This window comes from Ostrinia nubilalis, chromosome 10, assembly GCF_963855985.1.
Source record: "Ostrinia nubilalis chromosome 10, ilOstNubi1.1, whole genome shotgun sequence".
NCBI lineage: Eukaryota > Metazoa > Arthropoda > Insecta > Lepidoptera > Crambidae > Ostrinia > Ostrinia nubilalis.
Window position 1 is genome coordinate 1496095 of NC_087097.1, and position 72089 is coordinate 1568183.

Genomic DNA, 72089 nt, shown 5'->3' on the forward strand with positions numbered 1-72089 from the left:
TAGTAACTTCTTCATTTTTCTCATTTATTCTTTCTTCCTCTATTAATAACCGAGCAACCAGATTGTCTACTGTTTGTTTTTCTTCAGGGGCTGACTCCCACGCCGAAACGAAGTGTTTGTACTCGTCAGGCAGCGACATCAGGATTTTTGTAATGGTGAACTTATCAGATACTGGCTCTCCCATCTGTTTCAATGTGTTTTGCATCTCCTGTATTTTAGAAAGGAAAACTGCCATTTCTGTACCTCTTTCAAATTTGAATTGAAAGAATCTCTGTTGCAATATATGTATACTTGTCTCCGATTTCTGCTCGTATACACTCATCAGCTTGGTCCACATTGCTGCGGATGTACTGCATGTTAAGATGTGCAGCATCGCCTTCTCGGTCATCCTGGACACTATTATCGACTGTGCTTTGGCGTCTTTGGCATCTGACTTAGCCCTGCCTTCCTCCGCGTCCGACCGTCCCTCAACGATGTCCATCAATCCTTGGCTTCTCAATAGCACCTGTGTCTGGAACTTCCACACGTTCCAATTGTTGGATCCTTCCAATCTAATAGAATTGTGATTCCCTTCCATTTCGTTATTGTTATCGTCCTGTCTTGTCCGATCTTAACAAGATGTTTCACGACTTCACGTGCAAGCCGGCAACCCGTTACCGAAGCGAGAAATACTAATACTATTGCGATCACTTTAACTTTCTCACTACACAGATATGTGCCTGGGCCCATAACCTGTTGTGATGGAATTAAAAATAACGGATTTACTAACGAAATGTATTTTAATATGTCCTCGACACACTTTTTATAATATCCAACCCGAGTACAGAAAAACGTCACAGAGACCGGAAGTCTTAAATCTACCATAGACTATTAAACCAGGATACACCTCTTTTTTTTTTTTTAAACAGTAGTGATTGCATTGGCTTGGCATTCAACAATATCAATAGAGGCATCACCCAACCGTTGAAAGCTCTTACTTTGTTGCCGCCAGACAAAAGACTATTAAGAACTTTTGTCAGTCGGCTACAAAAGCGTTCTTTCACCGATTTTTTGATGTCTTCTACCGATATACCTAACGATTCTGACATACCAAGATACTTATAGGTCTCAGTTTCGGAGAGAGATTTGAGTATCATTGTCTCAGAAAGCTGTAAATTCGGGGAATTCACAACTTTTCCCCGCTCTACATGTAAGACCGCACACTTGTCTACACCAAACTCCATCCTGATGGCGTTGCTAAATACCTGTGTGGTTTTTAGCAACTTCACCAGGTCTTGTCGTTTTGGTGCAAACAACTTGAGATCATCCATGTAGAGCAGGTGACTAATGACCTCACCCCCTCTTCGAAGCCGATAACCAAGCCCTGAATCCTTTAACAGAGTGCTAAGAGGATTCAGTGCTAGGCAGAACCATAAGGGACTCAAACTGTCACCCTGGAAAATGCCTCGCTCAATCCTTATGAAGTTCAATGGATCAGGAGACCTCTCACTACCACCTGGTTGCCGAAGGACTGTAGTCCACTGCCCCATGCATGAGCTTAAAAAGGATCTCAGAGTTGCATCTACCTTATACAACTCTAAAATCCTCTCTAGCCATGAATGAGGCACCGAATCATAGGCCTTCTTATAGTCAATCCAGGCAGCAGAGAGAGCTTTCCTGCTCCGTCGAACTTGTTGGCTAATGGTCATGTCTATGAGGAGGAGCTCTTTAGTACCACGAGACCCAACCTTACATCCATTCTGAGCAGGGGCCAAGATATTGTTCGCGACAATATGCGTATTAATTTTTGTGGTCAGAATAGATGTAAGGAGCTTGTAGATGGTAGGCAAGCATGTAATCGGTCTGTAGTTCTTTGGGTCCATGGTACTACCAGATTTGTAGAGCAAGGTGGTGACACCGGTAGTCATGAAGGCTGGAAGGGAACCGAGCTCGAGGGCTTCTTGGAATTGTGTCGCTAAACGGTCATGTGAGCATCGAATCCACTTAATCCAAAAGTTGTGCAATCCGTCCGGCCCAGGGCTTTTCCAGTTCTGGGCCGTGCTGATTGCACTACTAACGTCTTCGGGATCTATAACAATAGACCCCATGGATTCGATGGACTCACATTCACGCTCAATTACACGCATCCAATCACCCTCAGTGTGCTCAACGGGCATCGACCAAATGCCACGCCAGAAATCAATCATGGTATTGACATCTGGCAGCTGCCCGTCGCTCACACGTTGATCAGCTCCCTCCCATCTCCGGTACACCTTCCTCTGGTCACTTTGGAAGACACGATTTTGCCAGTATCTGTTCACGCGCTCTTTGTAGCGACGAATACGGTTTGCCCATGCATAGACTTTTTGCTTTAGGTAGTCAATGCGTTCTGTGACACAAGCCATGTAGTCCTGAGGTAGAACGCCAGTCCCAGCAAAGGCTTGCGTCACAAACCGCATGACTCGGGGACGATTATTTCCCCGTCTAAAACAAATTAGCTTTGCAATGAGAGTCCTGAATGCATTAATACGCCGCTCGATCCGTATTTGCCACGCGGGTGTCATCCCGGCAGGACGCGTTGCTCTGTCCGAGTCTGGGAACTGGACACCAGCAACACGGCAAACCGCAATGGCACCACAATACAGGATCGAGTGGGTATCAAATAAATTTGTGCTAGTCCGCATATACGGAATTAGCAATGCATTTAGAGCTCCCATTAACGCCAAATTACGTCTATGAGTGGGCAAACGCGGTAGTCGAGGCCTTGAATCTGACGTGAACCGATACTGACCAATAGTGTCCTCCAAAGCCCTCCTCAATCGCTCACTCACTTATTATTATTATTATTATATTTTGAGACATCTAAAATTCTAAATTCTAGTAAATGGTCGAGAAACAAAGATTTGGAAAACACGATAATTTATTTAGATAAGCTTTCCGCCCGCGGCTTCGCCCGCGTGGAATTTTGTCTGTCACAGAAAAACTTTATCGCGCGCGTCCCTGTTTCAAAAACCGGGATAAAAACTATCCTATGTTCTTTCCCGGGACTCAAACTATCTCTATGCCAAATTTCATCAAAATCGGTTGCGAGGTTTAAGCGGGAAAGCGTAACAGACAGACAGACAGACAGAGTTACTTTCGCATTTATAATATTAGTTGGGACTACCTACTCTAGATCGGGAAAGCAAAAAATGTGGACTGAAATCAACACAACGAAAACTTTGCTGTGACTAATACAGAGAAAATACCAATACACAGCATAGACTACGTAGATATCTAAATTCTAAATACTTATATTTCGCCTACCGAGATTTTAACGGCAAATTCAATTTTTTACCTTAATCAACTCCTGTTTATATGTCATAGCAATTACTTTCATATTAACAAGTTTACTGCTGCGCAATTGCTATGACATTTATATAGTTATTGAAAGAGGTTGGAAAACGCAGCGTTGGACGTCAAGGTGGACCGACACGACCTCATAAAGGTAGCAGGAAGGCGCTGGCTGGATACAGGCGACTGCCAACCGAACAATGTGGAAATCATTGGGGAGGCATATGTTCAGTAGTGGACGTCCGGTGGCTGAAATGATGTAGATGAATGATGAAAGACGTTTTCAATGGACTGTTAAACTGGTTTCAAAGATGCATTATTGCGTATTATATATGCATATGCGTTATTTTCTGGGGGAATTCTACTGACAAAGAAATTATTTTTAAAATGCAGAAACGTTGTATACGAGCAATGTTTGGAATGAAAGCGGCTGATAGTTGTAAGCCAGTTTTCAAAAAACATAAAATTTTAACATTTCCGTCAATATATATTTTAGAAATAGTACTGTTTGTTAAGGCCAATCCGTCACTTTTTATTCGTTTAGAGGATGTTGTCAGTCGCAACCGACGCGACTACTCAAGACTACGGATGCCCCCCTCAAATTCAGCTCTTATGAGTAAAAGTATATTATGTATGGCACCTAGAATTTACAATAACATCCCCTTAACAATAAAAAAATTAGAATTGTATGAATTTAAAATGAAGGTTAAAAATTTATTAATTGAAAAATGTTATTATAATCTGACGGACTTCCTAAGTGACAAATTTTGATTTACTTCTTAATTATTTTTTTTCCATTTAATCTGATTATGCAACATTGACTTTAACTTTAATTTGATTTGATTATGCAGTATTATTGTAATTGATATTTTATTTTTAATTTAATTTGTACACCGCAAAGGTACGACATGTTGATACCATTTTAAATGCTGACTTAACACCTTATGTACACATGTTTGAACAAATAAATGTATCTTTATCTTTATCTTTATCTTTATTAAAAAACGAGAAATAGAATAATAGAAAAAACTTTATTGACACAATACCACATACGAGTACAACAATGGATACATCGACATACTCAAATGTAGATGTCAAGGTGGTTTTTATAGGTAGACACCTATTTTTTGATTAGATAACTACTTACATATTGATTAACCATTGAAAAATAAATTCAAATTCAAATTGTGTTTATTGTGAACTCACAGGTACATAAGTCAGGTCATAAAATTTGTATGATTCGTACGAGTAGATCAACTGTTCCGCCGCATGGTAAGATACATGATTGGTCAAATTACATTTTAAGAAATTTATAGGTAGTAAAATCTATAACGCAATAAATGATACAATTCAAATACAAGTCAATGATTAATAATAATAATAATAAGTTAAATACGAACAAAGTTTAGGGCAAAGTACCTCTTCGTGCTTTACAAAAATCCGTCCATTGGCCTTTATTGTCTTATCAGCTACATGACATAATTATTTGGAAAAAAGTGGTTATTTTACAGAAAAACTAATTACGATTATACCTACAAATCAACTGTTTGATAAACTTTTTAAATATATGTTACGGTTAATGTGATAAATTGAAAATTATTAATAATAACCGGTTATTATGAATAATTACCGACAGTCGCGGTAAAAGTGATAAATTAATCACATTTAAAAGTGATTATTTAATAATTCAACCTTAATACTAACAAATTTCATAAAAGAGAACAACATCTTGTGTAGGTACGTGCTCGTGTACAGCCAAACTTTTGAACGTTTTGATATCATATTAATAAAATTTGGCATAATGAGTTTGGAATGTTTCTTGCATAATATTACTTTTCCATGATGCCTATAACATAATGTTTTGATTTAAAGTGAAAAATAGGTTAAGGTGCTAAGCCGCCTATTTAGTTTTATACACACATGAATGACCTCATATTAATCACATTTACCAAATCATGCGGTAATTATTCATAATAACCGGAGATTATTCATAATTTTCACATTTATCACTTTGACCGTAACATAAACACTAGACACTATATTAAAATGGATTTACCTAAAACAGTTTAGTTTTTAATTAATTTGCGTCAGTAAATTGATGACTCATTATACATTTGGCTTTATGAATCACGTGATAGCTGATTCCGCCACTTTTCAGCACCGATATGTTGTCCTGAAATGGTGTTATTTTAGCCTATGTACATCTATATCTATACTTCTATACATACTAATATTATAAAGAGGAAAGATTTGTATGTCTGTATTGAATAGGAACCGAAACCACTAAATCGATTTAATACCGATGTACACAGAAATAGTCTAGCAGTCTAGCTAGAGCCTCAGAAGTAACATAGGCTATTTTCCAATTCGAAAAAAGGGTTGTAAGGGGTTAAAAGGGGGGATGAAAGGTTGTACGGAAGTATTGTCATTTTTAAAACTAGAAACTTGAATCTTATTTTTTTAAGCTTTTGATTAAATATTAATAAGTAGGTACTTTATGACTTTCAAAGTTTGTGAAAGTTAGTGTGGAAATTTGTAATTTTTGAAGCTAGAACGATGAAATTTTTTTCTTTGGTTTTGGATTAGGTATAAATAAAAATGACATTTAATGTTTGTAAAAAAAAATACTCAAGGGTCTTAAATAACAATAGGGAATAGGGGATGAAAGTGTGTATGGAAATAATAATATGTAAGGTTTATGTGGGTCCCGTAGCGCGGCGCGGTTTTCTGGGGAAATACCCTAGTGTGCTTATCTGAACGGGCAGACACGTGAGGCTACATTGCGAATTAATTACAAATGCGATATGCTTACACGTTTTTTTCCTTAATTTAATTAATTTTCTCCGTGAAATTAGACAGCTTTTAGAGTATTTATTAACATAAATGTGAAGTCTTGTTTGAAATCAAAATAGTATGTTATTATTACGCGGGTAAAAGTGACTTAGGTCGCGGGTAATAATCTATACTAATATTATAAAGAGGGAAGATTTGCATTTTGTATGTTATATACGAGTATGTTTGTATTGATTAGGCTCCGATATTACTGGACCGATTTCAAAAACTCTTTCTCCGTTAGAATCCTCTAATCTTTTTCTGATTGATGAATTTAAATAAAAATAGTTTAAATTTAGCTAAACAAGATGGCGACATAGAGCGATTTGTCTATTAACTAGAGACGTTACTACATACTAGTGTAGATCTGCTGACCGATGAACATGATGAGGCATATATTATTCATATATTTTTTTTTTGTTAAATACAAATAATTGTCAAATACTTCTGCGAAGCCGGGGTGGGCCGCTAGGCCCGCTAGTAATTTGTAGTATTTTGTAAGTATATTTAATTACTCAAGTTAGTTGTATTTGTCTATCACTTCTAGTAGGTACGGATAGAAGTTTTCAGTCATATACCGACCCCAAAAAAAATCGACGTGGTTAAATTTTTTGTATGGGAGCACTTGGTAGTGCACCACGTTGGGCAGCGACGCCCTCAGTAGCTCCGCATCCTCCACCGTGCCCAGGAAGTCCTGCTCGCCCACGAACAAGGCTGTTTTCATCCTCACCTTCTTTAAATCAAACTCGGGTGGATTCAGTCTTTTATAAACTTTCAAATTCTCTAAAGAACCGTAATCATATCTTGCAAATTTCTTACTCCGAGCCACCTGCATCAAATGCTCTAAAACCTTAAGTGATGTGCCTCCCGGGAAATGGCCAAATATTGTATTCTGGAATTCCGGCTCTAATCCATCGGTATCTTCGCCAGTAAGCGAAAATAGTCCTATTTTAATGCACAAAGTGTAACCACCAGGGACTAGACATATTGCTTGAAAAAGTGGCGCTGTCTGATTGTAATTTTCAACTTCGTAAATATTCAGTAACTTTAAGCCATCTACCAGCAGCGGCCCCAAAGCCACTCCCACAGCTGCAGCGCCGCGTAAATTTTGTACAAAACTTATAGGAGCCAACGATATGCCAATTTTGATTTTATCGTTATACTCCGGCAACTCGGCTCCCAGGACGTACAGCATCGTGGTGCCGACCGAGATCCCGATGGCCATGAGTTTCGCCTGTCCGGTCTTCTCCAGAATGAAGTCTATGGTGGGTGGAAGGTCGTATATGGCTTGTTCATAGAAGCTGAAATCGAAGAACTGACTTGGTTGCGTGTCAGGATCTAGAGTGACGTGCTTCCGCGAGTACCTGGAGCCCCGCAAGTTGATCGCCCACACGTCGAACCCTCGCCTGGCGAGAGTGATGGCCAGAGATGTATTTCCTCGATCAATCCAGCTGTCCGCGGTGAGCGTGTTGCCATGTATGAGCAGGACAGGGCTAGAGACATTCCCAGGGATGTGGAACAGCGACAATATATAACCATCCTCGGTGATGATGTTTTCTTGCTCAGCAGGAAATCCGTATTTGGTTGCAATTTCAGGAAACGTGAGTCTCCCATCTTCTGATAGTTTGTCAAGCTGAGGTTCCAGTAGCAGTGAATTGACTGTTCCACTGATGTGTAGTATTATGGTACAAATTATGCCTAACGCCAAACTATTTCGAACACCCATTGTATTATTGTATGTTTTCCGAACAAAATAAAATATATTTTTTTCTGAAAGGCAGTCAACTGTATAATGAATACAGTACAAGTAAAAAAAAATATTCAGCTATATTGTCGTTTATATTGCAAAAGAATTAGAATGGAGATAATAATCCGTATATTTGGAACTGAACAAATCCGGACATTCCGGTTTTGTAGTCATTTTGGTATCCATCATAAAGATCTTCAGTAGTAGTAGGGCTATTAAGTTTGGATTCTTTTCTAATGTTCTCGAAAATTGTAATCAGACCTCAGAATTTGATTCTAACGAATGGATGAGGAATTAACATTTCTCGACATACCTTTCAGGTTCAGAAACACTGTGAGATTAAATTTCTATCTCTTCGATGAAACAACAAAAAACAACGAGAAATTCAAACAATCCAGTCGATTTATATCAACTTCAGTTTCGTTCGCTATAACCTTTGCAATTATCTTTTCAGTAGGTAGGTAACCTACTAAAAATAAAATATTCAAATACTTTAAACTTTTTTTAAAGAAAACGAAACGGAAAAACAGAAATTCCGGATTTCCGTAATTTTGTGCCTTTTGCCATCCCTAAACCTGAAAAAGTATAATAGGTATCGGAATGTGTTGTAGAGTCAGGTGCGTTCATCATCAATATTCATCATGACCTGAAACACAATAGTAATTATCTTCGTCTAATTCTTACAAAAATAACAGCACATCAGAAAATCGCTTCTATTTCTTAGCACATAAGATACCACCGTATAAAGCTTCATGTGCCGTGGTCATCATTTCATAAATATGTTTTATTATGGTAGCTAATTGTTTCGAATGAGGTTAAGGACCTTATTTATTTACCTTAACCAAGGTACCGTCGCACAGTCGCGACAGCAATTTAATTACGCGCGAGCGATAAGGATGCAGTAGCTTGGGGTCATTGTACGAAATTCTATCTGCTCTGCGACCGGACTTTAGAAGTAAGAAGTAACCTCATCTAAAGCTGTACTATTTACTTACCTATTTATTCTCAGCCCACAGCTTTACAGCAGTCATCTACTACAAAATACCCGTTGTTCCCATCCCAATAGGCGTGCCCCCACAGATGGGAATTTAATTATATATTTTTATATTTTTTTATACTCCCATTGTCCCCACCGGCCAGAGGAATAGCGACGGTGAAAAAAAATTATTTTAATCCCGTTAACCCCTCTTTACTTTCCCCAAGACTCAAGTCTGTATTCGTTCCGGAATTCGTTTCGTTCCGTTTAGGTACCGAACAAAATGAACAATTACTAAATCCTTTGTTATTCGGTGCTTAAGATCTATTAAATTGATTTTTGTTTTCTCTACTGTATAAGTACCCTAACCTTGCAAATAGAAAGGCTGTGTATATCTGTAATTGAATTCATTTACGCATCACGTGTTAACCATGTTAAAATGTATGAACTGTATGTGACTTTGTTGGTGTACCTAATAAATAAATAAATAAAATTAAACGCGATTAGACAATATTTAGACAGAAAACAAGCAAAACCTCGGACGGACAGACAGACATGATGAAACTATAAGGGTTCCTTGTCAGGACTACGGAACCCTAAAAAAGGAAATATTAGGGTCTTATTTAATTTAATTATTTTGAGTTTGCCTGTGACTGACGCTGCAACGGCTGAAATTTCAGACATAAGACGTTCAAATATTTCATTGTTATCTAATCGGATATTGCTTTTAATTTCCTTTTATTGTGTTAATTAAATAATGCAATGTAACTATTAAAAGTAATTATTGCTCTTTTAGGGTTCTGTACCCAAAATGATGCCCACGAGACCCTATTAATATGACTCCTTCAGCTGTCTTTCTGTCAAAACAGCTGAATAACTTGTGAATATTGTTTGTAGATTTAGGTACAAATTGAATAGTTCATTCAACCTTGCGTAAAAATTTTCAATGTTTTTTTGTGTAACTCATAATTAAATTGGGTTTGCTCGTTGAAATGTTGGTTAGGTACTTCTTAATAAATCAGAAAACCCTTCATGATTCAGACTTTCAAGCGATAGAAACAATAAAGCTTTTATGTCATAAGTTTTTTTTATAATAAACTATACGTTTAATTTTACATTAAAATAAAAAGGTTATTTTTAAAAATTATTTTTGTTCGAACTAAGCATGATCAATTTTATTACGAAGCGAATAGTTATAAACAAAATATTTATGGATTTTTCAGGCTATTTTTTATGTTTTAATTGAAATAATGTAACCCTTTGATTGAATGGAAATTCAGTCTCTTTAGACTGATTTTTTTGAAGTTTACATCCATGTTTTGTGGTTTATTGCTCAATACGAATCAAATTAAATTAGAAATATCATTGTTCAAATTATATTAATCCAAAACAACCATCATTAACAGCAAGCAACTATTAGTACTAACAATAGCTACTGGCTACCCAATACCCATATTTCTCAGACCTAGGTTGAGAGTCCATAATTTTTTTATTGCAAGTACCTACGAATAGGTACTTGCTTCCAAAAATTAAGTCTAAGACCTTAGACTCCAGATACTGGCTTTGGCAACCTCACCTCACCATATTTTCCAGAGACCTCGCTAAACTACACCGTAATACTGCGGCGTAGTCTTTAATGGAAAAAAAAAACTTTGATATCGCGTTTTAAAATCGTAATACCAGAACGCCAAACGCCATCTGCCAGTAATGATTCGTAACGTAAATGGGCGTGCTTTTTGCATAATTCTACGGTCGACTGGAGAGTCGAATAAGAAATATTACTCGAAACTTGCTGCAGAGAGCGCTACTAGCTCAAACAATGTAAAGCCACAACGAATTCGTTATGTCGTATCGTATTTACTCGCAGTCGCAATAAATTCTCTGCGAAAACGCATAAAATTATAACCAGCTATCCATTATTAATGATAGATCGCCCGGTGCTTTGTCCTGCTGGAAGCTCTTCTGGAAGGACTGGTCTTTTGTTCTAAACGTCCTGCCAGAAGATTATCGCAAGTCCTGCCCGCAGTACGCAATTTGTACGTGTTTGCTTGCTGGTCCTTCCAGCAGTACGGTGACCTTCAAATTTGAACTCATCCTCACCAGAAGTAGTAAACACTTGGTTAGTGTTTATTAAATAAAAAGTCATGTCGTAGAATCATTTTGTTTAACCAGTATTTTACTTTTCTTAATATATTATAAACTTGTTTATCTTCTTTCAACTTAACTAATAGGAACTATAATAAGGAACTTTAAATTAATTACTTTGGTACGTCACTTTGTATTAGAAATTACACCTATCACTTACAAATACACTACAAATTAAAAACAAAAACAAGAAATAAATTATAAATGTTTGATTAGGCTGGAATACTTCACATTCATTATAATATTATCGCCAAAATGTTGCCGACTCCACGCCCGGCGCGTCAAAATGTGTCGCGCGAGCGCGAACGCGCTGCCCCCGTGTATACTCGTGCGCCATCGGGCTCCGACTAACGGTTAGTCGCGTTTTTCGATCTTGGGCACTATTGGGTGAAAGAGAGAGAAACACTCTATTTTTTCGTGTAAATTTGAAATTTGTACAATGTATACTTACGAAACTGTGATCTTTTAATTTTGCGTCCTACCGGAAGTACTTTAAGTCCTGCTGGCAGGACTCCGGGCGATCTATCATTAAAATACTATCTTTACTACTAGATACTTGCAATATTATTCACTCCATTTATCAAAAAACTTTTTGCGCTCGTGCTGCTCTCTGGCGGCAGAGCATTGAAGTAATACACGCCCTGTCTGAGAACATGTAGAGCAGCTGGTATATTAATGAATTTTATGAAAATTATTCGAAACAGTTAAAAATATTGAATGTTTTATTCCCGTGAAATGTTATTTGGGTGTTTTAGCTTCAGTTCAAGGCGTTATTTCTGGTATTATGGTTTCAGTTTTTATGAATAAGAGAAACAAATCTATAGTAGCTACTGTATATCATCTATATTTTCAGAAAAATCTGAAATATCGTCGTCAATCAGGTATTGTAACTATTTTTGACAACTTTTAAAAAATAAGAGGAGTAGGCTCATTAGAAACTATATTTAATAAATTAAAGTATCAGGCGTTACATCGCTCTATTAATAAATTACAGATTTGATTATTTAAGATTTTATTTCCAATCCATCATCAGGAGAACTTGCTCAGTAAATCATCCAAAATGGGCATCAAGTATTCTGGTATATGTTTTCCCCACACGAAGTCTATGTGGCTGAACGTCTTTCGCTCCATCACATGGTAGTCCGCTACGTTGGGAAGCACGTCCCTCAGTCGCTCTGCATCCTCCTCCACGGCGAAGTTATCGTTCTGCCCCACCAGGAGAGCAACGGGCATTGTCACATTCGCCAAATCATATTCAGGGGGTGAAATTGATTTATACAGTATTCTGTTTTTAATTAAGCCATAATCATACTGCGCAAAGCCGCTACTTCTGGTAATTTGGACTAAATGGTTGAGGTTTTTGCGTGATGTACCGGCTGGGAAATATTCCACGGCGCGTTTCAGAAAATCAGGTTCAATCTCGTCTTTGTCACACCCGACCACCGCACCGATGCCTATGACGCACGCCTCGTAGCCCAGCAGGCCCCGGTTGCAGACAAATCGCGCTAACTCAGCCGAAGCCGACCGATCAGGCAGGACCTCCTCAGTAAATGTGATTTTGTAAAATCCATTTACTACCGGCCACACCGCAATTAGATCAGATGCAAATGGCTTAGCATGATGGAAATATGCAATAGGCCCTAGAGCTATCATAACTGACACCTTTTCATTGTACTCCGGCATCAACGATCCCAGAACGTAGAAAATGGTATTACCTTCTGAATGTCCGATTGCGGATAATTTAGCTTTACCAGTTTTCTCTAAAATGAAGTCGATAGTAGCGGGTAGATCGTATATTCCCATTTCATGCAGACTGTAATCCCAGAAAGCCTTATCAAGGTCGGGTGACAGTTTAACGTGTCTCCGAGAGTACTTGTTACCTCTGCAATTGGCTATCCACACGTCGTAGCCTGCCTCGGCCAGGTTCAGAGCTACGGAATCATTGCCTCTGATTACAAAAGTATCGGCTGAGTCAAGGACTCCGTGCACCAGCAGGACAGGCTGCTTGGACTCATTGCCCGTGATGCGGAACAGTTTAAGGATGTATCCGTCATCTGTAACAACGTCAAAGTCTTCACTTTCTCGGCCATATTTGACAATCAGCTGGTTGAAATCTTCCGGTGTGTTCGCACTTGCAGCCGAATTTGATATTAATGATAGACACGATAGCAGAATCAGAATCATTTTTTCGCATTGATAGGTTGATGGCAGCGCAAGAGGTCTAACACGGCCTTATGTAGGCAAAAACATGTGAGTGAGTGTAAACAGGTGTGAACCTTGTGGCTTAAGTATATTTTTCGCGAATGTTTCAAATTATCAAATACATGGTGACCAAAAAAAAAAGTTTGTCTATATTTTGATAAGCCTTCTAACCTTCGAATGGATCAAGGTAGAGACCAAAATTTTTGAAAATGTTTACTCTTAACCTTTTGAGGCTGAAGGTATTGCCATACCTACTTATCACATCCCAAACACAATGTAGTTAATAAATGCCAATATGATAAAAGGGGGCTGAAAGGCGTTTGAAGGACTACGCAAATAATTGTAAAAGATAACTATTCTCAAAAAAACCCATAAAAATGTAGTTACAATGTTATAATCTGTAAACCTTCAATTTATAAATTAAGTTTAATTTATTCGCATTGTCATTAAGTAAAAAGATAAAAATAAGGTCCACCGGTATTCTCAAAATGTAACTAGGGTTATAGTGACGGTTTAGTGTCTATCTAAGTGATTTTTAGTATGAAAAAAAGTAAAATTCATGCGCTGGCGCCGGCACTGTGCCAGAGGTTTATCTGTTTGAAAGCTCATTTATATACGTCGTGTAGAGATTCACACGCGTTGCCTAATAAATAACCTTAAAATAATAAGGCCGTGACTTTATAGTTATATTTTGACCTTACCTCTACTCTGTTATCCAAATTACGAGTAAATAAGATTCATCATCATCATCATCTGCGTAAAGCAGTCCACTTCTGGACACGTGGACAGGGATCCCCTTTTAAGTGCCATTTCACTCTGTCATCGGCAGGTCGCATGCAGTTTCTTTAAATAGATCGTATGTCTCTGACTGATGACTCCATCTAGCTAGAGTCACAAAATAAGCTAGAGATCTATTTAAGACCTGGAGGATTCCAGAACTTGTCTACCCCAGCTATTATCCGTTCTACGGCAGACATAATGCTTTTTTTAAAGAATATTTTTAATTTGTATTGCACAAATTACTAATCGTCTCATTAGACCCTCATGGTAAGCTAAATATGCTTGTGTTACGAGTGGGTTCAATATTCAAATTCAATAAATAGTCGAGCGTCGGCAGGGTTCGAACCCGCTTTCCTTGCTTCTTCGGCTTGCTAACTTGGTGTGCTATCGGTGCTATGTCGATGACCGTTCAATGTTGTCTAACTTCGTTACGACTTTATCTTACAAAAATATTAATCTACGAAGCTGAATATGAATTCTGTTTATCTATACTTATTAATATTATAAAGCTGAAGAGTTTGTTTGTTTACTTGAACGTACTAATATCCGGAACTACTGGTCCGATTTGAAAAATTCTTTCAGTGTTAGATAGCCCATTTATCGAGAAAGGCTATAGGCTATACGACATTACGCTGCCATCAATGTGAGCAGAGCAACAATGAAAAATGTTGCGAAAAAGTTGATTAATATGTGTACGAGTATATTATTTTATTTTCCAAACACCATGTATTGCTGTGTAGGTACGTGGTCACAAAACGTGTTATAACATTCAGCACGACTATCAATAAATGAGACTAGTTATATTAAAATTCATGGATTCATGAACAACGTTTAATTCAGAACCTAGCAAAAAAACTTAACTAGAAAAACCTAAAAATACCGCGGAACTACATACATTGTGTGGTAGGTACACGATCTAGATTAAAGTTATAATAGTGGTGGGTAAGCACAGTATTTGCTGTGGTAATATTAGTCTCTCAATTAATTAGTGTGTTAATTCTCTGTTTTGTTTAATTTTCTTGTTAGCTGGAAGAGAATGCCACATGGCATTAAGCTCGCTGTATTTTTATGTGTGCAATAAAGATTTTAAATAAATAAATAGTCTTAGGACTTGCTTTGTTTGTTTAGTTTCAGCTTTCGTTGTACCTTCATGTGAACATCTATCGAGTTTTTAGCTATCTTATTGGTAAATAGCGGCCACCCGAACTTCGTACGCGTGGATCCCGTTTTACCCCCTTAGGGGTGGAGTTTCGTAAAATCCTTACATAGCATGCCTTTCAACCCGATCTGTCCAGTGGCTTGGGCTGTGCGTTGATAGATGACTATGTCGGTAAGTCAGTCAGTCAGTCACCTTTGAGTTTAATATATTTAGATCTAAAATATTTATTTTATCTAAAGTACTTACCTACTCATTTAATTTTAGTTAATCCGACTTTTTTCAAATTCAAATTGTCTTTATTGTGAAATCACAGGATATGTTAGATCATAAAGATGAAGTCATCAAATTAACTTAGCCATTAACGGTTACATTTTACAGGTTGTTAAGCCCTTCGGTTCAAGCGTTCAAAAAACAGTAACGCACCTGGCTCGGAGGACCGCGAACTATTTTTGGTAGTAGACATTAAAACATGTATGTACACACACGATGGCACATAGAGCTAAACATAGGTTCTATTTAGTTCTAATAGAAGCGTTTTTGCAACAAAATTGTAATCATATTATGTGCTGTCTTGTCTGTACATACCTACTGTTTTATGAACCGGAACTTTATCTCACCTTGTCTTCTTACTTCAACAAAAAGTTCGTGTCTTCTTTTTGTCCCGAAAACTTGAAGGGGATGAAAATATGGTCTCGGACTAGGGTTGCCAGGTCCAAAAACACAAAAGCCGGACTCGGTGCCTAACTTGGCCGGACATACCTTTTTTTAATAGCTGTAACATGTACTTACATGCAGCTCATGTCTGAGTTCTATCATCTTCGAATCGGTAGCCCATCATCCTGATACGCACATGTGTGCTCGATATTATTCTGCGGGTCAACTTTCGCCTGGCGCGGCAGTCACATAAAATGCCTAATAAAAGCCGGACAGGCCGGACGAGTCCGTAAAAAGCCAAACATGCCCTGGTACCCGGACACCTGCAAACCTATCTCGGACCCGTTTGCCCCGTAAGTTTCGCCACTCATAACTCATACTACATTGTCGGCCGTTTGGTGTAGTGGTTCAGAACGGACTACTATGCCGAGAGGTCCCGGGTACGATTCCCGGCCGGGCAGAAATTGAAATGATGAATTTTAATTTCTGTGACGGGTCTGGGTGTGACTATGTATAATATGTATGTATTTAAAAAAAAAAGTATATAAGTAGTATATCCGTTAAGCTAGCACCCATAACACAAGCATTAAGTTGCTTGCTTTGGGGCTAGCTGGCGCTGTGTGAAATTGTCCAAAGATTTATTTATTTATTATTTATTTATACTACAAGGTTCGCAAGGTATTTTTAGGCAAAGGGGTGAAAGGTACGGGGAAAACAGGTGCGAGTTCGGGGAATGAAAATGATGCATCAATCTATGAGAACCATTTTTGAGTTTCTGATAGGAATATAAATAAAAAAAACTTTATTGACATACAGTATTTAATATTTTAACAGTTGCAGTATAATATTAAAATAGGTTGGTCAACAATGCGCCAACAGGCCTTGTATGTAGGTAAATAATACAAGATTTATTCACATAATTCAACGTAATACATAGTTATTAAGTTTTTACAGAAGTAGCTTAATATTGTAAACCAACTTAGGTATCTTGGAATTAATTTATTTATTAGAGAATAAATTTTATAATAATAGGTACATTAACTTAAAATGACTTAAAAGTTTAAGGCTGAGTTGCACCACCTAACTTTGACCGTAACTATAACGATAACCGGTGCTTTTGTGTAGAGTTTGACAGATTTTTGACGTTTGTCAAAGTTAAAGTAAGATGGAGCAACCCAGCCTAAGAGTAATAAACTGAATTTCGCTAGTTTCAATAATAATGATAAATTAATCATCTAAAATAGGTACATTGGTAAGGATTGTTTATCCAAGTCACTATGCAATTTGAGAAGCAAAGTAAAATAAAATTCCTTCATTGCGCAATATGCGTAGACACATCACAAATAAAGATACAAAATCAATAAAAAATTGTAAGTATAATAAAAAGTAATAAAAACGTTTGGACCATCTTAACTATCAGTCCCAAACAAGCTCTAAGAGTATAGATTTCTCATACAAATTAGAAGCCGAACAAATCATAGGCTGACAAAAAATCTGTAGTTTGCGTGGAAGTCTTGACTCTACGGCCTCAGATTCGGGCGTATGGGTCTTGGCGTATTCGTGTTCACAGTGTGAATCAAAATAATTTATAGAACGCGCAATCACCTAACAGTCGCTATATTATCACTGTAAAAGTACGGGCGGACCGAGCCTCTAGACATCACCCGCGTCCGCGTTTGTCACAAGTGGACGCGCGGCTTGCAGGAGCACTGTGAAAACAACTGGCGTCCATGTATACAGGGTGGAAAGCACTTTCAGGATCAGTAACCAGTTTTTCGATATCTTGTATAGTTTAGAAATAATTGAGTGAGATCACTTATCGTTTCCACCCTGTATTTTGATTTATACACGCGCCCGCCTCCACTCTGAAATTAGCCTATGAGAACTTATTAAGTAAATCTTTTACAACAGGAACTATGTAATCCTGCATATGTCTTCCCCATACGAAGTCTGCGTGGTTAAGTCTATCCAAGACGTGGTAGTACACTACATTTGGAAGCTCGTGTTTTAGGCGTTTGACGTCGGGAATCGTAGACTGTAAGTCATTATTCCCCACCAAGAGAGCCACGGGCATTGTCACATTGGGTATCTTATACTTCGGGGGCGATGATGATTTATACAATCGTCTGTTTTTTATCATACCATAGTCAAGTTGGGCAAAGGGACCCATTAATATTTGATAAAAATGCTCTACGTTTTTACGCGATGTGCCACACGGAAAGTGCTCTAGCGCAACGTTTAGGAAATCAGCCTCTAATTCTTCTGGATCATCACCAATAATGGCGCCTATAACATTAATGCAGAACTCGTAGCCGAACATTTCCTGTTTGCAAATAAATTTTACTAACTCAACTAGGGCAGATCGATTCGGTAGTACCTCTTCAACTCCTAGACCTTCGTACCAAGCGCTTATTAGTGGCCACAGCGTAGCAGTCATGGTGTAATATTGTGGAAAATGTTTTAAATGTACACAAGGTGCTAAAGCCATTAAAATAGATATCTTTTTATTGTATTCCGGCTTCAATGATCCGAGTATGAAAAAAATCATATTACCTTGAGAATGTCCAATGGCGGATAATTGATCTTTACTGGTTTTCTCTAAGATGAAGTCGATAGTAGCGGGTAGATCCAATGTTCCCATTTCGTGAAAACTGAAATCCCAAAATTCCTTCTTATCGAGATCGGGTGACAGTTTGACGTGCCGCCGACAGTACTTGTTTCCTCTGGAGTTGCCGACCCACACGTCGTAGCCTGCCTCGGCCAGGCTCAGAGCTAGGGACGACTTGCCTCTGATGACGAATGTGTCGGCCGAATCGAAGAGCCCATGCATCAGCAGGACAGGCTGCTTGGACTCATTGCCTGTGATGTGGAACAGTTTAAGGATGTATCCATCATCTGTAACAACGTCAAATTCTTCAATTTCACGTCCATATTGGACAACAATCTGGTTGAAGTCTTGCGGTATGTTGCGAGGACACAAGGCACTTCCAGGCGAATTTGGTATTAACAATAGACACGATAGAAATATCAGAATCATTTTTTCGCAAATTGGACCGCTAAAATGTCTTTGAGGAACAAGCTCTTCTCTCGTAAGCAGGTGCGAAACTTGTGGTTTATTTTAGCGGCTGTTTAAAATTATCACATTGTAGTGGACAAAAAACATGTGTGCTTATACTTTTAAAGCTTCAGCCAAAACAACGCGTGCAGATCGCGTCGGCGATGGCGATCACTGCATAGGCCAATGACAGGATACGCGATCTGCACGCGTTGGTTTGGCTAAAGCATAAAGCATTCTGACCTTCGTCCAGATCAAGGTTAATAGGCTAATATTTTTTTATTGTTTTGACCCTTGACCATCTTGAGGATGAAGTTATTGCACTGGTAATATTATCATCATATGAGTAGTATTATGTTCTTCCTCTCCATTTCATTCCAAGCCCCTTAACAAAAATAATTGACTTTGAAAATCCAAAATATTGACTATCATAAAAACCCGCAGAATATTCAATATTTTTTTCTTAAAATAGAAAAGAGCAGAAATTTTTTTCTTCTATTTGTACACATTTGTGTAAGACTCTGTAGTTATGTACACATTTTTCTGTATCATGTTTTTAGACAAAGCTGTTGAATTTCTAAATGAAGAAATACCTAAAAAATAAAAACACGCGGGGGTGACTTTGGGATCTAAGGATCATGTCAATGAAATGAACATTTCATTATGTATTTATTTTATGCTTACAATAACTTATTGAGTAGGTAAGTACTAAGCTTTTGCCTGCGGCTTCTTCCTTGTGATATTTTGACAAATTTGTACAGAAACACTTCCAATATCCAGGATAAAAACTATGTCCTTTCTCTATATACTTACTAGAAATGGGGAGACTAGTCGCCGACTAGTCAGGAAAGCTGACTATTCGGCATAATTTGTAGTCGGCCGACTAGTGACGACTATATTTAATTTTGCAATGCGCCGATTATAATCGGCAATTTTGACGACGATTCGGCAAAATATGCCGATTATAATCGGCGCATTGCAAAATTAAATATGTAAATGACATAAAGCTCTTAATCACTAAGATGATTATGAGGTTGACCAAGGGCGTTTATCTAAACCACTTTTGACTGCAAAAACAGTCAAAAGTGGTTTCATCTGATTTAAAATTTTGGCAATCAGTCTAAATTCATACAAAGTTAAGATTAATTCAAAATACCAGGAAATCATCACAAATGTTATGCAATTTGTCCATATAAAAATTATAACACTTTTTTTTTGGGAAAAATATGCATGGAATTGCATACCTACACTGCGGGGACGTGGTGGATTATGTGGGGCTCCTCTCATCGGAAGGATGAGGAATACCCACAATCCACATAAATAACGCCTGAGCTCCATCGATCGCCTTAGTGTGAAGAACTATGGGAATCCGGACAAAACCATCAACCATCACAGTCCGTCCCGGCAATTGCCCACCTGTATGGCGGGCCCTGCCTATCCGACGGTGGTGGTAGTCCGTGCTATGCAGGCGGGGGTACCCCCATGCCCTCAGCTCGCTGACCATCACCGTGGAGTGTGGAGAGGAATCAGTGGGCCTAGGATGCGCGCCGCGATAAGCGGTCATCATGCCATTTTATCAATTTTTCCCATACATTTTGACGTCGATAAGAATATCAAGACGCGCGTCCCAGCCCAGCAGGAGGCGATCATATTGTCACCTCCCCTGACCCCTCCGCTGTCGAAAATTATGACATCTACCTTAGGTACTGTTAGGTGATTGTAATGTTGCTTTTTATTTTTTCTCATATTAAAGAAATCTTATTTCTCTAGAAGCTAAATTTTATATTTCTTAAGAAATCTAGATATTCTTATTTCTTTGAGAAATCTAGATATTATTCTTCGGACAAGTAGGTAGGTATTAGAATGATCGGCATTGCCGATTAGTCGGCTAGTCGGTTAGTCGGCAAAGACCATAGTCGGCCCATCACTAATACTTACCAAATTTAATCAAAATCGGTTCAGTGGCTTAGGCGTGAAAGCGTAACAGAAATACAGAGTTACTTTCACATTTATTTTAGACTAGCGGCCGCCCGCGACTTCGTACGCGTGGATCCCGTTCTTACCCCTTCATCTATCTTACGCGGTTTAGATTTTTTCATACAAATGTTTTTTCCCGCTAACTCCCGTTCTCGTTGGAATTTCGCAATATCCTGTTGTGACTAAGCTTTAAGTTTACTAAGGGACCTGCATGCCAAATTTCAAGCGTCTAACTTAAGCGGTTTAGATTTTTCATACAAAAGGATTTTCCCGGTAATTCCTGTTCCTGTGGGAATTTCGGGAATTCCTTTCTTAGTGCACCTCTACGGTACCTAAGCTACGTCCCTTATAAATTTCAAGTGCCTACGTTTAGCCGTTTAGGCTGTGCGCGCTTGAAATGTGGCATGCAGGTACCTTAGTAAACTTAAAGCTTAGTTACAACAGGATATTGCAAAATTCCTACGGGAAGGGGAGTTAACCGCTGAAGATAGATGAAGGGGGTAAAACGGGCCGCTAGCTATCATCTATCTATCTATATAAATAAAAATGAATTGATGTTCGTTAGTCTGATTATAACTCGAGAACGACTGGGCCGATTGAGCTGATTTTGGTTTTAAAATGTTTGTCGTAGTCCAGGTCTAAACGGTGAGTAAATACGCGCGCGATATTGTTTTTCTGTGACAGACAAAATTCCACGCGGGCGAAGCCGCGGGCGGAAAGCTAGTCTTCTAAATATATAAAAGGAGAAACTGACTGACTGACTGACAGATCAACGCACAGCCTAAACGGCTAAACGTAGGCACTTGAAATTTGGAAGGGACGTAGTTTAGGTACCGTAGAGGTGCACTAAGAAAGGAATTCCCGAAATTCCCACGGGAACGGGAATTAGCGGAAAAATCCTTTTGTATGAAAAATCTAAACCGCTTAAGTTAGATGCTTGAAATTTGGTGTGCAGGTACCTTAGTAAACTAAAAGCTTAGGTACAACAGGATATCGTAAAATTCCCACGGGAACGGGAGTTAGCGGGAAAAAACATATGTATGAAAAAATCTAAACTGCGTAAGATAGACGCTTGAAATGTGGCATGCAGGTACCTTAGTAAACTTAAAGCTTAGTTACAACAGGATATTGCAAAATTCCTACGGGAAGGGGAGTTAACCGCTGAAGATAGATGAAGGGGGTAAAACGGGATCCACGCGTACGAAGTCGCGGGCGGCCGCTAGCTATCATCTATCTATCTATATAAATAAAAATGAATAAATTGATGTTCGTTAGTCTGATTATAACTCGAGAACGACTGGGCCGATTGAGCTGATTTTGGTTTTAAAATGTTTGTCGTAGTCCAGGTCTAAACGGTGAGTAAATACGCGCGCGATATTGTTTTTCTGTGACAGACAAAATTCCACGCGGGCGAAGCCGCGGGCGGAAAGCTAGTTTATTATAAGTATAGATTATTACTTTCGCATTTATTTTAGATTATTATTAGGGATTAGAAGGGAAGAAGGGTTTAGGGATTTACCTAAAATGTTCGACGTCGCTAGAAGAAAAAGTATCCAGTGACTTGGCCCATGGACCAAGCTAAAAGTGGGCCAAGTCACTGGACGACTCACGCATAGGACCTATTTATTTATTTTGTTTTAGCTTCATGTCTTGTTCCTAAGTGGAGTTGATATACTACACACCAATCAAGTTTTTATCTAGATAACTAACCATAATATTTGAAACAGTTAATTTTGTGTCCATAATTTTTAGCTCTATTAAAGACAGGGGGACTCATTTACTGAAAAGTAGTAGTAAGTAGTGCTGCCAGCACGAGAAATAAAAATAATAAAAGTCGGAGACAGACCATAATACAAAGAGGCAATATCCAAAAAAAATAAACTACACGTCACATTCATTTGTAATACGAAATAAAAAAAGAAAGAAAAATAATTTATTCGGCACACATCTAAATATATAAAAGGAGAAACTGACTGACTGACTGACAGATCAACGCACAGCCTAAACGGCTAAACGTAGGCACTTGAAATTTGGAAGGGACGTAGTTTAGGTACCGTAGAGGTGCACTAAGAAAGGAATTCCCGAAATTCCCACGGGAACGGGAATTAGCGGAAAAATCCTTTTGTATGAAAAATCTAAACCGCTTAAGTTAGATGCTTGAAATTTGGTGTGCAGGTACCTTAGTAAACTAAAAGCTTAGGTACAACAGGATATCGTAAAATTCCCACGGGAAGGGGAGTTAACCGCTGAAGATAGATGAAGGGGGTAAAACGGGATCCACGCGTACGAAGTCGCGGGCGGCCGCTAGCTATCATCTATCTATCTATATAAATAAAAATGAATAAATTGATGTTCGTTAGTCTGATTATAACTCGAGAACGACTGGGCCGATTGAGCTGATTTTGGTTTTAAAATGTTTGTCGTAGTCCAGGTCTAAACGGTGAGTAAATACGCGCGCGATATTGTTTTTCTGTGACAGACAAAATTCCACGCGGGCGAAGCCGCGGGCGGAAAGCTAGTTAAATCTATACTTACTAATATTATAAAGAGGAAAGATTTGTACCTATTTTTGTATGTTTGTAATGAATAGGCTCAAAAACCGCTGAACGGATTTTGATGAAACTTTACAGTATTATTGTTCATAATCCAGAATAACATATAAGCTACTAGCTTTCCGCCCGCGGCTTCGCCCGCGTGGAATTTTGTCTGTCACAGAAAAACAATATCGCGCGCGTATTTACTCACCGTTTAGACCTGGACTACGACAAACATTTTAAAACCAAAATCAGCTCAATCGGCCCAGTCGTTCTCGAGTTATAATCAGACTAACGAACATCAATTTATTCATTTTTATTTATATAGATAGATAGATGATAGCTAGCGGCCGCCCGCGACTTCGTACGCGTGGATCCCGTTTTACCCCCTTCATCTATCTTCAGCGGTTAACTCCCCTTCCCGTAGGAATTTTGCAATATCCTGTTGTAACTAAGCTTTAAGTTTACTAAGGTACCTGCATGCCACATTTCAAGCGTCTATCTTACGCAGTTTAGATTTTTTCATACATATGTTTTTTCCCGCTAACTCCCGTTCCCGTGGGAATTTTACGATATCCTGTTGTACCTAAGCTTTTAGTTTACTAAGGTACCTGCACACCAAATTTCAAGCATCTAACTTAAGCGGTTTAGATTTTTCATACAAAAGGATTTTTCCGCTAATTCCCGTTCCCGTGGGAATTTCGGGAATTCCTTTCTTAGTGCACCTCTACGGTACCTAAACTACGTCCCTTCCAAATTTCAAGTGCCTACGTTTAGCCGTTTAGGCTGTGCGTTGATCTGTCAGTCAGTCAGTCAGTTTCTCCTTTTATATATTTAGATAATTTATGACGATCTGTGACAAACGAAATTTCACGCGTGTGAAGCCGCGGGCGGAAAGCTAGTCTAGTAAGAAATAAAAGAGGTATAAAAAACAAAATGCAAATATAAAAAGCTTTGCCCCACCTAAGTGTCATACCAGTGTCAAACTAGCTCTAAGAAAACTCATGCAGTATATCTTCTACAGTGGGCATTAAGTAGAATAGAATAGAATAGAAAGTATTTATTTGTCTCAAAAAAAGTAATCCTGCAAATGTTTTCCCCATACAAAGTCTGCGTGGTTCATCTGCTTTCTCTCCAAGACTTGGTAGTACACTACATTCGAAAGCTCGCGTTTTAGGCGCTTCGTGTCGGGAATCGTAGACTGTAAGTCATTGTTCCCCACCACGAGAGCCACGGGCATTGTCACATCAGCTAACTTATATTTTAGGGGCGATGATGATTTATACAATCGTTGATTTTTTATCCAGCCATAATCATATTGGGCAAAGGGACCCTTTAATATTTGATAATAATGGTCTACGTTTTTACGAGACGTGCCACACGGAAAGTGCTCTAGCGCAACTTCCAGAAAATCAGGCTCCAATTCTTCAGGATCATGACCAACAATGCTGCCTATCCCACGAATACACAGCTCGTAGCCCAGCTCTCCCTGCTTGCAGGTTAATTTCAGCAACTCAACAAAAGCAGCTCGATTTGGTAATATCTCTTCAACTCCTAGAATAGCATACTTAGCTCTTAATATTGGCCACAACAGCTCAGCAGTAATAGTTGAATACGGTGGAAAATGTTTTAAATGTGCAACAGGTGCTAAAGCTATTATAACAGATATCTTCTCATTGTATTCCGGCTTCACTGATCCAAGTATGTAAAAAATCATATTACCTTGAGAATGTCCAATTGCGGATAATTGATCTTTACCGGTTTTCTCTAAGATGAAGTCGATAGTAGCGGATAGATCGAACTTTCCCATTTCGTGAAAACTAAAATCCCAAAAATGCTTTTTATCTAGATCGGGTGACAGTTTGACGTGTTGCCGACAGTACTTGTTTCCTCTGGAGTTGCCGACCCACACGTCGTAGCCTGCCTCGGCCAGGCTCAGAGCTATGGACGACTTCCCTCTGATGACGAATGTGTCGGCCGAATCGAGGAGCCCGTGCATCAGCAGGACTGGCTGCTTGGACTCATTGCCCATGATGTGGAATAATTTGAGAATGTATCTGTCTTCTGTGACAACTTCAAATTCTTCACTTTCTCTTCCATATTTGATAACGATCTGAGTAAAGTTAAGGAGCCCATCTTCTGGAACGTTATCATGAAGGATGGAACCTCTACTCGATACTGATATTAACAGCACGTTTAATAATACAGCCAAATACATTTTATATTCCGCGATAAAATACAGCAATCTGTAGATACTTCTTTAGGTGTCCAGAGAATTAAGTCAAATGTGAATGAATAAGGGCAAACCTTCGTCTTGTATCATCTGCACCAGCTGTGTCTAATTCTGATTAAATAAGAACTTTTCCAATAGTACAGTCAAACAGAGTAAAAACAAAAAAAAATCTAAAACTTGGAATGGAAGGAAGGAAGGCGCTGGATGCTGGCCGCTATCAACCACTCATAATGGAAATCATTGAGGGTCCCAGTGGACGTCCTATGGCTGAAATGAAACCAACCCATTGAAATAGGGAATAGAAGCTTGTTTGAGACTTTTGCAAATGATGGGACTCCTTGTCATCAAATATTTTACCTTTTAAAGGACGGCCCTGGCCTGTCAACTGGCCACTGTGCACACCCGCACTAGTACGAGTAGGTATTTGCTGTCATCGCAAGCAGACGACACGAAACCGTAGAGGGTAGTTGATCAGAAAGCATGTGTCCAGCTGGGTTAGGATGCGCGCCGTGATATACTCTTATCGACGTCAAAATGTATGGGCAAAATCGATAAAATGGCGCTATAACCGCTTATCGCGGCGCGCATCCTCTGTCTGTCTGTCTTGCTTTCACGCCTAAACCACGGAACCGATTTTGATGAAATTTGGCATAGAGATAGTTTGAGTCCCGGGAAAGGACATAGGATAGTTTTTATCCCGGTTTTTGAACAGGAACGCGCGCGATAAAGTTTTTCTGTGACAGACAAAATTTCACGCGGGCGAAGCCGCGGGCGGAAAGGTGAAATGAAGTGATAATTATAAATATAGTTCCAATATGCTGAACTGTCCTATCCATGACATTGACAGCGGGGCGCCACCGTCAATACCGAATCGCTGGTTCCAATTTTTGCCATGTTGGAAACCATATAGTTGAACGATGGTAGCGCCTTCCTGTCATTGAGTTTGGTGGGACAGTTAAGCGTGGGTCATCTTTACCTACACTTCTACTTCTTCTTCTTCTTTTATTTTGGCCGCAACTTGGTTTTAAGAACCATGATTTCGCCAATGTCACGTAATCAGCTTTGACAAAGTTTACAGGGTTTATAAGATTCAAAAATGTTTATGTTTAAAATGTTAAGCTAAATTATTTGTGCGAGTACCTAAAACCTTACACTTCTAATTTGAAGGCGTATCGAGTGTTGAGTTGTCGAATGAATAACCCGCTTTGGATCCGATAGAGTTTTGAAACCTGCTTACGGAAATACTTATCTACTTATATTAACTAAAACACCCATATTCCATTGTAAGGATATATCAAATAAATACACTCGACATTTGTATAAATAAATCTCCCACAAAAAAGGTTTGGTTGACATTTATTTAAAAAAAAAAATGCAGATGACATAATATGTTTCCGAGTGTACCCTAATGCAATGAAAAACCAATATCTTCGTAAGAAGGTGACTAAACAAAATGTGTTTACTAGAATTATTATGTGTAAACATGTATAATCGAGAACCATGAAATAAACATGTTATTTTGCAATTAAAAAAAACAGAACACAATAATGTTAAAAAACCATAAGTGCAATTAACATAATAAGTGACTTTGAGGTCTTAGTGTTAGTATATTATTTTGTTGATACATATAGGTTTTCACTATTTTATTTTACACTGAGTTTGAAAGAACTTAAAGGGCGTAGCAGGCAGGTAAACTCTTAGGCCATATTTGAACAAGAATCTTGTTTATTTTTCTTAACTTAAAAGTTTTATTTAGTGGTGTTCTTATTAATATGCGTACTTTTATGTTATTCGGGTGCAGTTCTGTTGTCTCCCCTAGCCAGGGGGGATTTTTAATCAATGATTGGAGCAATTTGGCAAACATTATTTAAAAGCCATTTATTTTTATAACATTTAAGAAGTACTGGAGTACCTGACTGAATGCCATATTCGTATTACCAAACTGAATAGTACCTAAACGTATGGCAAATAATAATTAAGCGAAAAAATATAAGTTGTTGGTATCGGGGACTATTTCTGACTATTCCAAAATCTGCTTTACTTTCTTTTAACAGATCGTTATGCATTATCCCTACTAAATATTATAAATGTAACTTTACCTGTCTGTCTGTTACGAATTCACCCTAAACCATTGAACCGATTTTCATATTTGGTAAAGAGATAGTTTTGAGTCCTGTAGGCCTAAGATACGCGCTGTGATAACTTTTATCGACGTCAAAATGTATGGGCAAAATCGATAAAATGGCGTGATAACCGCTTATCGCGGCGCGCATCTTAGGCCTACTGGGAAAGGACATTGGACAGTTTTTATCCCGGTCTTTGAAACAGGGGCGCTCTATATTTTTTTCTATGACAGACTAAATTTTACGCGGACGAAGCCGTGAGCAAAAGCTTAATAAATATGCTATTCTCATGTATAAAAAAAATATCGACTATAAGTGTAGTAAAAATCCGTTTAGTAGTTTTTACGTGAAAGAGTATCAAACATAAATACTCACAAACTTCCGCATTTATACGAGTAATTATTAGTAGGTAGGATGCTAAAACTGCATAATTCATTAAATCAAATCAAATCTTTGATTAAAAACCCAGTCTTGTTGTCTCCAACACAACAGGGGGACAGGGGGGGGGGGGGCGGTGGTAATCAGGGAGAAAAACAGGACTGCACCGTTCGTTACTCTGGATGAAAAATAAACAAGATTCTTGTTCAAATTGTTGGGTGAAATTTTGCACAATATACTATCTTTATACGAAGTATCGTTTGACCACAGTTTCGAGCTTCAGGCTTTGGGGGCACTTTTTCCAAGACTATCCTGCTACGCCCTTTTAACATGATAATTTATAAAATATTGTGCTAAACTTAAGGTGTTTTGTTTACTAACCACAATATGAACTGTAAGTTGTTCGAAATAAAACTTTTTATTTTATTTATTTTCATTTATTTAAGCTAAATCTAAGTAATGAGAGATCACCACCGCCACATCAGAATTTGTAACGACTAAAACATTTGTCAATTTTTCATTTTTTAACTTGATTTATTTATTCCAATATTTACTCAGGCAAATTCGCGTAACAAATCCCTCAAAAGAGGGGTCATATAAACGTCTATGTCTTTTCCCCAAACGAAATCAACGTGGTTAAACTTCTCGCGCTCCATGACGTGGTAGCGCACCACGTTCCCGAGCTCGTCCCTCAGTCGCTCCACGTCTTTAATCCCTGAAAATCCGTCATTTTTTCCCGCCAGGAGGACTGTGGGCATCGTCACTTTCCATAAATCATAAGCAGGAGGAGTTGCCTTCTTATACAAAATCATGTTCTTTAATGTACCATAATCGTACTGCGCAAAGCGACCGCTATTTGAGATTTGGACGAAGTGCGAAAAAGCCTTCCGTGAGGTGCCAGCTGGGAAGTGATCCACCAAGACGTCCCAGAACTCTGGCTCCAACTGCTCCGAGTCGTCTCCCGCCAGGGAGGCCAGGAGGCCCTTCACGCACAGATCGTAGCCTATTTCTCCTAGAGTACACAAGAATTTATTTAATTCATACCCAGCCGACTTGTCCTGCAGGACCTCTTCGTAACCCAAGCCTATGAAAAAGCCATTAATTATTGGCCACAGTTTTATTAGCGCCCTCAAAGAGGTACTTATTTCGTTCAGATAAGCTACGGGTGCCAATGAGATGAACACTGATATTTTTGCATTATACTCAGGTTTCACAGACCCCAATGCGTAGTACATTGTGGTGCTCTGGGAATGGGCAATGGCGGACAGCTTCTGCTTGCCTGTTTTGGCCAAAATGAAGTCGATTGTAGCGGGCAGGTCGTAAATGCCCATTTCGTGGAAAGTGAAGTCCCAGAATTTGTACTTATTCTTGTCAGGCGAAAGGTTTACGTTGCGTCGTGAATATTTGTTCCCCCTGACGTTGCCCGCCCACACGTCATAGCCTGCTTCTGCCAGGTTTATGGCTATAGATATCTCGCCTCTGATCACGTACGAGTCGGCTGAATCGAGCATGGCGTGCATCAGCAGAACGGGCTCCTTGGACTCGTTTCCAGTGATGTGGAACACTTTGAGGATGTATCCATCTTCTGTCACTACATCGTATTCTTCACAGTTCCATCCGTACTTCAAAGTAAGCTGCGGGAAGGTTGGGACTCCATTAGCCGAGGATTCGCTGAGAGTAATGTTCTGGTCACTCGCTGCCGATAGTGCAAGAAGGCACGACAGTATGAAAAGAAACATGTTGGGGGTATGTACCGTAGACAGATACGCACATTAGATTTTCACATAATATATTTATATTATTATAAAATATATTAACAGCTGCTATGCTGAAGACTACGAGTATCAAATGATATGTTTCAGCAGATGTTTTCTGCTATTATATTTATCAGAAAGGAGTGACGCTTCCTTGCGCCTCGCGAGTACGGCACTCGCAGGGAACTGTCGAAAAACGCTTATCAGGAACGAATGTAATGACCGCCAAAAAACACTTGGCGACTGATAAAAGGTTTTTGTAACGCACCATTTTGTTTTTGGATAAAATTTGGAAAAATAAGCCGGCCAAGTGCGAGTAGGACTCGCGCACCGGGGGTTCCGTACAAACCTGTCGATGTTGATTCATGGGGAAAAGTTTATAGTTATTAAAAAATATAATATAAATATGTTTAACAAAACCTATAAGTTATTTGGTAATCAGAATCAGATTCCGTACTTTTTTGCATGGTCTCCATGTACTCCATGGCCAGTCCCATCTGATACAGGGTGTATTTTCGCTCAGGAGCCATCACTGATCATAGTGTTCATCACTGGGAAACAAAGGTTTATGTGATGTGTCTACCTAAATAAAAATTGAAGGTTTTCGGAATTTTTCCTTTATGTGTGCTATAGACGTTGCTTCAAAATTTCAAGATTCTGAGTTCACGGGAAGTTCCCCGTGAGTTGAAGTACCCTGTGAATTTTGATTCCCTTGCAAGTGTCGAAAATTTGCAGCATAAACGGCTGTTTCCTTTGATTGCATTGCATTGGCTTAGATGTTAGATTTTTTCACAGCTCCAACGGGCAGTAGACCTGAGTATTTGATATGAATTTCAGCTTGATACCTGCACACGTTCCTGAAAAAAGGGGGCTTGACAGACAAACGGACAACAAAGTGATCAATCCTTTGTGGGTTCCGTTTTTTCTTTTTGGGTACAGAACCCTAAAAAGAGTGTAGGTACTGTAAAAGTGACGTGGTAAAATAAAATTATGGAGAGCAATCAATAATGAAGAAAAAAAGCAATTTAGTTTTATCTGTTTATACAGGGTGATTGGGATATTCGACCTATTCCTTGAAAGGAATTATTCTAGAGGTTATTAGTAAACATAAAGTCCAGTGAACCAGGGGTCGAAACTGGATGATTATCGAGCTGTGACATTTCTTCGATTTTTCAGAAAACTTTATTGTGTGTGAATAAACTAGTAAACACTGAATTTGTACTTTTGAAAGCTGAAAAAATAATGATCATTGTGAATAAAAGCGCTTGGCCAAAAACGACTTGCATAATCTCAGAAATAAAAGGTCTTATTAAGTAAAAACAATTTTTATTTTTTGTGAGCTTTTTTTTTTTTAATTTTGTTCAATATGTTCAATTTTTCTTGCTTATGATCTCTATTAATTAATACCCCTTTCAAGAAATATCGATCGAGTATCCCTGTCACCCTGTATGTTTCTTTAATGAATTCAGTGACTGATGAAAAATAAATAGATTGTAACTTATAGGGGCTTGGATAGTACTACCTACTTAAACCGCGAAAAATGTTATCATCCATTAAATGACATCACCTTACCATAAAATACATTTATTTGCTAATGAGTAGGTACTTACACTATCAGGGAAAACAAAATCAAGTACAAAACTCTATTCTATCCCAATCTTCGATAAGTGTAGCAGGTATATTCGTGATTGTCTTGTTGCCATCTAAATAAAATGGATATTAGATTGTGATTGGCTTTTAACGTTAGTTCAATCACTTACTTTGTTTAAAAGTTTATACATACTTGAGTAGTAATTTAAAAAAATAACATACATCTACATCTACACTAATATTATAAAGAGGAAAACTTTGTTTGTTTGTTTGTTTGGTTGTAATGAATAGGTTCAAAAACTACTGGACCGTTTTTAAAAATTCTTTCACCATTCGAAAGCTACATTATCCACGAGTAACATAGGCTAAATTTTATTTTGGAAAAAAATAGGGTTCCGTAAAATATGTAGATAATGTAGCCCACGCGCGCGAAGCCGCGGGCGGAAAGCTAGTAACCTATAAAAGAATTATACAAATAGGCGGTCAAGAATTTGTCAGACTGGATGCGATCTGCAGTCTTCAATCAGGTGAAAGTCAACGCAGCCCGCAAAATACATCCAGTGTGATACAGGGATGTTATGTTATGGATGGATATCCGTAACCGTAACCGGAACTTTCGGATATCCGAAATAAAAAAAAATATCCAAAACCGTAATCGCAACCGATTCTAAAGTTTCGGATAGTTTCGGATGTAGGCAGTTTAAATTGTTTTTTGTATAGCATATTATGTAAAGGCATAACAGCCTGATTTACCCTTATGATGCCATCTAGGATCAATTTTTTAATTTTTTTTGATACTTTCTATTCGATGTAAAATGTACGGCCCTAGTGTGATAGTCTTTTATCTTTAGGTAACAATCTCCCACAGAGACAGATAAAAAGGGAAGGGATCGATAAAATAATAGGATAATAGTGCGGTGACTGATATTATAAATAAGTATTCGTTCGTTCGTTCGTTCGTTTCAGCCAAATGACGTCCACTGCTGTCCAAATAAGTATAAAACTAGGAAAATTCATTCTTCCAATAACATTAACAGTATCTTTACGAGTAAAAACACAACAATGTTAATATAGGAATTTACACTGACTAAGGTGATCTCTAAAGATTATTTTTTTTTTTATTAAAGGAGAAATTAGTTTAACTCAGTGTAAAATAATAAGGTACTTTATATTTTATAATTATAATTATGTATCAAAAGTGTATAATAGTATTTTTTTTATAAATAAATAATGTCTTTATTGTGAATCACAGGTTATATACATACATACAGGTTACATAAGTTTCACTGTGTTCCGCCATTAGGGCATACAATACAATAGTAAATGAAATAAATTAAATTGAATTGAATAAAATAATGATTACATTAGATTCATACGACAATTATTATTCACTACTATAATATATTAACTTAAAATGACTTAAAAACTAAAATTTTAAAATTACTAATGATAAAAACTAAAGATAAACCCTCACATGGCTTTGTATTTAATCCGTTTTTGCGCATACGCCCCAAAATTTATATATTTTTTACGTAGCACCCATTTTTGGCTTTTTCCAGGACTACTGTCAACCATTGATAGTTCGCTCAGGGAGACACTCTCCAAAATTCTAAATTGTGCATTTACCGATAACACCTGGAAACAGGCCTCTCTCCCTGTGCGTTTCGGAGGACTAGGCACACGTCAGATATCGCATATTGCCCTTCCAGCTTTTCTGTCTTCTGCGTATGGTACAGCCGAACTCTTTAATAAATTACTGTCCCCTTCTTTAGGGGTAGTGGAGTTGGCTCACCTCGCAGAGGCCAGAAACGCTTGGACTAGGGCATGCCCGGGAGCCGATCCACCTACCTCTCTATCGTCTCAGAGGCAGTGGGACGAGCCGCTCTGTTTGCGTTTTCAGAGTGATTTATTGGCTTCCTCCGAAAATGCTGCAGAGCGTGCTCGCCTACTAGCGGTCTTTCAGGCAGAGTCCGGTTATTGGCTACATGCTCTTCCTTCGGCCAATATCGGGACTCTGCTTGACAGGAGTACACTGTCCCTTGCCATTTCCCTTAGACTTGGCGTCAAGACAAACCATCCCCATCGCTGTCGTTGCGGTACTCGCGTCGGTGAGTTAGGACACCATGGTCTCTCATGCCAAATGAGCGCTGGTCGAGTCTCCCGACACGCCTGCATCAATGACGTCATCCGCAGAGCTCTTGTCGCCGTCAATGTGCCAGCAGTTTTAGAGCCTAACGGCATATTCCGTGACGACGGCAAGAGACCTGACGGCATGACGCTCATTCCCTGGAAGCAGGGACGTCCTCTTGTGTGGGACGCAACATGCGCGGATACGCTTGCTCCGTCTCATACAGGAGGTACCTCCCTTGCCGCAGGCGCGGCGGCGGCCTCGGCTGAGTGCTCCAAGCGGCGCAAATATGCAGCTCTCAATGAGAGTTATATATTTGTGCCGTTTGGGGTTGAGACTATGGGACCATGGGGTCCAAGCGCTCGTTCCTTTTATAAGGAACTGGCAAAGAGGCTCACCGAGGTGACCGGTGATCAAAAGGCTGGCAGCTATTTCGGCCAGAGAATTAGCCTGGCCATTCAACGTGGCAATGCTGCCAGCCTTTTGGGCACCATCCCTGACTGCGGCGCTGGGGGTGAAGTATTTTTTATTTTGTAAATAGTTTTTATCATTAGTAATTTTAAAATTTTAGTTTTTAAGTCATTCACTACTTATTTTACCATTGTCAGATAAATATTCCTGGATTGAATAGTAGCATTTTTTAACCAGAAATTCTTGGATTTTTTTTAAATATAATGAGTTTTTTTATTATATGATAATTTTTGTCTAACAGTAGACGTCATTTCGTTGAAACAAACGTGCGATGATATTTTTTATTAATATTATGCTTTAAGCTAAATCAACTAAATAACAATAACTATTTTTAAACAAAGTCGAAGCTGTGATTCTTCAAGAAGACAATTTTATGGCTGACATATTCTGAGGTGCACCATCTTACATTAGCTATAATAAAAGTCTGTCCAACTCCATACAAACAACCCAGGGTAGAAACTTGATTTTTTTTCACTCAGGCAAATTCGCGTAGCAAATCCCTCAAAAGAGGGGTCATATATACGTTCATATTTTTCCCCCAAACGAAATCTACGTGGTTAAACTTCTCGCGCTCCATGACGTGGTAGCGCACCACGTTCCCGAGCTCGTCCCTCAGTCGCTCCAAGTCTTTAATCCCTGAAACTTCGTCATTTTTTCCCGCCAGGAGGACTGTGGGCATCGTCACTTTCCATAAATCATAAGCAGGAGGAGTTGCGTTCTTATACAAAATCATGTTCTTTAATGTACCATAATCGTACTGCGCAAAGCGACCGCTAATTGAGATTTGGACGTAGTGCGAAAAAGCCTTCCGCGAGGTGCCAGCTGGGAAGTGATCCACCAAGACGTCCCAGAACTCTGGCTCCAACTGCTCCGAGTCGTCTCCCGCCAGGGAGGCCAGGAGGCCCTTCACGCACAGATCGTAGCCTATTTCTCCTAGAGTACACAAGAATTTATTTAATTCATTCCCAGCCGACTTGTCCTGCAGGACCTCTTCGTAACCCAAGCCTATGAAAAAGCCATTAATTATTGGCCACAGTTTTATTAGCCCCCTTAAAGAGGTACTTATGTCGTTCAGGTAAGCTATGGGTGCTAATGAGATGAAAACTGATATTTTTTCATTGTACTCTGGCTTCACAGACCCTAATGCATAGAACATTGTAGTGCTCTGGGAATGCGCAATGGCGGACAGCTTCTGCTTGCCTGTTTTCGCCAAAATGAAGTCTATTGTAGCGGGCAGGTCGTAAATGCCCATTTCGTGGAAAGTAAAGTCCCAGAATTTGTACTTATTCTTGTCAGGCGAAAGGTTCACGTTGCGTCGTGAATATTTGTTCCCCCTGACGTTGCCCACCCACACGTCGTAGCCTGCTTCTGCCAGGTTTATGGCTATAGATATCTCGCCTCTGATCACGAACGTGTCGGCTGAGTCGAGGATGCCGTGCATCAGCAGAACGGGCTCCTTGGACTCATTTCCAGTGATGTGGAACACTTTGAGGATGTACCCATCTTCTGTCACTACATCGTATTCTTCACAGTTCCATCCATATTTCAAAGCAAGCTGCGGGAAGGTTGGGACTCCATTAGCCAAAAATTCGCTTTGAGTGATGTTCTGGAAATTCGCTGCGGATAATGTAAGAAGGCACGAAAATATAATTAGTAACATGTTGGGAGTATGCACCACGGAGTATTAGTGAGGTATCAAGGCACACCTCAGTTCCACACCATCACTACCAGAACACATCAACTGATTTTGTTTAGGTTTGTTAATTACAAAGATATTTATGTAAGAACTGCATTAAGATATGGATAAGAAATCGCTATGTGGCTTAATGCTATCACTAAACTCGTATCAATGGGCGGTTTTGTTTCGATAAGAAGAGATATTGAGTGAGGTAAAAAAACGTAGGTGCTCAAGTCTACCTTGCACCTCGCAAATACGGCATTGGCAGGCAACTGCCGAAAAGTAAACGGGAACAAATGTAAAGACCGACAAACAAAATACTTGGCGACTAATAAAATTTTGTGTTTAGATAAAATTATCAAATTTGTGCATGTTTATTGAAAAAATTTACCAAGTGCATGTCGTGGCACGCGCACTTGTAAAAAGTGGTGTGTTAAAATTATGCCTAACAGTCATGAAAAGCAAGAGCTGTTTTTTAACACTTTTTATGTGTTTTTCAGCATTCGAAAATGTTGTTCATACATGATGCGGGCTGCATTTATTTTGACCTGACCGCTGACCGCAGAACGCATCCAATCCTGTGGCAAATCCTTTATCGCCAGGAACCGATCTTTTGCAGACAACCCAGAGACAGATAAAAGGGGAAGGCGGTAGTTGATAATAGGATAATAAGTATTTAAGTATTGAGTATATAAAACTAGGAAAATTTAATCTTTCAATAACATTGAAACAGTGTCTTTATTTGAATAATTATGTTCAAATAACTCACTTATTCTGTTTGTTCAACTACATCATGATCAACTAGCATATGTCTAAAATAAATACTCATGTTATATGCTCTGACATTTACAAAATTAATAATTACCTAGCCTACTAACAAAACTCTTGACAGTGAACTTAGCAAAAATACAAATCCACTCTTACATCATACATTCCTTCAACATGTTTTTAATATTCACATCGGGTAAATTATACAATTTCTCGATTTCTTTTAATTTTTTTTGTTTTATTTTTTTAATTCTAGTTTCGACAGTAGTAGAGGCTTATTCAAAAACTGTTAACTATTACATTACAACTTTGTCGGACATATAATTAACAATCCCTGAAGCAATACATGTCACACTTTAGTTTTAATCATCAGGAGCTAATGTGGTGGACCTATGCACGATTATTTAGTTGTTGAAAAATACTCAGCTATCGAATTTTTATAATTTTTACTACCCTAACAAGGTGCCAGAGCTGTAGCTCTACATTCTTAGATTCATCATGATAAGTTGTGTTGTTGTTTAACACATGAGCCTTCATTCTATGACGACTTTGATTTGTTTAATAAATTAATGCATTTAGTGTCGAATTGGCCTCGTATAAACTTATATTACCTTCATTTATTAAAGTGATGCCTTTTGCAGATGTTTATGTTTGATTATTTAGATCACAGCCATACTTAGGTACTCGTAAAATAAGTATCAAAATAGTTGGCTCCGAAAAATAAAAATAAACAAGAATGAGTTTTGGATAAATAACGGATGTACTAGTATCTTTCGCACTTACGTGTAATAAATAATTAATGAACATTACTTAGGCTGGGTTGCACCATCTTGCTTTAACTTTGACAAACGTCAAAAATCTGTCAAACTCCATACAAAAAGCACCGGTTATCGTTATAGTTACGGTCAAAGTTAGGTGGTGCAACTCATCCTTAATGTGATAACGTCTTAAGCTAATTCGTTGAACATGCGTCACTGATGTCACAACACTGCACTTTCATCCCCCGAACCGTTCTAACAACGAGAACACGTGCGGGAGTAAATACTTGGCCATGCGCCGGCCCCACACGTAGTCGAGGTGGTTGCAGCGGCTGCGCTCCAGGACCTGGTACTCAACGACGTTGGGCAGGCGAGCCCGAAGCAGCTTCACGTCCGCCAGCGCGCTCATCCCGTCGTTCGCCGCCGCGATCAACGCAGCCCTCATCGTCACCTTCCCCAAATCATAACTAGGCGGACTCACAGAATTATAAACAACCAAATTCTTCTCAACACCATAATCCATCTGCGCGAAGCTTTTCTTCAAACCCTGCTGCAGCAAATGAGTCCCGCCTTTCCTTGACGTCCCCGACGGGTAATGGGACATCACCACTGGAAGGAACTCCGGCTCCAACTCCTCGGGGTCCATACCGGCCAATGCTAGCAGAAAACGTTTGGCGCATATTTCGTAACTACCTTTTTGGGTGCACACAGTCTTTAAAATATGTATCTCCAGTGTTTGCTCCCCAAAAACTTCTTCTGTTCCCGCTAACGACAACAGTTCGTCCACGAAAGGCCACGCTTCCACGACGTGTCTTGACGGTGGCTTTAGGTGGTGCAAATAACAAACGGGTGCTAATGCGATGAGTATTTTGATCTTGTCGTTGTATTCGGGCCTCATAGAGCCCAGCACGTAGAAAATTGTGTTTCCTTGCGAATGTCCGATGGCGCTGAGGCTAGGCTGGCCCGTGTTGTTTAGGATGTGGTCGATGGTCGCCGGCAAGTCGTACAGGGCGATCTCATGAAAACTGAAGTCCCAAAATTGTTTATCGATGTCGGGATCAAGAGTCCGATGCTTCCTGGAGTACCTGTTCCCTCTCTTGTTGCCGACCCACACGTCGTAGCCGGCTGTACTGAGGGCCATCACCATGGATGTGTTTCCTCTAATCATTAAAGTGTCGGCGGAGTCGATGATTCCGTGCATGAGGAGTACAGGGCGTGTTTTGTTCCCGGGAATGTGGAAGAGCTTGAGGATGTATCCGTCTTCGGTCGTAACGTCATGTTCCTCGCAGGGTAGGCCGTATTTGGTGGCTAGTCCTGTGAAATTGAGTCTCGCGTCTTCTGGTAAGTCGGGAGCGTAGTTTAGGCCAAGGATACTTCGGCATAGGAAGATTGCCGCCAGGAGTAGAGCCGGTGTGAGTCCGAGCGTCATGGCGGCGCTAGGGTACGTCTGGCCGGTGCTGTTGTGATACAACTCTGGCGGAATCTAACGAGTTTCCGATCAGCATCTAACGACCTAGACACTAACTAATTGATAATTGACACAACGTCATAAAAGTGAGCCAAGTTCTTGTGCCACGCCAGCGATCATACATACATATTCACATTCACGTATTTAAAATATTATTAATTCATAATCTTACTTTTTGTTTCCATTCTTATAAATATTAGACTTGCAAATAAGTTTTCGTTGCTTGTTCTAGTTTGAATTATATCATATGTTGCTTATTTACCTACCTTGACTTTTGTCAAAAGCACTGTCAAGGGTACATGTATAAATGTATATTAAGTATTATGTTTCTAGACGTATCTTGCCAAGAGTCGAATTGGGAACCTTCTTAAGACCACCGACCTCCGCGTTACATCACAAGGCTGTTGCTTAGGTCAGGAATGGACAAAACGACAGTATAACTTGTTTTGATAGTCATGCTGTCATTCAAGTTCAAGCTGAATTAATACTGCATTAAATATTTCATATTCATTACTATTTAAGACATTCAAAACATGTGTACACAGCCTTAAGGATTATTTTAAACTTTTTTTTAATCACGCACGTCCCCTTTTAAAAATCAGGGTTAAAACTTCCTACGTTTTATCCTGAGACAAACTATATCTAGTTATTACGCATTTCGCATTTATAAAATTCAGATAGTTAATCCAGATAATCACAATATAGTTATATTTGAATCACACAGTGACGTTTTTAAGATACGGTACCGTCTGAACAGCAATAAAGTACATATTATTAAAGATTATGATAACGCAATTGAATGGATTGTAGATATAATAAATTAGGATTATAAGTCTACTACTGATTAAGTACTTTTAGAAGATCGTAAGTAATTGGGATTAATTACAATAAAACGAACGATGAATTCGACACAAGTTTTATTCTGAAAATATTCTTACAATTACAAAACACAGTGCACAGTGGCCGCCTTTCGGAAACATTAAATTTATTAAAGAACATACAATTTAACTAGAATTACCTCTAAAGTTATTATTATACAAATGTATTCAACAGGATGTCGCTAATCGGAATGTAACATTACAAAAATACTCATTAATTTGTAATATTTATTTATTTAACCGTAGTTCTACACAGAAAGCCTTGCCGTTGTCATTGGTAACTAGTTTATAAAAATACGATGAAGACTAAGTATTTTCAAACTTTATTGTGAGTAAAAGCATGTATAATAGGCGAACAAAATACCATTATATGGCATTCTCTCAGATAGGAATTGAAGGAAGGGGAAAGAACTTAAATAATAAATGCATTAGAGTTTGTGGAATTAAGTAGGTAATAGATTCTATTGTACTGTCAAAGAAAAGAGTAATAATAGTTATTTTTTTATCTATTTTGCTCCGTCCACTGAGCTCCACGCCGCTCTACCAGACCTTTATCAATAAGTGGGATAATCCATTATGGATTGACATTGAAGTCGCCATAGAGCCAAATTGTAGTGACTACAAAAAGAGCCTTTAAAACATTGCGGTAGCCAACTTTTCCGAAGGCTTTGACATACAGGACAATACACTTGTAATCTTTGTGCGAACAATTGCCTTCCTTTTTACAAAAGTTTATTTTCTAACTTTAAATTTCGGTCAGGTTTAATAAAATTAACAATGACAAAGTGACGAATTTTTATCGTGATAATTTCTGTCAATTCTGTTAACCTTCGAAGTATTTTAAAGAGCTTTTGTTAATGTTTTTCTATTTTATTTCAGGTATCAGCGGTGGTAGGGTCCCCTCTGGAGTCCAGAAGGTAATCGTGCATGTTTATGCGACGCGTTGTGGTGAGTGCGCCCGCGCATTACTGCGGGGAGCGAAACGCGCACAGCTTGAAGTAGCACACCATTTGAGAACCTGGAAAAAATATTTTAAAAGCTTTGTTAAAATAGGGGTTTACATTACACCATCCGGGCTAAGATGCGCGCCGTGATATACTCTTATCGACGTCAAAATGAATGGGCAAAATCGATAAAATGGCGTGATAACCGCTTGTCGAAGCGCGCATCCTAGACCTACTGTCTTATTTGATTGGTTTGCTGACTTTTCATATTTATAATGCTAATAAGTACTAATTACTTGGATTACATATTATGTTTTTTCAGCTGTCAAGTGTACAAGTCGACTGCGTCAAGTGGTATTTTGCTTGCATTTCAGTTAAGTGTGGGTGACGTAAATTAAAAATTGTCATTTTTCATTAGTCATTATATTTTAGAGTTAGACATACGTATTTTTAGAAAACTACCTGCTGGACTACCTATTTTTGTTTTAAGCGCGTACTTACAACGTACGAGGAAATATCATAAGAGTTAAAAACTGAACTTTACTCTGTGGAAACAGTTACTATGCCGGAACTGCCTGCCTACCTAATTTTTTTTAGTAACTTGACTAGATAACCACATGGACAAGGAATTGACCTTAAAAAGGCTTCCTTTTTCCCTTATGAGTACCTATGTTATAGGACACAGAATAATAATGTGTATGGAACTTTAGAAGAAAAATCTTTATTAGTCGGATTAATTAGCACTAATTTTATTCACTGTTTCATTAACATGTTTAGTATTAGTACATATAATGTGTCATCGTCAGAAACTGCAATTCATCTTGGATTTGCGTCACGTAATCACGTAATACATTATGTGCTCTTATGTTTTATGTTTGCTCGTCCAAGTAGGTGCTTGTCTGGTGAAGCGGCGCATGATAGTGTATTTTTGTTACGTCCAACGTCAGCGCTTCAGATGTACAGGGTGTTAGGTAAATGGGAATATGAGCCGACACTAGCCCATGTTAACATGGTCATATAAATGGTATGGTGAAGTCAGAAAATTGATATCTTCATTTAAATTATTTTAATTTTCATACAAATTGGATTTTATAAAATTTATTTCTGACTTCACAATACCATTTATATGACCATGTTAACATGGGCTAGTGTCGGCTCATATACTCATTTACCTAACACCCTGTATATTATCTTGTGTGTTACGTCACATTACCTTTCCTGCATCGCTCTACTTCAGCAGGATCGTTCGTTCGTTTCAGCCAAATGACGTCAAAGTCAAGGCAAAATTTCTTTATTAGACTATGAAATAGTACTTACAAATCGTCAATTAATATTTTGCTCTTAAGCCTCTACATGTCTCATAACCTTTTTACCCTACCAGCGCTTCGAGAGTCGAGACCAACATTGCAAGTGCTGAGAAGAAGCGCCGCAACAAACTCAGTCACCACTGTCTGGAAGAGAAAAGCCTACCAAGGATTTCCATAACGACCAGTTTTGCGCTGCTCGCATCCAGGTTCTTCAGTGACCTTCACCAGATCGTCGGTCACGGCACATTTCTACACGTAATATTCGATATTGCTACACTCCAACTAGGCAAATGAATGCAGATGTGCATTCAGCAAATGAGTCATCAAGGGTGTCACTATGCCCTTGCATCTATCGTAGAGACAGTTCTCAATCGCATTTCATTTGTTTATTCACAAACGATGCTTGCTTAAGTAAAACAGGAAATCGAACGCACAGCGTTAGAGTTCTGTGATTGGTTCGTGTGTCACCCTGTTCGTCTACGCGCACTGTGAGACCTCCTAGTAATGTTGTGAATACGGGCAATAATGTGTTCAGTATCCTTGAAGATCCCTAGATCCTTGGAGATCTCTATGTCTAAAATAAGACCTACCTAGTGCCTTCCCCTTCTTGATCTTCCATTTCTGCTGCGGCCTGGCGAGGCCCGACGCCGGCGCGCGGTACACCTCGGACAAGCGCTTGTAGACTGATGCCTTAAAAGCTTTCGGCTCGGTGAAGGCCAGCTGTGGATGCTCCAGGCCTCCCGGGCCTCCTTCCATCGGTATGGAATGCACTCTGCAAACATTATTTTTAAATTATGTACCTACTAGTTTCTGTCTTTGGCTTAGAGTGTAGACTAAATTCTCCATTTGCCTCTAGTAAATTAGAGAGGGTCGTGTTCCACCAGTGGAAACTAAATAAATGAAATGATCTGATGATGAAGACGATGATTAATGCTCGTTTTCACCATCAATCCCTAATTTTTAAGAGATCCCGATGAAAACTTAAAAATTAGGGATTGATGATGAAAACGGGCAAAATTCTTGTCGGTTTCCGTAATGGCCTCCAGTTGAGCTACAAAATGTATATTCTTGTTTTAGAATAGTTCAACAGTCAGACTCCTAAACCATTTGGGCTATAGTCATATAGCTACATAGTAAAATTATCTAGGTAAGTCCTCCGCCACACTGAGTTTGTGTTTGTTCGGGCTAATCTCAGAAAGTAGTTACTATTAGCAACGGTTTTTACCGACAAAAAGAAGGATTTTCTTCTTACAAGTATTTTGTGGAAATAAGTCGATGTGATGATATTATTTCTCAATTAATAAGTCGAAAAATATTGTCTCTTCTGAGAAGTTAGTCTTAGAGCCGGATTGATATTGTAACAACTGAGTAATAAAAGATACACTATTGGTGATAAATGAATACAAACTTACGAAGTTTTGGAAGCGGATAAAATGAATTTTAATGTTCTAGGGATTGTGTAAAGGTGTGTGTAGTCAGTAAGGACGTTATGGATTTACAGCTTTAAAAATGCCATACTACTTATAAAACATGCCCATACTATTTCCAATACATTATACTATGCATTCCTAATTTAACACGAATACCTAATTAATTAGGTACGTGTTATTTATCATTCAAGTAAGTCATTGTGAATGTAATAACACCTTTTATTAAAAGAGAAAGAAAAGTCAATGATGAATTAAATATTAAATAAATGCGATTCGCAACAGTTCGCAGTACAAAAACACATTGTTTTATTTCATTGCAATGTAGGCTGTTGTTAAAACAAAATTAAATATCATCAATATCAATAAAATTTATATCAGTTTAAAATTCTTGTTGGAACCCACTGGGAATCGAATCGAACTACCTACCCGTTAGTGACGTCAGCGAACCTCTGCATCGGCCAGGCCTTGAGGAGCCTCCGCATCATCACGTCGCTGATGCTCGGCAGCGAGTTCCCAGAGGGGCCCGTGTCGATGTCATTCTCGTCCTGCAAAACAAAAGATGTAAAACATCATCAACGTCATCGACATCTAAGGCCACTTTCACATTAGGGCGTGAGAAGCGCGACAGCAGCGCGGCAGCGGCGTTTCTTGTGAAGGCAGGAATCCGCTGTTATACAGGGTGTTAGGTAAATGGGTATATGAGCCGACACTAGCCCATGTTAACATGGCCATATAAATGGTATGGTGAAGTCAGAAATTTGATATCACCATTTTAATTTTTTTTATTTTCATACAAAATAAATTTTATAAAATCCGATTTGTATGAAAAATAAAATAATTAAAATGAAGATATCAATTTTCTGACTTCACCATACTATTTATATGAGCATGTTAACATGGGCTAGTGTCGGCTCATATACCCATTTACCTAACACCCTGTATAATATGTAGTATGGAATTATCGGCATCGCGTCTGTTGCGCGTTTGTCGCGTTGCTAAAGTCGCCTAAATGTGAAAGCGATTTAAAGCCACGTTCAATTGATGAGCGCTCACACTACGCACGTTAGCATGTGCACTGTGGTCTAGTTGTAAAACTACAATCCTTCCCAGTAGCGGCAGATTTTTCTATTCCCTTTGGTTGTTGGTAGGACTTGTTCTAACAATGTTAACAATTTTGTTGTTTTCCGGCAGTTAGAGGAGAGATAGCCAGTTCCTCTGTATTTGAGAATTTCGGGTGAAACTCGCTTCCACCTTCGACCTTATCATCACTTTGCATCAGATGAAATATAGGCCTAGAGCTTCCTCGTGGTGGATAAATCGTTGTAAAAAAAATCTTCATTTAATCTCCACTGCAGGAGCACGAGTCCCCAATGAGAATCAGTACTGTTGTAGAAAATTCAATAAAACTAGTATCTACGTTAATCTTTAAGACATAAGAAAGATATATCTTTTTGAATTATCCAAATCGGACCATTACTTACGAAGATATTAAGTAATAAACATAGGCCGTTTTTGCCGCTAAAAGTCAACGTACGCAGGGCCGCGTGACGTCATTATATCCGAATCGAGCGCAGCCGGCGTACTATTGGGATGGAAAATATTTTTTTCCAGCTAAACCATCAGTTTTAGAAATAAACTTATAATAACATTTATTCATCAAAATATAGTAACCTATCGACCAGTAATTTAAAAAAATAAAAATTGTGAAAATTAAGTATTGCTATGTCCAAAAACCACATTTTCATAGGATTCGATGCAATGCGGAGACGCGGTTGGGGTGAGTGTAACTTAATGATTGTTTGTATTGAACATAATAATACATAATATGATGCTAATACCCAGTTTCTGGCCTGGGGGGGGGGGGGGATAAGTCATACCCAGCTTATAGCCTGGGGGGAGGGGCAAGCCTTACCCAGCTTCTGGCCTTGGTGGGAGGGGGGGGAGAGGCAAGTCATGCCCAGTTTCTGGCCTGGGGGAGGGGGGGGGGGGTCAAGTCATAACCAGTTTCTATGGACTGGGGGGAGGGGCTAGCCTTACCCAGTTTCTAGCCTGGGGGGAGGGGGAGGGGTCAAGTCATACCCAGTTTCGGGCCTGGGGGGGGGGGGGGGGTAAATCATACCCAACTTCTGGCCGAGGGGGAAGTCATGCCCAGCTTATGACCTGGGGAGAGGAGGGGGGCGGGGGAGTCATACCCAGCTTCTAGGCTAAGATTAAATAGATTTCCAGGAGGGAGCAGCTGTCCTTTCCTGCAGCAGCTGGTCCGCCCATGGGAACGGCGAATAGATAGGTAGGTACGTAGGTTTAACTCAGAAAAACTAAATAACAGGTAGGTATTGCGTGTACATCGAAATGATCTGCATAGAAATGTCTTGTAGCCTAGGCAGAGTGTATCTGCCTCAGCTATACCTTATTGTTAGAAGTAAATAAATTAATACTTATACATTTTTATATTTTACTTGGAAGAAGATATGACTCTAGCAACACTTATGAACACTTTATTTGAATAAATCGCCAAATATACCTCCGCGGAGACCCCAATCGCGTCTCTGCGTTTCATTGAATCGTATGAGCGTATGGATTTTTTGCGTTATTTTTCACAATTTCTATTTTTAAAATTACCTATCGATAGCTTACTTTATTCTGATGAATATATGTCATTACAAGTTTTTCTCTCAAACTGATAGTTTGGCTAGAAAAAAATATTTTCTATCCACGCAGTACGCCGGCAGTGTTCGGATCGGATACAGTGACGTCAACGGTCCCGCGCCGGGCGGTCAGTGAACTTTTTTAGTAATTTGGCCATAACTTCGTCAATTTTTGTCATAGAACAAAAATTTTTGGACTGTGTATTAAGGATTTCTTAGCCCTATAACCCCTGCATTCACAGCTAAAAATCGAAATGATCCTCATTTGACCAGAAGCAAATGTGGGACAAGTCCTGGCTCCCCAACTAGTGTGACGACCAACATCAGCATGTCTGCATATAAGTCTCGTTTTAATTAGGTAAGTGACGCAAAATGAAATATTTAACCCGCCATTATTTTAGTACCTGATGTGATACAGCCTTGAGGGGACAATATAGGTAAAGCGGATAGGTACACAATGTTGACTTAGGTGTGCCTTTGGTGCACAAATCAGTAATTACCATGCTGTTGATAATCACTTCAAAGACGTCAGCTAGTTGGTCATTTATTAATATGAAGAGCTGTGCTAATAAGGAGTGCCTATTGCTAATTAAAAAGCAACGGCTACAATAGGCTAGATGACAAAATTTCAATTATTAGTCCGTCAGACAGATAATTAGAAAATATTAGACTCATATTTTTTATTTTCTTTCATAATTAAATAATAACAGTGCTACATCGAGTTGAAATGGCGCGATACGTTACGCTTGAGTCTAAGTTTTACTCAAAAGTGACGTCACGCGACATTTCATCTCAAATAATACTGTAATTATTCGATTATGGAAAAAAATAAAAAATATGAGTCTAACATTTTCTAATTATCTGTCTTACGGACTAAATAGAATTTTGATTAGATCCCTATTGCGATGGATTAAGTTCGTAGAGCATTCTCAACACTCCATTTTGAATCTTATGCACGTTGTCTTAAAGCCCAAAATCACCTGCCTGGTCACCAAGTTACCTGGTAGTAGATCCCATCAGCTGGCATCTAATCGTAGAGCATACTCAACACGTCCATTTTGAATCTTATTCTCGTTTTCTTAAAGCCCAAAATTGCCCATCTGGTCTCCATGTTACCTGGTAGTAGACTTCGTCAGCTGGCAGCTGGTCGTAGAGCTCCAGGGAGGCGCCCAGGGCCACCAGCCATGCACCCACCAGCGCCCGGCACCACATAGACCACATCTTCATTACTAAGGAGCTGGAACATTAAACAAATTAGTTCCGGCACAACACGACACGATCTTCATTATGTACTTAGAAGTCTGCAGCAGACTAATGTGATCAGAGTGGTGCTGAAACATAGAGCAGAGAGCAAAGTGATCTGCTCTATGTTCACGCACCACACTGATCACATCTTTATTATGTACTAGCTTTCGCCCGCGGCTTCGCCCGCGTGGAATTTTGTCTGTCACAGAAAAACTTTATCGCGCGCGTCCCTGTTTCAAAAACCGGGATAAAAACTATCCTATGTTCTTTCCCGGGACTCAAACTATCTCTATGCCAAATTTCATCAAAATCGGTTGCGAGGTTTAAGCGGGAAAGCGTAACAGACAGACAGACAGACAGACAGACAGAGTTACTTTCGCATTTATAATATTAGTTGGGATTAGGGAGCTGGGACAAAATGACTGCTGCATGTATGTTCCAGCACCATACTGACCACATCTGCAGTACTAAGGGAGCTGGAATATTAAACAAAAGACTGCTATGTTCCAGCACCACACTGACCACATTTTCATTGTTAAGGGGCTGGAACATTCAATAAATTAGATTCGGTACAATACGGCCATCATCATTGTGTACTTAGGGAAATGGAACATTAAACAAATGACTTCTCTTTGTTCCAGCACCACACTGACCATATATTCAGTACTAAGGGAGCTAGAGCAGTCGACTGCTCTATATTTCAAGTGTTTAAATTTATAGTTCCATATCCCCATAAACCAAAGGATTACGTGATTCTGGTTTAAAATCTTACACGATATTACGGAGCCTATCGTGTACGAGTCCGCCTCGCACTTGACAGTTTTAAATTTCCAATTACCGGTTAAATATGAGTAATATACAATAACACGTCCACTATTTTTCAAAATTACAACACAGCGACATCCTATTGCATTTGCGTATTTAAAATCTACTCAATCAAGATTAAAATGGTTTAAAATTAAGTACCTACCTACATGCGTCGTATAAGTAGGCCATTACATAAAACATTTATCGCTTAAACTATAAATAAAAAAGTTGGTAAATATTACGAGTATGCGCAATTTTTATCAATGCAAAGTAAAACACACCCATTAAAGAAAATATGTAAATAGAGATATTTTATATCAAAAGATATGCAAATACGCTGGGATACTTATGTGTATTTAATAAAAACAGATTCGGATTTTGTTTTTTTTTTAAAAAGAATTCAATAAATAATGAAACAAGGTGTGTATTATGCCTATTGTTGAAACCTATGGGGCCATGCGTAGTGCAAGATATTGGATCAGCTTTTTTGGATCATCATTCAATTAACCTTTATACAATCTAAATGTAACCTAATATAATAGTCAGTAGTTTAACTTACGCCATAGGACATTATACAAGAGCATAACCGGCTACTTATTTGAAAAATAAAAAATGTTTTCATCACGGTACGAGCATTTATGTGATGGGTTGTCTGACGTGCATAATTTCGATAGCAAAAATAGACGCAAGCATTTACTTATATTAGTGGTTATTTCCATCTTTATTTTGTCACTTGACACGTGGCGTGTTCCACCTCCATGCCGTCAAGATGACGCGTGCCGCCCACGCGTTAAAACGATAGCTTTCAATCACAGGGCAGACCCCAAAGGGTCGTGGTTTGTAGGAAGAGGTCGATCAGCCTTCAGCAATTAGACGTTTTATTAGTTAATTATCGGAATCTATCGTCAAAACAACAAAGCCGAGAAGTACCGTTCGATTCCCAATGGAGCCTTGAAAAGAGGAGTTAAGGTCACTTTCAGGCTTCAGCTGTAATTTCGAATTAGACACGATACGTTACACGAAAACTCTAAGGCTGCACTATCTTACTTTGACTTTAACAAACGTCAAAAATCAGTCAAACTCCATACAAAAAGCACCGGTTATTGTTATAGTTACGGTTAAAATAGATTGGTGCAACTCAAGCCTAAGATACGAAAAAGACACAAAAGTTAAATGTTATGTTTGAACTTTTAAAAGTAGATAAATATTTCCCGTAGGGACTCCTACTTTCCTCATTTTCAAGGAAAAATAAAAGCTAATTCAGCAAACTAACTCACAAAGGGTGAAATTGCACCAGTTTACATAAATAACTTTTTATTATGCATAAAAACTTTTTCTCTCAAGAAAACACTTTCGAAGTAGATGAACTTAGTGCTTTATTAGCCTACTTATAAAGTATGTTACATAACCAAATAGCCGACCTTTCGCTGTGTTTATTTCAGCCACTAATATTTCTAGAAATCGTTAATCCATTGAGCTGTGGGGCGTTCTAACAAAGTACAGAAACTAAAAATAGAGACAGTAGCATTGAAAAAGCATTAATTAAAGTATAATAGAGCTAGACTATCTGTATAAAGTTACTTAAAAATAATAACTGCACGTCCATTCAACTTATGTATGCAAGTTTCAATTCAATCGATCTATGAGAAGTGGGCCAAGTTTAACTCCTAGAATTTGATTAGCTAGTCGGACACCGGTCGTGAATTGAAGTTATTGAATTAACACTCAAAATGAATACGTTATAGTGCAGTAGGCTCGTTCTTACAATTTTATATTTTTTTTTGTGTGAAAGTGATCAAGTTTTAAAACCTGCAACTTGAATAATTTAAATCCCAGAACTATTCAAATTAATCAACCGGGATCGGATTGGATAAATGCCAAATACAGGCTGCACCGTACTGTATAAGTTTGAGTGTCAAGTGAAAAGCAAGTCCACCAAGAACAATGGGTAAGTAAAACATAGTTTATATTTGGGATAACAGATGGCGCTGTGCTCCTTTAGCTCGCGCTAACATTTGTTTTTTTCCTGGCTTTATATACCTCCTGGAAATGTATGCCCACCCAGGTTCAGCTAGGTTCAACTAGGTTCAGCTAGGTTCACATAGCTTAGCTTTGAATCTCAATAAACGATGCTATTGCCTGTAAAATAGCTTTCATTTTCCCATGCACACCACGCTATCGTAGGGTTGTACATGGTCCTTCGAGCCGGATGTACTTTAACAGTACTTTCTCCGGTTTCAGCGTTCCTGCTTGGAGCGCATCACCGTAGTGGACGACGACGGCGGGTCGTCCGTCCATCTGGTGTCTACGGCGACTGCACGTGGCGCAGTCGGTTCATCGGGTCCAGCCCACATCGGAGCGGCGTCTACGAGGAGACGCTGCATCATCAGCGGCGCAGTCGGAGCGGCGACTCGCTGCAGCAGCAGCACGTGTTACGGCGTGCGGCTTCGGGAAGGTGTGGTGCCGGCGGGAGTCGGTAGCGAGGTGAAGAGTGCGGGAAAACTGTGAGTACGGTCAAATATCTATGTAACGGGAAATAGTGTTGTGTTTGAAGATTTGGATCAAGTGTCACGGGACTTAGTAAATTCAATTAACTTTGGGGACTTAGAAAATTTCAAGAAAATCGGGACTTAGAAAAATTTGTAGAATTTAGTTTAGGACTTAGAATAATTTTAAGAAAAACGACGGGACGGGGAATCCATGCCGGATTTCACTCAGGATTTAATTAAGTTCAAACACTTAGAATAATTTTGGAAAAAATTCTAAGACAGAATAATTTTGTAAATTCTATTGGAACATTTTGGACTTTAACTTTTTGCGCAATAATGGAAGAATTAATAAGATTACAATCAGATGTCAGAAGTCAAATTTCAAGGGGACTAGTTAATTTCAAGAAATCGCCAAAGGAGAGGTTAAGTGAAGCTTACTGTCAGACTCGGTTGGAAAATCTCGAACAACAATGGAAAAGTTTCATCGATAATCACGCGGCAATAGTAAGACAAGCCGACTCTGACAATGAACTTTACAAACTCTATGCTGATGAGGATATCTATGAAAACACTGAGGACACTTACATAGAATTTAAGAGTGTGTTGAGGTTTGCATTGAGTAAGTTGTGTCCACCAGTGTTACCAGAATCGGGGAAACCAGTAAATGTAATGGCTAGTAATGGTAACAGCAATGCAGTGAAGCTGCCAAAAATTTGTATTCCTCAATTCTCAGGTAAATATTCCGAATGGCAAACTTTCAAAGATATGTTCACATCTTTGATTCATTGTAATGATAATTTGGGTAATGTGGAAAAGCTTCATTATTTGAAAGGATATGTAACAGGGGAAGCTGAGCAACTCATTCGACAGATTCCAGTGTCGGCTGATAATTATGTGCGAGCCTGGACTCTGCTAAATGAGCGGTTCAACAATAAAAAGTATATGTCAAATTGCATAATCAAACGGTTGCTGAGTCAAAGAAATCTCAGTAGCGAAGTATCTTCAGGTTTGAAAGATTTGATTGACACAACAACCGATTGTCTAGATGGGTTAAGGAATTTAAATATTGATGTCAGTAATTGGGATATTTTGGTAATACACATTTTGTCATTGAAGTTAGATCCGGAAACTAAAAAACAATGGGAGTTACATGTCAGTAGTAATGTGGGTAGTGATTGTTTGCCAACATATGAACAATTTAAATGTTTTATTACGCAAAGATACAGGGCTTTAGAATTCATAGAACCAAACAAATATCACAGAAATGTACAGGTTGAGAACAATCAGGGTAAATTAAAAACTTTTCATGTATTAAAACAAAATTGTGTTTATTGCGGACAGGAACATAAAATAAATTATTGCTCACAATTCATGAAAGTAAGTGTTGATGATCGTCGTGATTTTGTGCGGCAAAAACGGTTATGCTTCAATTGTTTGGGGTTGGGTCATTTGGCTAGGGATTGTAAAAACAACACACGTTGTAAAATCTGTAGGAGACTTCATAATACTTTGTTGCATCTGGCGGGTTCTTCATCTTCTTCATCTGAAACAAAAAACAAAATTACGGAAAGGTCGGGAAGGTCAGGTGAGGATAGGGAACAAGGGTCGTCAGCAGCAGTAGTCGGTGGCACACTTACTGAACAGGCAGTAAGTGGGGAGGGAAACATCACTTCTTGTTTTTCGGCGGAAACGGGTAAACAGGTATTGTTAGCTACAGCTGTGGTGAAGGTTGAGGCTAACAACGGGACACGGCAATCGGTACGCGCTTTGTTAGATCAAGGATCGCAGGCGTCATTTGTAACCGAATCAACGGTACAATTATTGGGATTAAAAAAGTCAAGGGCAAAGAACGTTGTATCAGGTTTGGGTGGGAACAAAAACGTTATCACAAATTCTACGGTTACTATCAACTTGGAATCACGGGTCGATCCTCAAATAAAACTCTCGGTTAAGGCTTACGTGTTGAGTAAAATCACATCTTTTCTTCCAGTTAAAAAAGTTTACGATTTGAATAGTTTAGACTTAACTGGGATTATCTTGGCTGATCCTGAATACCACACACCCAACAAAATTGACATGTTGTTAGGCGCGGATGTGTACGGGCAGGTTCTGCAAGACGGGTTTAGGAAGAGTATACCGGGTGGAGTAATTGCACAAGCTACCAGTTTAGGATGGATAGTTTCGGGTACGGTAATTGATTTAAGGAAGCAGTCGAATAGCATGGTAGTAATGCATTCACTGGTTGAGGATAATGAGACTTTGAAAAAGAGAGTTTGGAAATTGAAGAACGAGCAAAAGAAAAGGAATGAAAGGTGGATGAATGAGGAAGAAATGAAATGTGAAGAGTTGTATAGGAACACGGTCAAAAAAAAAGGAAGATAGGGACAGCACACGAGTACGGGTTGTGTGCGACAGTTCATGTAAAGGAAAGGATGGGATAACGATAAATGATTTGATGATGAAAGATCCAGTATTTCAAGATGATCGAATGACAGGTTGTGTAGTAGACAAAGTAGAAGAAGCGGTAGAAAGCAAGGGAATGAATGAATTACTAATGAAAGGGAGATTTGTATTAAGGAAATGTAGAAGTAGAACAAAGATGAAGATTTAAATGAAATAGCGAAGGGACAGGGACGGACTTACCTGAGATCGGAAACAAGATGATTTAGATAATCGGTGAATATCTCGGAGCTAAGGGAATCTGTAAAAAAAAAGGGGAAAATATTATCAGAGGCAAGACTGTTCAATTATTTAGGTTAACGGGTTTAGATTAGGACAAACAAGCTCTTGTTGATATAAATAAAGAATGGGTTACTTACAGTAGCGGGCTGGGTACTCGTGCAGTTCTTTTGAAGACACTAAAATTAATCTTGCTGCACAGGTTTTATCGCGACTTTCCGTAGTTTAGTTTGGCGGAACGGGCTTGGTTTACAACTTTGGTTTTTATATTTTGTAAGTACATTATCTTCATTTAAGTTCTCGTAGGGTAGACACCCCAAAAGATGTTGCAAAGGTTATGGAGGAATTTGGTCAGTGCGTCGGGTAATTATTAAAATCACTGAAAATATTCATGAGCTGACGGAATCACGGGGATTGTCAATATCAGAGCAAATAATGTAATTTTTTAAAGGATCGGTTTCCAAGTTGTGAATTTTGGCAACGGAAAAATAATTGTATTTATTAATGTAAGTATGTTTTTAAAGGAAAGTCGGATTGTAATTGTTTATGGTAAAGTTTATGTCTGTCAACAAATATGGGAATTATTTTGTTTATGGTTTTAATTTGATCTTTTGGTACGGGTATGGTTGTAATACTGGGTTAAAATGTTCATGGGTTGTATAGTTATTTTAGTCTAAGGTGTTACATCTAAGCAAAACATTGTATTGTATTTTTTCACGGTGGGCGGCATTAGTTAAGTTAGGGAAACATTTAGGTAAAGTCAGGCGGGTAATATGTAAATAAACTTTGAACAAAATCTTAACATTTATGGAAAAACAATGTTGTAAATATGAAACCATATAACGAAACAAATCTGCATAAAAAAAATCTAAACGGACATCGGAACCGATATTGACTCAGAGCAAAAAAATTTCGTTACTGTTTTATCATAATCTCAAGGTCTTTTTGTGACCACCTTTCATCTTTTAAAAAACAGATTGGAAGAAAAGTCGGTTGAATAAGGCAGGGCAGGGTCTTTTAAAAAAAAAACATTATCATGTCATGTCAGTCTGGTTTCGCTGATCCATCCTATAATTTAGCATTCCTTAGCGGTCTTTCCTTTCACTATGTAAGTAGACGATTCCCGCTGAATAATCTATTCTATACTTACTATATTATATGATTTTTATTATTATTTGCAGCGGTAACTCCGTTTTCGGAACCCGCGCCTTAAGAGGCTACGGATTTCCTGCGGCACAAAGGGCAATTGTCCCCACACTCTACAATCCTCTACATACCCCAGAATATTACTACCCTCAAGAAAAGTCACCCCTCATTAAATTGAATGAAATAACAAAAATCTTAAAAATTCTTTGTATTTTCTGCATCCGGGCCGTTATTTACATACCCATTCTTAAGTTTTATGTTTAAGATTAATTGGAGCGCTTAAATATCTTTTTAGCACAGATTAAAATATTCACATTTGTAGGCGTTATGTAAGCATTGACTGTCAACAAAAAAAAAATGATCGGTCTAAAGCGATAAGGATGGGTAGCTTGGGGTCATTGGACAAAATTCTACGTGCTCACGGACCAGGCTTTAGCTAATAGAGTCAGAAACTATAAATAAAATCAATTCACTTTCAATTAGCAATGAATTCGTAACTGGAAGTTATTCTTAGAAAATAATAACAATATAATTGACTCCAACTATTTCGTTACGAATTTGACACTTGTAGAGTTTTGCTTTTGTTTTTATTTCACTTATTTCATGATGAAAAAGTTTTCCAGTATAAGACATAAAAACGCGATTAATCAATCAAAAGTTTACCGAAGCTTTTCAGGCATGAAGCTTTTGAAAGTATATCCACTCACTGCAAAATTTTGATAACTACAAACGTACCTACCTATTGCGATTTTCGTTCGATGATAGTTAATTCATAATTCCAACAAAATGGGTTGACTGTCTGAGCAATGAGTTGATTGTTTGATCTAAGATGGTTTTAATTCAAGGGGTCCCGGGTTCGACTGCGGGACAACTCTATAAAAACTGTTGTATTTCTCAAATTCCCTGCTAAATCATAGTCATCGGAATGTTTCATGTTTAATAACGCAGAAAAACGGGGCACATAGCTCGTAGAGCTGATGGCCGCTGGGGCAGGAAAGTTCTTGAGTGGCGACCACGAGCCAGAAGACGTAGCGTGGGCAAGCCTCCCACTAGGTGGACCGACGATCTGGTGAAGGTCGCGGGAGGTGCCTGGATGCGAGCGGCGCAGGATCGGTCTTCGTGGAAATCCTTGGGAGAGGCCTTTGTCCAGCAGTGGACGTCTTTCGGCTGAAACGAACGAACGCAGAAAAAAGCGCTGCAATCTATTGTATTTAGGTAATAATTCAAAACATTGTTAAACAACTAATTGAAACTACAGAATGAGTACTAAAAGGTAGAGGTTTTCCACGAATCGCCTGCAATTGTAGTGTAATAAGTCATATCAATTACCAAGTATGTAAGTTGATTGTTCACTGAAAAAAGCTACTAATGAATGGCACACCCCCTCCAATTTGGGTAACACGCTTTACAGCTTGTTCGCATAGTTGTAAACCATGATGTCATAATTGACGCCGTAAATCAAATCAAATCCAAAATTATTTTGACCTGTATTTTGGCACTTATGAACTCTAAAAATTAATAAAATAAGCCTTATTTAGTAGCATTTAGTAGCGTAGTAGTAGCGTAGCGCATTCATTGTGGAAAACCTTGGGGAGGCGTTTGTCCAGCAGTGGACGTCATTTGGCTGAAACGAACGAACGAAGCCTTATTTAATAAGGTAGCCCATAACATGTCTTTTTACCAGCGCTTCGACTTGGGAGATGGTTGATGGAGGGAAGTCGAACCTTAATTTCGAACTCCTATGTTCTTCTGATTAATTTCGTTGCGGGTCCAATGACAGTTTAACTTTCCCCCGGGACAAACTTGACCTTCATTGGTTGGGTTTTTGTGGCGGTCAAGCTGTAGATCCTGGCTACACAGGAGTTGCAGTGGTGGGAACGAGAGGTGGGAATAGTCCCGTTGGGAGATGGTTTACACTATCATTTGTGAAACATTGTTCTCAAAACGATTTTAACTAGTGAGCGACGTATTAGCATACGACTTCATTAATTCAAAGATAGTTAATATTATACAGACGTGAGATATATTCAATATTCCACTGCAGCTGTGAAGATGTTTTATGCAAAGCATAAAGGTCGTGGGTGAAGGAAGTAGTCGTGACTTGTTGTCCTGACATTGTAATTGGGTTCAAATGTGCATATTAAGTTGTCTGAATAGCTAATTACCCACATTAAATGTGCTGCTGTCAAAAATAAATATTTTGCATGCCAAAAGGAGGAAGATGGAGATACTAAAAAACTTGTAACACCTACTGTATGTAAACCCATATTCGCAAATAAAAAATGATTTGATTTGATTTGTCAATGCATGTGACAATACAAGAGTTTACATAATTTTAAAGAGTTTACTAACTACTTATTTACGTATTCACCTATATTATTGTAATTTTATTTCTTAAGTGTATAGAAATATTGTTTTTAACTACGAGTTAGTAGTAGCACAGTAGTAGTACTAGAGTTAGTGAGTAGATTTATACTTGTCAAATACCATTGTAACCGAAATAAGACTATCAAAGAATAGGTACTTCTGTCTATTTAACTTTTCTATTTCTGGCTAATACCACATAAAATATCCGTCAATAATTAATAAACATAAAAATCTGAAATGCTCTGCGGAAAAACAACAACAATGGACCAATAGTTACGTAAAATCTGAATTTCAGTCGAACTAATAAACCTTCCGAGTCCCGCTAGGTTTTCTTATGGATAAAAAAAGAAAAAGTGGTTTGTTAACTGAAAACAAAGTATCTGGAAATAAAACCCTATTAATTAGTTCACGGTTAGATCAGGTTGGAATATAAATAGCAGCGATCAGGTTTGCTTTCCTTGCAACATTGAACTTGAAGTTAATTGACGTTTTTACATTGTAGCCACTTCGTCAACGTCCGAGTTGCCAATGAATACGAGCAACTTTATACGAACCTCTATGGTTAATTGTTTTACAAGAAGTTTAATAAAGTTTTATTTTAACAGACTTCAAAAAAATGGTTCCATGTTAGACTGTAATTTTTTTTTGTGTGTTCACCGATTATTAAAAACAGTTTTATATACTCAACTACGAGTATATCTGTTACTGTAAAAGCTCGAACTACGGTTAATCTTAAGATTTAAGTGTAAGTCTTAGGATTTACCGACATGAGTTGGTAAATGTAAGTATTTCTGAAAATACGACGATTTTTTCGAGCTTTTACCATTCGAATTCAGTATATGCTAGGTTTTACCTCTGTCAGCTGGTAGATGTTGGTTTTAGGAATAAAACAATTAGTAATTCTTAATGGGGAATTATAAAACGATCGACTAAAAAATAACTTAGCGACTGATGATGGCATACTTACTGTTTTAATTATCTTGAGCGGTATGAATTTGAGTAAGCGAAAAATTAACTTAACTAACGACGAATATTGATTAATATAATCAAATGCAGAACGAGCTTACAAAAAGTGGGTTATGTTTAATCCATTTTAGATATTAAAATTCTGTCCGTGCGACTACATTACTAAGTGAGCGACTAGAAATACAAAGAGGGCAACTTCAATATTAAGATAGATTCGATTTTTTCCAATTGAAGTAATTTCTGATGATGATGATGATGATGATGATGATGAGATGCGCTGAGCACGTTATGACATGTTTTGTTTTTCAACATTTACCGTGCCATTAATGTAAATCCTAAGATTTACTAACGAAATGGTGGTAAGAGTTCGAATCGCAAACCTTTTGGGACATTTACCATTAGAAATTGGTAGATCTTAGGTTTTACTGGAATATCTTAGGATTTACTGCAATTCGAGCTTTTACAGTAACATATCGATTATTAAAAAAAACTGCTAAGCATTTTTCCGCAGCTTCATCTGTGGATTTTGTAGTAATTTAATAAGCTTTTTTTTTTTTTTCAAAAAAAGTACGTAAAAATCTCCGTACCTTAAAATAAAAAACAAATCATCGGAAAATATTGTTCATGACGCTATTTACGAAACCTCTCCGATTTATTTTTTTATTTATTTAATTACACAGGCCTTATAATATCGCTTAGCATAAATTTTGTATGATAAATCTAACCTGTATTGTCTGTAATAACTTTTGAGTGGCATGTAACAAATTACCTAATTGCAATGTGATTACGAATAATTTGTTTAAAAATAGGACTCTTTTATCTTCATTCGGGTCTTTAATGATTACTTTGTGATGCAATTTGGCAAGTACCTACTGAAATTACAGTACTTAATTACCTAAAAGGCCGTTTCACCAAAGGTTTTCATTTGTATTTCATTTGTAAGAGTATTTTAATTCGGTTGGTTTCGTCAACAATTACAGGGCCTCGTTCAAACCCTTTAAATTATAGCCCAGCTTTAGTTCTACAATTCCACTTTTTAATTGCCTTAATTTTTTATAACTTAATTAAAAATGTGCTTATAATTGTTTGATTGATGTGTGATTATTTGATGGCTTATGTAATGCTATTTTAAACTTTTAATAGCTTGTTAAAATATAATTGTTTTACTATGGGTTATTTCGTGCTCTATATGAAATTTTGATATGATTCTATTTATCTTGTTGTTTGGTACCGGTAGCAATCAGATTTTTATTATAGTGGCATTACTTAGTGCCTATATAACAAACGTTAGTAATTATTTTTATGAATATCGGTAGTTTAAAGTTTGTAAGACGATTGAAATATCCCAAGATACCACGCTGCAGTAGCGGTTATCTATTTTATAGACCGCCTTAAAAAGTCTCAAAACTTTAAGTGGGCGTTAATTTTTTAATTTGGAATATTTTCCAACTTTTCCTCCAAAAAAATACAAATTACTTTAACTTTATCTAAATAAATGTAAAATTAGCGTAACCTTAATTTTACCTGTTACTTTTATATTAACTTACCAGATATTCCTTTAAGCTGTAAGTTCGAAAGCACGGTAGCACGCGCAAAAAGTCCAAAAAGCAAAAGCTGCAGTTACGTCGGGCGGCGCGGTAGGGCGGGCGGCGCGCTGTGGGCGACTGTGAGCGCCACTCGCCCGCCCTCGCTTATAAACTGCCCAAAAACGCCGTGGGCAGCTGAATATCATTTACTGGATATGTTTAAACTTGGCGAAAGTGAAAATGTCGTGGGTTGCTAATTGCAAGTTAGCTGCAGAATTAAAAATCTGTCTTTAGTAAATAAGTTATCTTGAAGAGCTTTCAGTAAAAAGTTTTGACGCTTAAGCTCTGCAAGCATTTACATTATTAAAGTATTGTTTAAAAACATAAAATATCACAATTTTTTTGAAGAAACTTATCGTGCAAGATTATTTTGTGATTTGCATATTTTCTTATTATTTAGTTTTCTATGCTAGCTTCAAATCCTGAATACTGAAACAAAAAGTCAGTTCGTTACTGGTATAAAGGCGAACTTAATATCATATAGCATGGTCATATAGCTCAGTTAACTTTAGGGCCAAATTAGGGTATTCTAGGTCATCTAATATCCTTGTAAATGCAACAGGCTAGCCTTTGAGTGCGCTCGCCACGTCATCCATTTTAGTGCGTTTAGCATTTTTCCTTTGGAGTTAGAGGAGGTTTTAAAAAGTCCTCTATGCTCGGCTTACAGCCTTTCATTACATTCTTCTGTGACTGTACGCTCTACAAAGGTCACAGAGTAACAATGCAGGCTGGTTTATTTTTTAGGGCTTTTGCTTTTCTTTGTGTAAGCCTTTCTTGTATTTTTATCTGTGATTTTCTACATGTGAGTTGCATGAGGTTACGAAGTTTCTTAATTGCAATGTAAGACATAGTTGAAAATGTAAAACGCTTTGGAGGAAAAGGGATTACGAAATATTTTTCCATACCCACTTAGAGTAGGCGCACACCGTTGATTTTTAGTTGGCCGATAGTTGTGCCCGATTTTAAATTGTATGAAGAATCGAATCGGCGTAGTGTGCGCACTCCCATACATGCCCATACTGATCAACTGCCCGACTAAACTATCGGCCGACGAAAAATCAACGGTGTGCGCCTACTCTTACTCGATTGAAAGATTTCATGAGACCGCTAAGATAGTAGATTAGAGGTGTAACAGAAGTACAGTTTCATCTAGCCAGCCATCCAATTGTTTTACTTGTATTACTTTTTTTGAAGTATTATAATATTACTTAACTTAAGAAAGAGATTTTTCGCGTAACTTGATAAAACAAGAGTCTCTGATATAACGAATTTAAAAATAGAAAGTTGACTTTTATTACTATAAATAATTGTTTATAATAGGAATCTAAAGGATAGGTACCCTTTAGATTCCTACATAAGGTGATAAATCTGTGCAGTCGACAGCACATCAAGCTATACATTTTCGTTGCAAACTCGCCCCTATCGCAACTACGTAAGATACCGCAGTTTACGTTGACGTGCTGTTGACCGTACAATTTAATATGCTTGTCTCGAAGAGGTCTACCTACATAAATGTCGCTGAAGACTCCCTGAAACCTGAAGGCTTACATTGAAAACCTTTCATGACTAGTTTTATTTGCCCTCATTGTTCTTATTTACTACTATAACTAAAAGTATTTTTCAACAACAATAAACAGTGTCCTAAAGAAAAAAAAATGCAAAATCAACAATAACAAACAAAATTATAAAGAGAAAAACATGTAAATAAAAATCACATTATTATTCATAAAATCTGAAAATTCAGAAAGTAACTTGATATTAAATGTAAAACTTGATTGGAAAAACAATAAACCTGAATAGAAAACACGTGTATCAGTCTATAAATGAGGAAAGTACGCAATGCCTTTAAGCGGGACTGCGGGACCCATTATTGGATTTTGAGCCATTGAGACAATTTTTATTTCCTGTTTATATTTACAGTATCAGTTTTTTTCCCTTTGCATAGTTTTCAGCCGCAACCTGTGTGCTTGCCATGAGTTTACGTTAGTCGTTAGTATTAGACATATTGTACAGCGCCCCCAGTGGCTATTTTCACTGACTAACATTTTCATACATTTTTTTTACGAACTCGCTATAGATCGTTTCATCCACGAAGACGCGATCTACCAATTTTTGGTCGAAGGAAGCGCGGCGTGCGGGGAATTTGATCCGAGCAATCCGAGCGTCATTATTGTAGTGTGCGTGTGCGCTCATGGATAATTTAGCGTTTACTATCGGTACACTCAAACATTAGCGGAAGAATGGTGGGGCGCGTCTTCGTGGACGAAACAATCTATAGCGAGCGCACACCTAACGTAAACTCATGGTAAGCACACTGCAGTGGTCTCAAGTTACACCGTTCTTAACACAACTAAGACTTGGTGCAAACTTTGCACTTTGCAACTACTTTATTTCATAGATATCTTCTTTAGCTCACAGAAACTGGATAAAAAATAACAAACACCACCGCACAATATGACTCGTTAACTAAACTAATGACGCATTTAGTCATTGGCGTCAGAGCACCTTTTAATTCGCAGTTTGATTAACTTTAATCATTGTTTAGCTGTATAAACACAGCTAAACTAACATTATTTTATATGGACTTGGATGAATGTTATTTTTAAATAACTACACGTTTTTTTACTCGTGCCAGCCAGTTAATAATATACGTATAATAAGTGTATGGTGACTAATTAGGTGCCCCAATTAAAGCAGCTTACACCCAAAGCGGACTTTAAGATCTCAATAATTTCCCTGCTTATCCAGATGGAGAAAATAGTTTTTCTCGAAATGGAAGGGATTAATGTAAGCTCCTGGCTCGGGTGTCGACCTAGATCTATTGAGTATTGACTTTATACTACATTTCCCTTTGACTAGAAACTACAGTAAAGCTGAAAGCCATTCGATACTACGGAAATTTCGTTTTGTAACTTCAAACATCTTTTCATTCATCTCCGACAGATTAAGAAGATGTTGTTTTAAGTTTTACGTGTGTCATGTGTTTGTATTTGTTTATTTTTTTTAGCAAAAGCGCTAAATAGCACGTCGTCTTCGTGATTTCTGCCAAATGACGTCTCCCCCAAGGTTTTCCATAATGAACGGTCCTGCGCTGCCCGCGTCCAGGTTCTTCCCGCGACCTTTACCAGATCGTAGGTCCACCTAGTAGGAGGCCTGCCCACGCTACGTCTTCCAGCCCGTGGTCGCCACTCGAGAACTTTTTTGCCCCAAATAGCATATAGTCTCAAACTAAGTTGATTTTTTGCTATGGCGACTGAGAGCATTTAAACAGCGAAATGATTTTTAAATATTTCTTGTGATTTTATTTTTATTCTTATACATTAAAGCTTCACCTAGATACGCTAGAAATATTGATAAGACATAGATAACATTATTAAGACATAACATAACTAATGATGACGACAACTGAACAGATTGGAATAAATTGAGCTTTACTTTCTAATATAATGTTGGAAATCTCTCATGTTCAAGATTTAGATTTTTGTCAATGTATTTTTGGTTGCGGTGCTCCACAACGGAAGGATTCTAATTAGCGTTATTTAATAACTAACTGTGAGTTCCTTCTGACACAGAGAATTTGGAATTTTCTAATTTTAGATAAGTAGGTTTGTAATCATTATTAAGTCGGAATGATGAAAGTGAAAGGTTAATAAGTACCTAAGATTCTAAAAGATTTCAAAGCTTCACAATTTTATTTGTTAGGTTACCTGATATTATATGCCTATATAATATATAATGCCTAGTGTGGAGGTCTGTCTTTTAGTTATTGTATTGTTTGATTCTGGCAATAAATATTTTCATTTTCATTTTCATTTTCATTCATATTTTCTACTATTTGTTATCTATGTCGTCAACAAATTGCATATTAATTCAGCGGTAAAAACAGGTTTTGCGGTCAAGACAAAATAAATTATGAAAGTTGTTAAGATAATGTACAAACTTTCTTCTTCTACTGGCAGCTAAGAAATAATGAATAACAACTTTGTGAGGAAAATCCAGAACCAATATTACCTACACTTCCTCTAACAAAAAGACACTTTTTTAACATAGTAACTAAGTAGATACTCATAATACTATCAAGAAAAGAAAAACCCAACATCTATATCAATATATTATGACATATTGACATATAGTGTATCTCGTGTACCTACAATGTATTGTGTTTTCTTGTTCCACGAATTAGCTAATGTTGTTTACAATTTTCCTTCTTCCTATGTTACTGGACTTGGCTTGTAGATATTGTAACGTCTGTCTTAATTTATCAGACTTGTAACATAAATTGTTCAATTCTCACTATTTATTTATTCTGTGCTATAGGTAACTGGATTTGGATTTGTCCACACAAACATTTTTAAAAAGGTATTTTCACGACCCAAAAATCCTCTCAGTTGATCGGCACTATATCACACTAGGTTGATACGTGAAACCATTGAAATTTAGTACAAGATTTTCAATCGAGAAGATGGATTTAACCTATAGTCAGCGTAGAATCGAGTTTTAGGCCGTCTCAAAGAAACCCGGACATTGTTAATGTACTTTGTCGTAGAGATGAGACGTATTTACTAGAACAGATCCACACACTAGGTATTTTACAGTACTAGGCGGCACCTATTCCAATTTTTTAAATACTTGATCCACCTAGTATTTTATAAATTACACGATTTCCGACCCTACCGTCAAAGTAATAGAGGTTATTATTGCGTAATCCGTAGTCGTGTATTACGCGCACCTAGCAATGATATTATATAAAAACAAAAGCAGATATGTTATAAGCGCTCGCGCTGTGAATACTCAAATACGTCCCAATTGGGACGTCTTGTGTTTAGTCTTCGAGTGGCCTGCGTCGTGCGCAATCGCGTGCGTACCACACCGTAAGTTCCTGTTCTTACCAAAATAAATAAAAAATGCCATCGTGTGTGTTTCGAAAGTGTACCAATTATGACTCTAAAGTAAACAAAATACAAGGGATCTCTTACCACATGTGATTATGCAAAATTATTTAGTATTTATATTTTCAATTATTTATGCAAACAATCAAGACGCTATACGCCATGTTCAAGTTAAGAAAGAGAAAGCGATCTTGTTTTGACGTTAGAGCGATAAGGATGCGTGCGCTGCGGACATAGATTAGTTAGTGCAGAATCGTTAAAACTATAGCTATCTCTTTCATTTGCGTGCTATTTCGTATCTTTTGTTTCACTTATCAGTTACATTTGTCAATGTGTGCAATTTGGAATAGTTCGGCACGGATTAAAATCGTAATTTCTATGAACGTAACATATCTATAGTTCTATAATATCATTGGCACCTAGTATTTCTCGCTAAGCTTATGTGCGAACGTAGAGATTCACTCCGTCTCTGTCTGACCAAACAAATTTGAGCGTGACGAAGCAAACGCACACAAACGTAGTCAAACCATATTCATGTAAATTATAAGAAAAAATATGTAAATATTTTTATGAAATTGATATCTTTTAAATACGCAACTTTTAAGTTGACAGTCCTAAGCCTGTTGAAGTATGAAGGGAGGAATTATTATTCAATTTCAAATTGCATTATTCATACTACGGTTGGATCTTTTAAAAAAAAAATATTTTAAAGTCATATTACGTGGATTAGTCCGCACTAGTCGCGTCAAGTATGCTAAATTACAACGTACTAGGTGGAATAGGTATTTGGATCGAGTATTAATAAATACTAGGAATAGGTGCACCTAGTATCAAATTTACCTAGTATAACCCATCTCTACTTTGTCGGATTGACTGTACCACGGACTAAAATATTGTGCAAATGCGGGTGGGTGAAGAAAATTAATCGCGCCCGAGCTGACGATGCCGCATCTCTTCAGTCTGCCCGCAACCGCGTAACCGAGTCGAAACTTCGGGAACCTTTTACCTTTTTAAAAGTGTTTATGTTGCCTAATCCAGTTAGAATTTAGTAAAAATTAAATTAACTAAATTTATATTTTAAACTTTCACGTGAAAATATTGGCGGGTAGTTGCATATTTGCTTCGCCAACTTTATTTCCAACGGTCGGAGCAAGTCTCAGTTGCTCGGCGACGCTCAATGCGCACACCCGTATGTCGCGCTCGCGCAGCCAGTCTGAGTGACGTTCACTCCTTCGAAGACCGTGTCTTTTGCGATTGTTCGCGCGTGTAGCCGTGCTTATCGTGCGTATTATTATCATCATCACCATCAGCTCCGAGGATACTCAGGCAGTGCTCCACCGACCAGAACGCCGTCTGTTGCGAGGATCGGCTCTAAGGTTGGTGAAGCTCAGATTACCTGTGTCTGTATTGTATACCTTTCATCAATTTTCTGTAACAAAAACAATAAGTCAGTCCACTTTCTAATCAAATATCCTGAACCAGCGTAATAAATAAACGCAATTTAATCATAACTTTCTTATTCCTGCTAAGATGTTTAGCCGTTTGCTTTCGAAAATACCGAAAAAAATGTGTTTCATGGTACGTTTAATGAATTGTTATTTAGTAAAACGATATTGCCGTACCAGACTTCGGATTTTTACGGTTCGCGTCAAAATAACCTTTTGATTTAATGATTCTATAAAAGGCTTGTGTAATGACAGAGAGCCCCGACACCCGATCTGCGTTAAAAAGGACACTACGTTAAATATTCACACCATATTCCGTTTTTTTAACAATTAATTTACGACGCTTTGTTCTCGTTTTAATATAACGGCCTATAATTTTCATTCGGGTAATTGTATTATCATTCACTGTCTTTTGCGCCTTAATTTTGTTAAAGCTACCTTATTTTGTGAGAGATTGATGATTAAAAAACCTTTTCAACCTCATTATAAACAAGGCCAATCCGTACCTACTGTTCTAAAAAATTGTTAAATTTTCTCAAAGGTATAATATTTTTTACCACCAAAATCGTGCACTGTTTTGGTGGTTTGGTGGTTGACGTAGGTATTCCGTGGTCTTCCCGTCATTCAGTAGTGTTTACTCGCCAAGTCATTACAGTAGGTGTACCTACATTTTATTGTGAACATTAATTTCATAATAGTTTACCTTTGCACTGGAGGAAAGTCGTACCTACCTACTTAACTTCTAACTCCTCCTATGTTCTTCTGATTAATTTCGCTGCGGATCCAATGACATCATGTCATGTTTAACTTTTCCCCGGGACAAACTTGGCCTTCACTGGTTGGGTTTTTATTGGCGGACAAGTTGCAGGAGTTGCAGCGGTGGAAACGTGAGGTGGGAATAGTTTCATAATACTTTTCCTTATTTTACCTCGCCCAGTGTATACATCGTACGAGCTGCATGTGCATCGGTTATTTATTACACTCTCGGCTCCAGTAGGCCCGGTTCCCACTATGCCGGACCGGCATTTCTGCCGGTCCGGTAAAATCGCCGGAAAAGATTTTCAAGTTCAGGTAATACGTGCATTTTAAGGGTCAAGGTTTCCTTTAGAGCTTTGTTTTATGTCCAAAATATCTAGTGTGGACAAATTAGAGTACCTACCTATCTTAATAATTTAATTATTATCACTATTCACTATTCACATAACATTAAATAATACCTACGCACGCTTCTGTAACGCTACATACAGTTTACGTGCAAGTGCGTGGATAAATTAATCAAACATGAAAAGAGACAATGGTCATCCAAATATAACTTTTGTTTGCCTCGGGACCACCATGTGGGCAATAATCAACTCGGATTTGATTCTAGATTAGTTCTGATGAAAATAATATTTAGAAATTGATATTGTGCTGTGTACTATTCTTAAATAAATCACGCAAGCAAAACAAAAGAAGGATTAGGTACCTACATTATGGTGCATGCATAATGTGTTTAATTTTCCTAGTAGCTAAGTATAGGCTAGCTACTACTAGCCGGCCATTGTGGAAATCATTGGGGGAGGCCTATGTTCAGCAGTGGACGTCCTATGTCTGAAATGATAATGATGATGATGATGAGGTATTTGTTAGCTTCTGTCCACGTCCTTACCCAGCAAGTACCCACACTTAGCTTTCGATCGTACTTAATTGGGCGTCTTGTAATCAAAAACATGGTTATTAAATAGAAACTATTTCACTACCAATTTTACCAATTTATCTAATAGTAATGACCTGTCTATACAGAGTGTTAGGTATATGGGTATATAAGCCAACACTAGCCCATGTTAACATATGCATATAAATGGTATGGTGAAGTCAGAAAATTGATAGGTATCATCATTTTAATTTTTTAAATGTTCATACAAAATGAAATTTATAAAATCTATGAAAATTTAAATAATTAAAATGATGATATCAATTTTCTGCATATGTTGCCCACACAAAACAACCAGAAAAGTTATAAATTGAGCAGAATAGAATAAACAAGCCTCCATTGTCGCATATTTATTACAAACACGGCCCTCTGTACACGGCGGGTTAAAATAAAATCCTCGCGCTATGCGAAACACATGACTAGGTAGGTACCACAACAAACATAGTGGTGACTTTTAAATGAAAAAGCTCGGAACTCTTGTTCAGTTATTAAAAACCCTCATTCAGGACACTGGACGCTGAAAGCTTACAGGAAACTTGCGACTCATGCCACTTTTAAAAATCTAGAATGTTTTCAGTTTTCTTAAACGTATCTAACTAATAAATTTGGTTCTTCAAGACTTGACTCTTGGAGACGAATAAAAAGTCAAGCTTAGAATTTACTACTGGATTGGTTGGGCCAAAAAACCTTTCCCAAAATATCACATCGCAAACAACGTTTCGCAAACATTTCATTTGGCAAAACTTACTCTTCCCAAAATATTGGACGATACGATGAGTGATGCTTAGAATACAAATTAGCTTAGGGTTATATTTTGTTAAGCGGGTAGTTCATTTTATTTGATTATTTCATTCTTTTTATGGAAATTTCCAAATGATTAATTAACAACAGAGGTGGAAGGATACCTACTACTTTATAGTCTCAATCAAGGGGTCATGTATCAATTCGACTACGAGAAATTACCTGTTGCACGCCAAATAAAAAAAAGCTTTGAGTTGTGAAGGGCAAACTAGATAAAGCAAAAACAAGAGGATTTAGTATCAGACAAGTGCCTATTATAAGCCAATTTGAAAAATATACTTACGAGTTTTTCATGCTCCTTAAGCCTTGCGAAAAATCTTGTTTTTAGAAGATAAAACCAACTGTTACATCGATTCCATTCTGACCTTACAAAGCTATATTTAGAACGTGTATTATACGCTGAAAAGGACCTAACTAAAAAGAATTAGAAGTTGCAAGAATTACTAAAATACTGAGATAAATTTTGTTCCTGAATTTAGGTCCATGCCTGAATTAAACACTTTTTATCTTATGACACTATGACGTTTCCTTTATTCTTAATACCACAGACACACATAGTAGGTACAATCTCATGGTACAATCTAACTGTTTGGTCTTCAATTCCTAGGTTGTGACTTGCGAGACAGAAAACACACACCCTGAAATATTGCGTCTCATTATTTACTAGTATTAGGGTTCATCCACTTATCTAATGTTTTCTTTGAAACAAAATAACGAAAACACAGCTCACGTACTCGTAGTTATTAATATACCTCCAACTACTACTCGTTTATGTAGGAATAGGTACCTACTATATCTACATAATTCATATAGGCAGGCGAGAGCTAAACTTATTAGGCCACTTAACACAGTAGGTATCGAGTTAGTCAAACGTGTCATAGTTGACAAGATGAATTTATTTATCCATCTTGTTTCAGACTTCTATCAGTCATTATTACGTACAATCCCTACTAATATTATAAATGCGAAAGTAACGAAGTCTGTCTCTCTATCACGCTTTCACGCCAAAACCACTGAACCAATTTTGATGAAATTTGGCATAGAGATATAGATTTGCATAGGTTTTTGAAACAGGGACGCGCGCGATTGTTTTTCTGTGACAAAATTTCGTGCAGGCGAAGCTGCGGTCCAAATCTAGTTTATAACAGTTATTTTGGTAGAGCTCCTTACAGGGTTTTAGAAAGTCCGTAAAAACGTTAGTACGTTACCCTTATAATAAGATCTTGGAATCTGTCTTTCATAATGAAACTCTTCGCAAAAACTACTTGGTACCTACTCAATCTGAAAGTGGATTTGAAAGGTTGATTTGATTGCTATAAAACTCAAGTAACCCAACCCAAAGTCAAGGTATTAGAGTTGTGGGGAAATGGTAACTGATCTGAAACTGGAAAGAAGGTTAATAAGAAGTACCGTAATACTTAAATGAGTTCGAGAATTTGTAACAAACTTCCCTTCAGTTACAAAGCGGAAGTCCGATAACAAATAAAAGTGAGAACCTGAGACCCCGAAACAATAGGTACTTGTTGGCGACAAGCATGCTAAATTAAGACATGATTTAAAGTTCCATAAACTTTACATTACAGAATACGACCTGAAATTATAGATAGATGACTAGCGACCGCCCGCGACTTCGTACACATGGACCCCGTTTTACCCCGCTTTAATCTCGTCTTAGTGAGCGCACCTACGTTCTAAAAGAAACCCCTATGCAAAATTTAAGACTCTTAGCACTTGTAGTTTCTGAGATTCTGTGATGAGTCAGTGACCTTTCTCTTTTATAGATAAAAAAAAGATAACTTAAGACAATTTGTCTGAAACCTACCTATTTTCAGACAAATTTTACCTAAAAGTTAAACAAAAGGATAAATTTGTGAAGGATATTAACATTAGGTATCTGTCTGTGTAATACTATTGCTATTGTGAAAGCTATAGCGTATTATGTAATAATTTTGTCAAGCCATTTCTAATGTGCTTTCTAAGGTGTCCCGGGCGCGCGGGCGTGCCAATAAACAGCGATATACCTACCTATTTTGTTTTATCCAACTAATTCAATTTGGATTCGAGCACACAGTCACACGTCGAACGAAGTGATGTTTTTCCGATTATCACTGAGTATTGTAGTTAGAAAAATATCCTTAATCTAGTTAGAAATACAAGGTTAGTTAGGTACATGTAATTGGACGTTGATATCTTTAGTTGGAAACGATAGGGAAACATAAGCATATGAATCAGTAAGCTTATTTTCTTGACTCACTCTACCTAGTTTCCAGGACGAGTACGTGTATGACGTACATAATCAAGGCTGAGTTTCACCACATAACTTTGACCGTTACTTTTTTTGTTGTCCTCTGAATTACCTACTAAGGCCCGGTTTTTTGATTCGTAGTTAAAATAACCAATGGTCAAATTTGACAGATGTCAAATGACAAGTGGTTAAATATCAGAAAAAAATGTTTTTCGAACAATGGTTAGCTTGACTTTTAGTACATTTTTTAACTATTAGTTAACATTTTGTTAATATTTAACCATTAGTAGCAAAATTTAACAATTTGTTATTTTAACTATGAATCAAAAAACTGGGCCTAAGTCAGCCACCATCAAGGCGCATCTAAATAAACTATCTTAGTCATATATTTTAATTGGATTTGTCTCATATAAATATCCTTGGACATTTTATACTGCGCTTCTAGTCTAAGCAAAGCTTGTACTATGGGTACTAGACAACGGATATAAACATTATTAAATACTTTTTTTTTGTAAATACATACATATTATACATCGAAAACACCCAGTCCAATACATAACTTTGACCGTTACTATAATCTACTACCGGAAGAACTTAAAGTACTCCAAGGCCCTATATTTAAAAGCAGATTGAGTTGCTGGCTTTTGGACAAATGTTTTTATAGTTATAAGGAATATTTTAATTGGCGACATTGATACTATTAACACAGAATAATAATAAGTACTACGTACAGAAGTTTTACTTCGCGAAGGTATTTAAAAAAATGTATGCTCAATGTCAATAACAATATGGTGTAATTTAGCCTGTCTCAAGAGTCAAGCACCATTTTGTTGACAAACGTCAGTGATCGGCACTGTGCCGAAGCTGTAGGGCTGACTTCGGTAAAATGATGTGACGTGAGGTGCCAAACTGCGGAAAATGGCGGAGGAAATACATAATTTAGCATGAATTATCATGAATAATATTAACTACTTATTTACCTCTCAGTGTCTTGAGGCAACTTAAAAAAGTACATTCTGTGTTTTTATTATTATTTAGGCAGTTAAACACTGCACAGTATTTAGTACACCATTTTCTTTATTTTCTTCCATCTTAACACAAGAATACGCGTGCGTGAGTCAATGTTCGCTCGTAAGTGAGGCCTTGTCGAATAGTATCCTGTAGGTGGGCCATCGTGCGTGTTTTGTTTTCGATGTAAACTCGCGGAGATGAACAGGCCTGCTATTAATTTAATTTTACATTGACATTTTCTTAATTATTTGACATTAATACTATTGAATCCTGTAATTTTTGCACGTCTGCGAGCAGACTAAACACATGATCCTATTTAATATTGTCACCCTGTATTACTGTGTTTTTGGCAAATAAACGTTTTGAATTTGAATACAAACAAATATGTTCATGCACACAAATGTTTGTACTGTGCGGGAATCGAACACTCAACCTCCGGAATAGTAGTCCGTTTCGAGCCACTACACCAAACAGCCGGGCCGATATTTGGGGAATGTATCATGAGTAGAGTCATAAATTAAAAGGATACCAACGATTTCAAAGTCACCCTGTATACACAACATGATTATTATACAGGAAATTCTGAACATATCTGATTACACTGCCTTGCATGGCAACAGCACGTGTCTGTGTCGTATTTGGCCGTAACCAAGTTAGTCGTTACCTTACTTACCGCGAATTGTTCCGCGTTTCAGGATCGAATTCGTGTTGTTTGTGAAATCCCTTCAATGGTGGCGAGGCTAAGTCAAGCTATTTCAAGCCTCATCAAGCACGACCTGAATAAAGTGTTACTT

At 38.0% G+C, this 72089-nt stretch overlaps 5 protein-coding genes across 5 annotated transcripts; all 5 read right to left on the bottom strand.

Moving 5' to 3' along the window:
• Positions 1-12014: 12014 nt before the first annotated feature.
• LOC135075494 (lipase 1-like) lies at positions 12015-13348 on the bottom strand. The gene has a single exon (XM_063969932.1). It carries the CDS (start codon positions 13194-13196, stop codon positions 12042-12044), a length of 1155 nt encoding a protein of 384 aa, XP_063826002.1. The 5' UTR covers positions 13197-13348; the 3' UTR covers positions 12015-12041.
• A 3277-nt stretch (positions 13349-16625) lies between these two features.
• Positions 16626-18960, bottom strand: LOC135075495 (lipase 1-like). Its single transcript, XM_063969933.1, has one exon. It carries the CDS (start codon positions 18842-18844, stop codon positions 17684-17686), a length of 1161 nt encoding a protein of 386 aa, XP_063826003.1. The 5' UTR covers positions 18845-18960; the 3' UTR covers positions 16626-17683.
• A 9491-nt stretch (positions 18961-28451) lies between these two features.
• Positions 28452-30026, bottom strand: LOC135075496 (lipase 1-like). Its single transcript, XM_063969934.1, has one exon. The coding sequence runs from the start codon at positions 29844-29846 to the stop codon at positions 28662-28664; it is 1185 nt and encodes a 394-aa protein (XP_063826004.1). The 5' UTR covers positions 29847-30026; the 3' UTR covers positions 28452-28661.
• Positions 30027-37211: 7185 nt separating this feature from the next.
• LOC135075658 (lipase 1-like) lies at positions 37212-38720 on the bottom strand. Its single transcript, XM_063970074.1, has one exon. The coding sequence runs from the start codon at positions 38681-38683 to the stop codon at positions 37493-37495; it is 1191 nt and encodes a 396-aa protein (XP_063826144.1). The 5' UTR covers positions 38684-38720; the 3' UTR covers positions 37212-37492.
• A 1845-nt stretch (positions 38721-40565) lies between these two features.
• LOC135075371 (uncharacterized) lies at positions 40566-47257 on the bottom strand. Its single transcript, XM_063969816.1, has 4 exons — positions 47043-47257; positions 43708-43826; positions 42442-42623; positions 40566-40618 (listed from the first exon to the last, which is right to left on the bottom strand). Exons 1-4 carry the CDS (start codon positions 47151-47153, stop codon positions 40566-40568), a joined length of 465 nt encoding a protein of 154 aa, XP_063825886.1. The 5' UTR covers positions 47154-47257.
• Positions 47258-72089: the final 24832 nt, after the last annotated feature.

What these genes read in the sequence shown, in the direction of transcription:
- LOC135075496 (XM_063969934.1), bottom strand. Translation starts at nt 29,846, where the DNA reads ATGTTTCTTTTCATACTGTCGTGCCTTCTTGCACTATCGGCAGCGAGT.
- LOC135075494 (XM_063969932.1), bottom strand. Translation starts at nt 13,196, where the DNA reads ATGATTCTGATTCTGCTATCGTGTCTATCATTAATATCAAATTCGGCT.
- LOC135075371 (XM_063969816.1), bottom strand. Translation starts at nt 47,153, where the DNA reads ATGAAGATGTGGTCTATGTGGTGCCGGGCGCTGGTGGGTGCATGGCTG. An exon ending in CTGACGAAGTCTACTACCAG is followed by an intron (nt 43,827 to 47,042) that starts GTAACATGGAGA and finishes TTTGTTTTGCAG; the next exon opens with GACGAGAATGACATCGACAC. An exon ending in CAAGAAGGGGAAGGCACTAG is followed by an intron (nt 40,619 to 42,441) that starts GTAGGTCTTATT and finishes TATTTTTTCCAG; the next exon opens with GTTCTCAAATGGTGTGCTAC.
- LOC135075495 (XM_063969933.1), bottom strand. Translation starts at nt 18,844, where the DNA reads ATGATTCTGATATTTCTATCGTGTCTATTGTTAATACCAAATTCGCCT.
- LOC135075658 (XM_063970074.1), bottom strand. Translation starts at nt 38,683, where the DNA reads ATGACGCTCGGACTCACACCGGCTCTACTCCTGGCGGCAATCTTCCTA.